We start from the raw sequence: 71728 nt of genomic DNA on the forward strand, positions 1-71728 counted from the left end.
TCCATATTTACTTGCTGGTTTCCATGTTTACCTGCTGGTTTCCATGTTTACTTGCTGGTTTCCATGTTTACTTGCTGGTTTCCATGTTTACTTGCTGGTTTCCATGTTTACCTGCTGGTTTCCATGTTTACCTGCTGGTTTCCATGTTTACCTGCTGGTTTCCATGTTTACTTGCTGGTTTCCATGTGTACCTGCTGGTTTCCATGTTTACTTGCTGGTTTCCATGTTTACTTGCTGGTTTCCATGTTTACTTGCTGGTTTCCATGTTTACCTTCTGGTTTCCATGTTTACCTGCTGGTTTCCATGTTTACTTGCTGGTTTCCATGTTTACCTGCTGGTTTCCATGTTTACTTGCTGGTTTCCATATTTACTTGCTGGTTTCCATGTTTACCTGCTGGTTTCCATGTTTACTTGCTGGTTTCCATGTTTACTTGCTGGTTTCCATGTTTACTTGCTGGTTTCCATGTTTACCTGCTGGTTTCCATGTTTACCTGCTGGTTTCCATGTTTACCTGCTGGTTTCCATGTTTACCTGCTGGTTTCCATGTTTACTTGCTGGTTTCCATGTTTACCTGCTGGTTTCCATGTTTACTTGCTGGTTTCCATATTTACTTGCTGGTTTCCATGTTTACCTGCTGGTTTCCATGTTTACTTGCTGGTTTCCATGTTTACCTTCTGGTTTCCATGTTTACCTGCTGGTTTCCATGTTTACTTGCTGGTTTCCATGTGTACCTGCTGGTTTCCATGTTTACTTGCTGGTTTCCATGTTTACTTGCTGGTTTCCATGTTTACTTGCTGGTTTCCATGTTTACTTGCTGGTTTCCATGTTTACTTGCTGGTTTCCATGTGTACCTGCTGGTTTCCATGTGTACCTGCTGGTTTCCATGTTTACCTGCTGGTTTCCATGTTTACCTGCTGGTTTCCATGTTTACCTGCTGGTTTCCATGTTTACCTGCTGGTTTCCATGTTTACTTGCTGGTTTCCATGTTTACTTGCTGGTTTCCATGTTTACCTGCTGGTTTCCATGTTTACTTGCTGGTTTCCATGTTTACTTGCTGGTTTCCATGTGTACCTGCTGGTTTCCATGTTTACCTGCTGGTTTCCATGTTTACTTGCTGGTTTCCATGTTTACTTGCTGGTTTCCATGTGTACCTGCTGGTTTCCATGTTTACCTGCTGGTTTCCATGTTTACCTGCTGGTTTCCATGTGTACCTGCTGGTTTCCATGTTTACTTGCTGGTTTCCATGTTTACTTGCTGGTTTCCATGTTTACTTGCTGGTTTCCATGTTTACTTGCTGGTTTCTATGTTTACCTGCTGGTTTCCATGTTGACCTGCTGGTTTCCATGTTGACCTGCTGGTTTCCATGTTTACCTGCTGGTTTCCATGTTTACTTGCTGGTTTCCATGTGTACCTGCTGGTTTCCATGTTTACCTGCTGGTTTCCATGTTTACTTGCTGGTTTCCATGTTTACCTGCTGGTTTCCATGTTTACTTGCTGGTTTCCATGTGTACCTGCTGGTTTCCATGTTTACCTGCTGGTTTCCATGCTACTCGGACCGGCATACCTGACTCATAGGAAATGGTTAAACAGCCTATAAAGTTTTACTCCAAGACTCATGAATGTTATTCAGGTGTGTTGGAGCAGGTAAACAAGGAGAATGTGGCGGACGATAGCGGGAAATCGTGTCCCAGAGGACAGAGTTCAGCCTCTGAGAGTGGCAGCATGCGAACCTGATCTCCAGGTTGGCAGTTTCACACCTGTAACCGTACTTCTCACCTGTAGAGTTCAGGTGAAGATCAATGATCCACATGTTTGTAGATGAATAATTATTTGTGTTTGTTGTTGCCTGTCTGAAAGATCCGGGTTGTTTTGACAGGCGCAACCTGAGGGAGGATGTTTTCACAAGGTAGCACGTCTCAACACAACACCGGAGGAGAAACCAGCCTTCACGCGACACTGGGAGGCTGGAAGGTCCTCTCTCGGCTTCCATACGCGTTTGTCAATCAGCAGGATGTTTCGGCTCCGTTACGTTTCGTTACTTCTGGCTTTTAGTTCTAGATTAAAAATAATTCCGGTTTAGCGACTGATGTTGGTTAGTTTGCTGTTAAATCTGTTTTATCGCGTCATCATGTACTTTAGGTAAACACGCGGACAGTTTCCGTCATGATCGATCAGTTTGACAGTTATTGGTTGTTTTTACTGCGGACATAAAAACAGCTTTTATATTAAATATCATCGTTTCTGCGTCAGGACAGTCGGTCACGCGCCTTTACCTGCTTTCTGTAGAGAAATCAGCTGTTTTTCCTCCTCCGGGGGTCCGGAGCTGTTCGGAGGGTTTATCTGACAGCAACAGCTGGGGGGCGGATCCTGGATAAGGGGGGCGGACTGGGACCCGGACTGGGGGATCCAGACTGGGACCCGGACTGGGGGAACCGGACTGGGGGATCCAGACTAGGACCCGGACTGGGGGAACCGGACTGGGGGGGACCGGACTGGGGGAACCGGACTGGGGGATCCAGACTGGGACCCGGACTGGGGGAACCGGACTGGGGGGGACCGGACTGGGACCCGGACTGGGGGAACCGGACTGGGGGGGGACCAGACTGGGACCTGGACTGGGGGAACCAGACTGGGACCTGGACTGGGGGGGACCAGACTGGGACCCAGGCTGGGGAAACCGGACAGGGACCCGGGCTGGGAGAACTAGTCCAGGTCGGTGTGCTGACCAGTCGGGTTTCTGGACGTGATTATTTTCGCGTCATTTTCTCCCGGAACCGAAAGTGTTTGCTTGTTTCTGATCGGATGAGTAAAAGTGGGACACACCAGTAGCAGCTCGTTAGCAGCTCGTTAGCAGGTAAAACTGAAGTCTTTTTCTTTTTCCATGCATGACGTCATTTCTCCTCCTGATGACGTGTGAGGAGATTTACTTTTAATATTTCAGGAGTTTTCAGTGACTTCCGGTGACGTCATCAGACTCCCCCCACCCCGGACTCTCCGGAACCGGACGGTGTCCGAACCTCGCTGCAAATGGCCGGAAGGATCTTATCGCGGCGCTTCGGCAGAACTCTACTGGACTTGGGTTCCGCCAGAACCAGAGGGCTGAACCGGAACCTCTGGACCAGGTTCGGCCGGACCGCGGCGGGTCTGGAGGTAAATACTGATCCATGATGTCTCAGAACCAGAACCCGGGCTCAGGGAAGACCTGGTTCTGGTCAGGCTGGATGTGGGCGGAAGGTCAGCAGAACCGGAAACGGTTGGTTCGGGCCGGGTCAAACTGTCCTACAGAAAGTCTACAGGTGTCCTCAGGTGAACTTTGACCCTGGAAGCGGGGCGGATTTAGAAGATTTGGGGCCCCATGGTGAATATTATACTTTCTACTCCTCTACTGTACATTATTTGCTCTGGTTCCATATTTCAAACCCTTCCTGCTCAGAGGAAACCAAGTGTCGCCATAATAATGATAATATGTGGTAAAATCTGTGATAAACTGAGTCGTCCTTTGAGGGGGAAGGATCATCTCGGCCCTGCTGGAACACATTACGTCACAGGAAAAACTAGTGATGTAAATATAAAAGCTATAAGATTGATAGGAATCAACAATGTGGTGGTGTTAATAATGTGGTCCAACTGAGATGGACTTTTTTGAGGCTGATGTCGATTATATTTGGCAGAAAAATATTTTGAATTGATTTAATTTTTAAAAAAAAAAATTTTTTTAAACAATATAATTAATGAATAAATGGCCGTGTGATGCGACCTGTCCAGGGTGTAACCTGCCCAACCCAATGATTGCTCAATAAAATGGGATAGGATCCAGCTTCCTGTGACCCTGAACTGGTCTAGGTGGATGAGAAAATATAGATACATAATGAATAAAATAATATTTGGGGGGGGTCGATACTTCCAACTAAAATATCAATTATAGCCTGAACATTTTACTTAATTTTACAGCAGGGAGGAATTTTATGTACAAAAACATGAAACAAAGCATGAAACCTCTGGCTGGCAGCTGTACGGATGGATTTATCTTTCCATTTAGACCAGAGGTGTGGGCTTTATGTCAGCAACATAATGATAAATCTGTGGAAAAAACATTATTCATGCAGCCTTCTGATGCCCTTTAGTTAAATTACATTTTCTTTACTCCATTTTTTTTCTTTGCCATAAAGTAAAGACTTATATGAACCAAACTAAAAACCAGAGACGCCTTTCTCAGTTGTCAAAACATGTCATTTTGATATATTTACTTTTTAAAGATATAATGGTCACAAATAGTCCAACACTAACGTTACTAAACACCTGTTTCCCTCGCGGTCACATCTCAACATGCAGGTGACTGAGTGGTCAACAGCCGTTCTGTAGGCTACTTTCAAGTTTTGAGATATTTCTGCAGTTAGTTACGGCTTTTAGGCTGTCAGCTAATGCTATGCTAGGTTAGTATAGCTACAGCTGTCAGCTAATGTTATGCTAGGTTAGCATAGCTACAGCTGTCAGCTAATGCTATGTTAGGTTAGCATAAGCTACAACTGTCAGCTAATGTTATGGTAGGTTAGCATAGCTACAACTGTCAGCTAATGCTATGCTAGGCTAGCATTAGCTGACAGTTGTAGCTATGCAAATGCTATGCTAGGTTAGCATAGCTACTGCAGGTTTTCCATGCTGACTGTGAGAGGACCTTGTGTAATGACAGGGGAGGTTTGCTTCACTTAATGGTAAGAACTGATCATTTATTGTGACGAGTCATTCTTTAAGTTACAGATCAACTCACTGACTGCATCACAGAGACACAGATCACATTAGGTATCAATGCCCTATATACCACAGACAGGGAGGAACTTCAGCTCAGTTAACAATGCAACGTAAATGAAAAGCACTAATTGTATTCTCAGTACGATCTGGGTTTCCAACGATGATATGATGACAAATCTAGCAGCTTTTACTGGAGTTATTAGAGACTTTTCTGGTGTTCTGGCGACTGACTTGAAGGCACATATTGTTCTGCAGTTACTGTAAGGAAGGAGCAGCGGGAGCCTCTCCCGTCCTAAAGCACTCCCAGGCGGCCAGTCTCAGTCGGCTCCGGCTGCAGGTCTATGTAGAATAACTGCAGTAGGTTGTGGAAGTTCACCTAAACATAGTTTATACCATTGTCAGTGACAACTGGCTGCATTATTTTCCTATACATAGTTCGGCCAGTTAAACACTGTAATATCCCTCCGTTACGGGGCGTTACCATAGCAACGCGTTAACCAGCTGGTTCAGATCAGCCGTCTTTTAACAGGTGAATGAGAGAAACGCGCTGCAGCCTGACAGCGGTTGTTTGGTATAAAACGTACATCCAGACCAACGTAAAATAGTTCCTATATAAGCGGTAAAAGCAGATTAAACAACTCGGAACCGTCCATTAGACGGTTGTAATGTACGACGCGGAGTCTAGAACACCACGACGCGCAGCGTTGTTTAGAAATTGTGTTAAATAATCCAGATCTCAGTTTCAGTCTAAATAATGGTGATTATAACTTTTGTCCTAATCGAGCCGCCGCAACATGCAGCTCCGCTCAGCGCTGTAATGCTGCCCAACGTACGTTACTGAGAAGACGGCGGCGCGGAGGCTTGAATGGAGTCAGAGCTCCGTCTAGTGGACAAAAGCTGCAAGTACACCATCCTGCCTGACACTGAACAGCTTTTACCGTTCAGAGAAGTTCAGAAAAAATAACAGCTGATGCTTATTTTGAAAAAGGCCAAAAAGGGCCGATTTTATCGGCCAGCTGATATAGTGGTCAGGCTCTCGTTAATAACTTCCTGAAGTTTCCGCTGTTTTGAAAATGAAATTCAAAGCTGACTTCAAAATGACCAACAGGCTTTACCGTCTTTAAAGGAATAAAGAAATATTTCTGATATAGAAGAAAAACTTTTCTCACTCGAGACGCGATTTCCTCATTTTAATCAGAAACATCATTTATCTCAGTTACAAATAATCATCAGTGTGTGACAAGTTTTATGGGCCCTGAAGACCCGGGGGCCCTGAAGACCCGGGGGCCCTGAAGACCCGGGGCCCATGAAGACCCGGGGGCCCTGAAGACCCGGGGGCCATGAAGACCCGGGGGCCCATGAAGACCCGGGGGCCCCTGAAGACCCGGGGGCCATGAAGACCCGGGGCCCATGAAGACCCGGGGGCCCTGAAGACCCGGGGGCCATGAAGACCCGGGGGCCCTGAAGACCCGGGGGCCCTGAAGACCCGGGGGCCATGAAGACCCGGGGCCCATGAAGACCCGGGGGCCCTGAAGACCCGGGGGCCATGAAGACCCGGGGGCCCATGAAGACCCGGGGGCCCCTGAAGACCCGGGGGCCATGAAGACCCGGGGGCCATGAAGACCCGGGGCCCATGAAGACCCGGGGGCCCTGAAGACCCGGGGGCCCTGAAGACCCGGGGCCCATGAAGACACGGGGGCCATGAAGACCCGGGGGCCCTGAAGACCCGGGGGCCCTGAAGACCCGGGGCCCATGAAGACCCGGGGGCCCTGAAGACCCGGGGGCCCCTGAAGACCCGGGGCCCATGAAGACCCGGGGGCCCATGAAGACCCGGGGCCCATGAAGACCCGGGGGCCCTGAAGACCCGGGGGCCCCTGAAGACCCGGGGCCCATGAAGACACGGGGGCCCTGAAGACCCGGGGGCCCTGAAGACCCGGGGGCCCATGAAGACCCGGGGGCCCATGAAGACCCGGGGCCCATGAAGACCCGGGGGCCCTGAAGACACGGGGGCCCTGAAGACCCGGGGGCCCTGAAGACCCGGGGCCCATGAAGACCCGGGGGCCCTGAAGACCCGGGGGCCCCTGAAGACCCGGGGCCCATGAAGACACGGGGGCCCTGAAGACACGGGGGCCCTGAAGACCCGGGGGCCATGAAGACCCGGGGGCCATGAAGACCCGGGGCCCATGAAGACACGGGGGCCCTGAAGACCCGGGGGCCCTGAAGACCCGGGGGCCCTGAAGACCCGGGGCCCCTGAAGACCCGGGGGCCCCTGAAGACCCGGGGCCCCTGAAGACACGGGGCCCATGAAGACACGGGGGCCCTGAAGACACGGGGGCCCTGAAGACCCGGGGGCCATGAAGACCCGGGGCCCATGAAGACCCGGGGGCCCCTGAAGACCCGGGGCCCCTGAAGACCCGGGGGCCCCTGAAGACCCGGGGGCCCCTGAAGACCCGGGGCCCCATGAAGACCCGGGGGCCCATGAAGACCCGGGGGCCCTGAAGACCCGGGGCCCATGAAGACCCGGGGGCCCTGAAGACCCGGGGGCCCCTGAAGACCCGGGGCCCATGAAGACACGGGGGCCCTGAAGACCCGGGGGCCATGAAGACCCGGGGGCCATGAAGACCCGGGGCCCCTGAAGACCCGGGGCCCCTGAAGACCCGGGGGCCCCTGAAGACCCGGGGCCCCTGAAGACCCGGGGGCCCATGAAGACCCGGGGGCCCATGAAGACCCGGGGGCCCATGAAGACCCGGGGCCCATGAAGACCCGGGGGCCCTGAAGACCCGGGGCCCCTGAAGACCCGGGGCCCCTGAAGACCCGGGGGCCCATGAAGACCCGGGGCCCCTGAAGACCCGGGGGCCCATGAAGACCCGGGGGCCTGAAGACCCGGGGGCCCCTGAAGACCCGGGGGCCCTGAAGACCCGGGGGCCCCTGAAGACCCGGGGGCCCCTGAAGACCCGGGGGCCCTGAAGACCCGGGGCCCCTGAAGACCCGGGGGCCCCTGAAGACCCGGGGCCCCTGAAGACCCGGGGCCCATGAAGACCCGGGGCCCCTGAAGACCCGGGGGCCCATTAAGACCCGGGGCCCTGAAGACCCGGGGGCCCATGAAGACCCGGGGGCCCATGAAGACCCGGGGGCCCTGAAGACCCGGGGGCCCTGAAGACCCGGGGGCCCTGAAGACCCGGGGGCCCTGGTCAACCACCTAGTAACGGTCGGACCGCCCCTGGCTGGAACTGATGTCATGTACCGTCTGTTCCACAGAGGGGGGGGGCACTGGTCCTGCTGGGCCTCCCTGTCATCGGTCTGGGTTACGGAACCGTCTGGCGGGTCCAGAGTCCGGCGGCGGTCCTGGCGCTGGAGACAGGTAGGTGTCCTCCGTCCTGCAGCGGTCTGACGTGTCTCTCTGTGTCTCCAGAGGACGTCCTGCAGCGGTCTGACGTGTCTCTGTGTCTCCAGAGGACGTCCTGCAGCGGTCTGACGTGTCTCTCTGTGTCTCCAGAGGACGTGTCTCTGTGTCTCCAGAGGACGTCCTGCAGCGGTCTGACGTGTCTCTCTGTGTCTCCAGAGGACGTGTCTCTGTGTCTCCAGAGGACGTCCTGCAGCGGTCTGACGTGTCTCTCTGTGTCTCCAGAGGACGTCCTGAAGCAGTCTGACGTGTCTCTCTGTGTCTCCAGAGGACGTCCTGAAGCAGTCTGACGTGTCTCTCTGTGTCTCCAGAGGACGTCCTGCAGCGGTCTGACGTGTCTCTGTGTCTCCAGAGGACGTCCTCAGCGGTCTGACGTGTCTCTGTGTCTCCAGAGGACGTCCTGAAGCAGTCTGACGTGTCTCTGTGTCTCCAGAGGACGTCCTGCAGCGGTCTGACGTGTCTCTGTGTCTCCAGAGGACGTCCTGCAGCAGTCTGACGTGTCTCTCTGTGTCTCCAGAGGACGTCCTGCAGCAGTCTGACGTGTCTCTCTGTGTCTCCAGAGGACGTCCTGAAGCAGTCTGACGTGTCTCTGTGTCTCCAGAGGACGTCCTGCAGCAGTCTGACGTGTCTGTGTCTCCAGAGGACGTCCTGCAGCAGTCTGACGTGTCTCTCTGTGTCTCCAGAGGACGTCCTGAAGCAGTCTGACGTGTCTCTGTGTCTCCAGAGGACGTCCTGCAGCAGTCTGACGTGTCTCTCTGTGTCTCCAGAGGACGTCCTGCAGCGGTCTGACGTGTCTCTCTGTGTCTCCAGAGGACGTCCTGCAGCAGTCTGACGTGTCTCTCTGTGTCTCCAGAGGACGTCCTGCAGCGGTCTGACGTGTCTCTGTGTCTCCAGAGGACGTCCTGCAGCGGTCTGACGTGTCTCTCTGTGTCTCCAGAGGACGTGTCTCTGTGTCTCCAGAGGACGTCCTGCAGCGGTCTGACGTGTCTCTCTGTGTCTCCAGAGGACGTCCTGCAGCGGTCTGACGTGTCTCTCTGTGTCTCCAGAGGACGTGTCTCTGTGTCTCCAGAGGACGTCCTGCAGCGGTCTGACGTGTCTCTCTGTGTCTCCAGAGGACGTCCTGAAGCAGTCTGACGTGTCTCTCTGTGTCTCCAGAGGACGTCCTGAAGCAGTCTGACGTGTCTCTCTGTGTCTCCAGAGGACGTCCTGCAGCGGTCTGACGTGTCTCTGTGTCTCCAGAGGACGTCCTCAGCGGTCTGACGTGTCTCTGTGTCTCCAGAGGACGTCCTGAAGCAGTCTGACGTGTCTCTGTGTCTCCAGAGGACGTCCTGCAGCGGTCTGACGTGTCTCTGTGTCTCCAGAGGACGTCCTGCAGCAGTCTGACGTGTCTCTCTGTGTCTCCAGAGGACGTCCTGCAGCAGTCTGACGTGTCTCTCTGTGTCTCCAGAGGACGTCCTGAAGCAGTCTGACGTGTCTCTGTGTCTCCAGAGGACGTCCTGCAGCAGTCTGACGTGTCTGTGTCTCCAGAGGACGTCCTGCAGCAGTCTGACGTGTCTCTCTGTGTCTCCAGAGGACGTCCTGCAGCGGTCTGACGTGTCTCTCTGTGTCTCCAGAGGACGTCCTGCAGCGGTCTGACGTGTCTCTCTGTGTCTCCAGAGGACGTCCTGCAGCGGTCTGACGTGTCTCTCTGTGTCTCCAGAGGACGTCCTGAAGCAGTCTGACGTGTCTCTGTGTCTCCAGAGGACGTCCTGCAGCGGTCTGACGTGTCTCTCTGTGTCTCCAGAGGACGTCCTGCAGCGGTCTGACGTGTCTCTCTGTGTCTCCAGAGGACGTCCTGCAGCGGTCTGACGTGTCTCTCTGTGTCTCCAGAGGACGTCCTGAAGCAGTCTGACGTGTCTCTCTGTGTCTCCAGAGGACGTCCTGCAGCGGTCTGACGTGTCTCTCTGTGTCTCCAGAGGACGTCCTCAGCGGTCTGACGTGTCTCTCTGTGTCTCCAGAGGACGTCCTGCAGCGGTCTGACGTGTCTCTGTGTCTCCAGAGGACGTCCTGCAGCAGTCTGACGTGTCTCTCTGTGTCTCCAGAGGACGTCCTGCAGCGGTCTGACGTGTCTCTCTGTGTCTCCAGAGGACGTCCTGCAGCAGTCTGACGTGTCTCTCTGTGTCTCCAGAGGACGTCCTGCAGCGGTCTGACGTGTCTCTCTGTGTCTCCAGAGGACGTCCTGCAGCGGTCTGACGTGTCTCTCTGTGTCTCCAGAGGACGTCCTGCAGCGGTCTGACGTGTCTCTCTGTGTCTCCAGAGGACGTCCTGCAGCGGTCTGACGTGTCTCTCTGTGTCTCCAGAGGACGTCCTGCAGCGGTCTGACGTGTCTCTCTGTGTCTCCAGAGGACGTCCTGCAGCAGTCTGACGTGTCTCTCTGTGTCTCCAGAGGACGTCCTGCAGCAGTCTGACGTGTCTCTCTGTGTCTCCAGAGGACGTCCTGCAGCAGTCTGACGTGTCTCTCTGTGTCTCCAGAGGACGTCCTGCAGCAGTCTGACGTGTCTCTCTGTGTCTCCAGAGGACGTCCTGCAGCGGTCTGACGTGTCTCTCTGTGTCTCCAGAGGACGTCCTGCAGCAGTCTGACGTGTCTCTCTGTGTCTCCAGAGGACGTCCTGCAGCGGTCTGACGTGTCTCTCTGTGTCTCCAGAGGACGTCCTGCAGCGGTCTGACGTGTCTCTCTGTGTCTCCAGAGGACGTCCTGCAGCGGTCTGACGTGTCTCTCTGTGTCTCCAGAGGACGTCCTGAAGCAGTCTGACGTGTCTCTGTGTCTCCAGAGGACGTCCTGCAGCGGTCTGACGTGTCTCTCTGTGTCTCCAGAGGACGTCCTGCAGCGGTCTGACGTGTCTCTCTGTGTCTCCAGAGGGTCCTGCAGCAGTCTGACGTGTCTCTCTGTGTCTCCAGAGGACGTCCTGCAGCAGTCTGACGTGTCTCTGTGTCTCCAGAGGACGTCCTGCAGCGGTCTGACGTGTCTCTGTGTCTCCAGAGGACGTCCTGCAGCGGTCTGACGTGTCTCTCTGTGTCTCCAGAGGACGTCCTGCAGCGGTCTGACGTGTCTCTCTGTGTCTCCAGAGGACGTCCTGCAGCAGTCTGACGTGTCTCTCTGTGTCTCCAGAGGACGTCCTGCAGCGGTCTGACGTGTCTCTCTGTGTCTCCAGAGGACGTCCTGCAGCGGTCTGACGTGTCTCTCTGTGTCTCCAGAGGACGTCCTGCAGCAGTCTGACGTGTCTCTCTGTGTCTCCAGAGGACGTCCTGCAGCGGTCTGACGTGTCTCTCTGTGTCTCCAGAGGACGTCCTCAGCAGTCTGACGTGTCTCTCTGTGTCTCCAGAGGACGTCCTGCAGCAGTCTGACGTGTCTCTCTGTGTCTCCAGAGGACGTCCTGCAGCGGTCTGACGTGTCTCTGTGTCTCCAGAGGACGTCCTGCAGCGGTCTGACGTGTCTCTCTGTGTCTCCAGAGGACGTCCTGCAGCAGTCTGACGTGTCTCTCTGTGTCTCCAGAGGACGTCCTGCAGCAGTCTGACGTGTCTCTCTGTGTCTCCAGAGGACGTCCTGCAGCGGTCTGACGTGTCTCTCTGTGTCTCCAGAGGACGTCCTGCAGCAGTCTGACGTGTCTCTCTGTGTCTCCAGAGGACGTCCTGCAGCGGTCTGACGTGTCTCTCTGTGTCTCCAGAGGACGTCCTGCAGCAGTCTGACGTGTCTCTCTGTGTCTCCAGAGGACGTCCTGCAGCAGTCTGACGTGTCTCTGTGTCTCCAGAGGACGTCCTGCAGCAGTCTGACGTGTCTCTGTGTCTCCAGAGGACGTCCTGCAGCAGTCTGACGTGTCTCTCTGTGTCTCCAGAGGACGTCCTGCAGCAGGCCGACTACCTGTACAGCTGCGCCGACACCCAGAAGCTCCACCAGCTGCTGCTGAAGCACCGGGACAGGTCAGACCTCCACCAGCAGGGGGCGCCGCCTGCATTCTGGTTTATTTATACATTTTTAACGAAGTCGCAGAAACATAAAATCAACGATTAATAATCTGTAAGATCAGTGATTTTATTGTTACCATGACAACAGATGTGGTTTAGCAGCTTCTTCCAACCGAGACACACGGCATGATGTGCGTGCGCTGTACGTGCGCTGTACGTGCGCTGTGTTTCCAGTGATGATGCGGAGTTCCTGTGGCGCCTCGCCAGGGCTTCCCGAGACGTGTCCCTCCTCCCCAACATGGACGCCGACAGGAAGAAGCAGCTGACGTATGAAGCCTTGGAATTTGCTCGGAAAGCTCTGGAGAAGGACCCGACCTGCTTCGCCGCCCACAAGGTGGGGGGCGGGAGGGGGCGTGAGGGGGGGGGCGCAGTTCGCTGTCCGGAAGCCTGACCCCGTCTCCGTCCCCGCAGTGGTTCGCCATCTGTCTCAGCGACGTCGGCGACTACGAGGGAGTGAAGGTGAAAATCGGGAATTCCTTCGTCATCCGGGAACATCTGGAGGTGAGCCATGCTCTGCGTTTCCGTGGAAACGGCGTCTTGGTCTGACCGGACTCTTGTCTTCCAGAAAGCCATCGAGCTGAACCCGGGGGACGCCACGTCCCTCCACATCCTGGGCTACTGGTGAGTCCGTCTAGTTTTACTGGTTTAACTGGAGCGCCAGGACGTCCTGCCATGACGACAATGATGATGGTGTTTCTTCGTCTCCGTCCGATGCTTCCTGAGACATCTGGACGTTTCTGAGGCGTCCTAACCGGCGTCTTCTCGGTCTCTAGGTGCTTCGCGTTCGCCGAGTTGCCATGGTACCAGCGGAAGGTTGCCGCGGTGATTTTCTCTTCGCCGCCGACGTCTACGTTTGAGGAGGTGAGAACGAGTCGGCGTCTCCGCCGCTCCTCGGTCGGGACGGTGGGACTAACGCGTGGCTCTGCTTCTTCCAGGCTCTGCAGTTCTTCCTGAAGGCGGAGGAAGGTAGACGACGTTCCCTCACCGGAACGCTCCACGTTCCCGCTTTTCCTAAAACGTCTTTCTGTTCCAGTGGATCCAAACTTCTACAGTAAGAACCTGCTGATGCTCGGGAAGACCTACATGGTCCTGAAGGACCGACCGAAGGCCCTGATGTGGCTCACCAAGGCCAGAGACTACCCGGCTCACACCCTGGAGGACAAGGAGGTGCGTCGCCGCAGCATCCTGTTGTCATGGAAACACGTCAACACACTTCCTTTCCTCTGCAGGTCCACAAAGAAGCCGTAGACCTGCTGAGGAGACTGGGATGAAGACTGGGATGGAGACTGGGATGGAGACTGGGATGGAGACTGGGATGGAGACTGGGGAGACTGGGATGAAGACTGGGATGGAGACTGGGATGGAGACTGGGGAGACTGGGATGGAGACTGGGATGGAGACTGGGATGAAGACTGGGATGGAGACTGGGGAGACTGGGATGAAGACTGGGGAGACTGGGATGAAGACTGGGATGGAGACTGGGATGGAGACTGGGATGGAGACTGGGGAGACTGGGATGAAGACTGGGATGGAGACTGGGATGGAGACTGGGGAGACTGGGATGGAGACTGGGATGGAGACTGGGATGAAGACTGGGATGGAGACTGGGGAGACTGGGATGAAGACTGGGGAGACTGGGATGAAGACTGAGGAGACTGGGATGAAGACTGGGGAGACTGGGATGGAGACTGGGGAGACTGGGATGAAGACTGGGGAGACTGGGATGGAGACTGGGATGGAGACTGGGATGAAGACTGGGATGGAGACTGGGATGAAGACTGAGGAGACTGGGATGGAGACTGGGATGGAGACTGGGATGAAGACTGGGATGGAGACTGGGATGAAGACTGGGATGGAGACTGGGGAGACTGGGATGAAGACTGAGGAGACTGGGATGAAGACTGGGGAGACTGGGATGGAGACTGGGGAGACTGGGGAGACTGGGATGAAGACTGGGGAGACTGGGATGAAGACTGGGATGGAGACTGGGGAGACTGGGATGAAGACTGGGATGGAGACTGGGGAGACTGGGATGAAGACTGGGGAGACTGGGATGGAGACTGGGGAGACTGGGGAGACTGGGATGAAGACTGGGGAGACTGGGATGAAGACTGGGATGGAGACTGGGGAGACTGGGATGAAGACTGGGGAGACTGGGATGAAGACTGGGATGGAGACTGGGGAGACTGGGATGAAGACTGGGATGGAGACTGGGGAGACTGGGATGGAGACTGGGGAGACTGGGATGAAGACTGGGATGAAGACTGGGATGGAGACTGGGATGAAGACTGGGGAGACTGGGATGGAGACTGGGGAGACTGGGATGGAGACTGGGATGGAGACTGGGATGAAGACTGGGATGGAGACTGGGGAGACTGGGATGAAGACTGAGGAGACTGGGATGAAGACTGGGGAGACTGGGATGAAGACTGGGATGGAGACTGGGATGAAGACTGGGGAGACTGGGATGAAGACTGGGATGGAGACTGGGGAGACTGGGATGGAGACTGGGATGAAGACTGGGATGGAGACTGGGATGAAGACTGGGGAGACTGGGATGGAGACTGGGGAGACTGGGATGGAGACTGGGATGAAGACTGGGATGGAGACTGGGATGGAGACTGGGGAGACTGGGATGAAGACTGAGGAGACTGGGATGAAGACTGGGGAGACTGGGATGAAGACTGGGGAGACTGGGATGAAGACTGGGATGGAGACTGGGGAGACTGGGATGAAGACTGGGATGAAGACTGGGATGAAGACTGGGGTGAAGACTGGGATGAAGACTGAGGAGACTGGGATGAAGACTGGGATGAAGACTGAGGAGACTGGGATGAAGACTGGGATGGAGACTGGGATGAAGACTGGGATGAAGACTGGGGTGAAGACTGGGATGAAGACTGAGGAGACTGGGATGAAGACTGGGATGAAGACTGGGATGAAGACTGGGATGAAGACTGGGATGAAGACTGAGGAGACTGGGATGAAGACCGGGGAGACTGGGATGAAGACTGGGGTGAAGACTGAGGAGACTGGGATGAAGGACTTCCTCCTCCCAGTCTGACGTCCAGAAATGATGGAAGAATGAAAAGTTTCAGATCTGTAATAAAAGGCGAGCAGTTAACAGACTGGTGTTGGTTGTCTGGGAGGTGTGTGTTCCTGCTGGTACCATGGGGTCCGATGGGACCTGATTTCTTTTTTTTTCTTTTATAATCGTCTTGTCCAACATTTAAGCAGCAGACTGATGTTCTGCTGAGCAAATTTATTCTGCCAAGAGGAACTTTTATAGATGTAATGATCCCCTTGTATTTCTTGATTCTTATTTTATTTTTCTATTTGCTTTGAATAATAGTTTGTATTACAGAGTTTATGCTGCTGGACCGGAAAGGACAGGAAAGGACAGGAAAGGACAGGAAAGGGGCAGAAAGAGAACAGAAAAGAAAATATATACACCCACACAAGCCAGCTCTAGATTCATGGTCCCTGTGGAGAACAAAACCATTGACAATCATGAGGACCAGAAACTAGCAAGTTAAGTCAAAAAGACAGAAAGAGAGGTACCTGCTGTTAGTGAATAAACTTGCTGGATGACTCAGTGACTGTGACACATGCAGAACATTCATGCAGAACATTCAGAGTGGAACGTGTTCAGAGAAGAGTGATCATGCCAATGTGACCCCGCCCGCCTACAGCTAGAGGAAGGCCAGGAGAACCCAGAGACCCGGGTAACCGACAGTCACCCCCAGGCACAGACCCCAACCCCCCCACTCCGGAGCCAGCCATGCATCTGCCCAGGGGGTGGCGAAGGAGGTGCCCAACCAGAGTCCCCCGCAGTCAGGGGGAACAGGCCCCAGCAGGCCCAGGCCGGCAAGGGCCGATCCCGCCGGGCACCGGCCCCCCAGGGCAGACAGAGCGCAGGCCCCAGGGCCCCTAGAGCCCGAGAGCAGCCCCCCACCCCCGCAGGCAGAGGGTACAGCCCACACCGACGGAGGACCAGGATCCCCAGACCGCCACCCAGCGGCAGCCAGGAGCACCCCATTGCACCAGCTGCGCCCCCGGGTACAGGACACCACCCCCCCCACCACCAAACCACACACACATATACATGCATACCCCCCCCCCCCCCCCCAACACGCACTCCCCTCTCAGCCCCCATCCACACACCCCTCCGCAATCCACACACATCTCCCATCACATACACACCCCCACCCCCCCTCTACTCACTCACCCATACCAAGTCACACAAACCCCAACCCACCCCACCCCCACACACACTCACACCCCGCCACCCCATCCCTCTACTTCTACCCAACCACACATGCCCCACCAAACACCCCTCCACCACCCACAGCCCCCCCACAGACACCCTCACTCCTCCAACACAGGCACACCCCATTACATACAACCCACCCACCAACACACCCCTCCACACACACACACACATCTACCCATCCGCACACATCCCTATCCCCTCACCCCCCTACCCACCTATATCCCCAACCCTAATCCCCCCCCCCAGCCATCCCACCATCCATCTGTAACCCCATACACCCACTCCCACACATCCTCACCTCACCCCTCCATCATGTCCCATGTGAGATACCTCAGAGGGGGCAGAGGACAGGATGGCCCCGATCAGGGCCCCTATAATTACCGCCCACCATTCCCAGCGTCCCCCCCACCACCCCACAGATGCAGCTGACCCAGCACCCCCCCCAGGGCCGGCGACAACCCTCCTACAGCCAGGCCAGCCCAGACTCAGGTCTAATGGACGGCACTCTTCCCCCACCCGTACCCCCCCCCAGTAAAGCCCCGAGAATAGGGGTATGAGAAGACCCTATCGTCCCCCCGCTTATGACTGATTGTGAAGTATGTATTAGTTGCAATTAAAATTGAGGGAAGTGCCACGCGGTGTTGGGAGAGGGACCACCTAAGCAGCCCCGCCCACCATACACCGCATGCCCCCCCCCCCCCCCCAATCATGTGAGTCGTCAGTGTTTTGGTGTTTGGTGTCTGAGTGTAATTAAAACTGGGAGGTGAGCCGAGGCTGGGTGCAGCGATCAAGACCACCTTGATGGCCTTTCTCACCACCCAGCGCCACGTGCACACCTCCCAATACCCTGCCTGTGTGTGATGGGGAGCGGGGAGGAAGAGGGGTTGAGGGATTTAAGTCTGGAGGAAAGTGAGCCGCCAGCAGCACTAGGCATGCCCCCCCCCTCCCTCCCAAGGAACAGGACAAGCCAGGGGCAGCCGTCCCCGTAACCAGAGCCTTCGGCGACTCTAACCAGAGAGTCATCACCGACCCAAGAGGGGACCAACTCACCACATGCAGAAGGGGGGCACGAGGACAAAGAGGAGGCGGGGCGGCAGAAGGGGGGCATGAGGACAGAGAAGAGGAGGGGCGGCAGAAGGGGGGCATGAGGACAGAGAAGAGGAGGGGCGGCAGAAGGGGGGCATGAGGACAGAGAAGAGGAGGGGCGGCAGAAGGGGGGCATGAGGACAGAGAAGAGGAGGGGCGGCAGAAGGGGGGGCATGAGGACAGAGAAGAGGAGGGGCAGCAGAAGGGGGGCATGAGGACAGAGAAGAGGAGGGGCAGCAGAAGGGGGGGCATGAGGACAGAGAAGAGGAGGGGTGGCAGAAGGGGGGCATGAGGACAGAGAAGAGGAGGGGCAGCAGAAGGGGGGCATGAGGACAGAGAAGAGGAGGGGTGGCAGAAGGGGGGCATGAGGACAGAGAAGAGGAGGGGCAGCAGAAGGGGGGGCATGAGGACAGAAGAGGAGGGGCAGCAGAAGGGGGGGCATGAGGACAGAAGAGGAGGGGCGGCAGAAGGGGGGCATGAAGACAGAAGAGGAGGGGCGGCAGAAGGGGGGGCATGAGGACAGAGAAGAGGAGGGGCGGCAGAAGGGGGGCATGAGGACAGAGAAGAGGAGGGGCAGCAGAAGGGGGGCATGAGGACAGAGAAGAGGAGGGGCGGCAGAAGGGGGGCATGAGGACAGAGAAGAGGAGGGGCGGCAGAAGGGGGGCATGAGGACAGAGAAGAGGAGGGGCGGCAGAAGGGGGGGCATGAGGACAGAGAAGAGGAGGGGTGGCAGAAGGGGGGCATGAGGACAGAGAAGAGGAGGGGCGGCAGAAGGGGGGCATGAGGACAGAGAAGAGGAGGGGCGGCAGAAGGGGGGGCATGAGGACAGAGAAGAGGAGGGGCGGCAGAAGGGGGGCATGAGGACAGAGAAGAGGAGGGGCGGCAGAAGGGGGGGCATGAGGACAGAGAAGAGGAGGGGCGGCAGAAGGGGGGCATGAGGACAGAGAAGAGGAGGGGCGGCAGAAGGGGGGGCATGAGGACAGAGAAGAGGAGGGGCGGCAGAAGGGGGGCATGAGGACAGAGAAGAGGAGGGGCAGCAGAAGGGGGGGCATGAGGACAGAGAAGAGGAGGGGCAGCAGAAGGGGGGCATGAGGACAGAGAAGAGGAGGGGCGGCAGAAGGGGGGCATGAGGACAGAGAAGAGGAGGGGCGGCAGAAGGAGGGCATGAGGACAGAGAAGAGGAGGGGCAGCAGAAGGGGGGGCATGAGGACAGAGAAGAGGAGGGGCGGCAGAAGGGGGGCATGAGGACAGAGAAGAGGAGGGGCAGCAGAAGGGGGGCATGAGGACAGAGAAGAGGAGGGGCGGCAGAAGGGGGGCATGAGGGCAGAGAAGAGGAGGGGCAGCAGAAGGGGGGGCATGAGGACAGAGAAGAGGAGGGGCGGCAGAAGGGGGGCATGAGGGCAGAGAAGAGGAGGGGCAGCAGAAGGGGGGCATGAGGACAGAGAAGAGGAGGGGCAGCAGAAGGGGGGCATGAGGACAGAGAAGAGGAGGGGCAGCAGAAGGGGGGCATGAGGACAGAGAAGAGGAGGGGTGGCAGAAGGGGGGCACGAGGACAAAGAGGAGGCGGGGCGGCAGAAGGGGGGCATGAGGACAGAGAGGAGGCGGGGCGGCAGAAGGGGGGCATGAGGACAGAGAAGAGGAGGGGCGGCAGAAGGGGGGCATGAGGACAGAGAAGAGGAGGGGCGGCAGAAGGGGGGCATGAGGACAGAGAAGAGGAGGGGCGGCAGAAGGGGGGCATGAGGACAGAGAAGAGGAGGGGCAGCAGAAGGGGGGCATGAGGACAGAGAAGAGGAGGGGCAGCAGAAGGGGGGCATGAGGACAGAGAAGAGGAGGGGCAGCAGAAGGGGGGCATGAGGACAGAGAAGAGGAGGGGCAGCAGAAGGGGGGCATGAGGACAGAGAAGAGGAGGGGCAGCAGAAGGGGGGCATGAGGACAGAGAAGAGGAGGGGTGGCAGAAGGGGGGCATGAGGACAGAGAAGAGGAGGGGCGGCAGAAGGGGGGCATGAGGACAGAGAAGAGGAGGGGCGGCAGAAGGGGGGCATGAGGACAGAGAAGAGGAGGGGCGGCAGAAGGGGGGCATGAGGACAGAGAAGAGGAGGGGCGGCAGAAGGGGGGCATGAGGACAGAGAAGAGGAGGGGCGGCAGAAGGGGGGCATGAGGACAGAGAAGAGGAGGGGCGGCAGAAGGGGGGCATGAGGACAGAGAAGAGGAGGGGCGGCAGAAGGGGGGCATGAGGACAGAGAAGAGGAGGGGCAGCAGAAGGGGAATCCCAGACCGATTGTCCACCGCCCCCTCACTCACAGAGGACACCCCCACCTGGGGACATGAAGTCCCCCCTTGTCCACACATCGGCACTTTCACACACATCCGCCACTGTCTCAGCACACACACCTACACACACACACACCTACACACACACACACACCTACACCCACACACACACCTACACCCACACACACAGCCACACCCACACACACACCTACACACACACACACCTACACCCACACCCACACACACAGCCACACCCACACACACACCTACACACACACACAGCCACACCCACACACACACCTACAGCCACACACACCTACACACACACACCTACAGCCACACACACACACCTACAGCCACACACACACACACACACTTCCCGACACATTCAGGCCACCCTCAAAACCATCCTCCTGACCCCCACATCACATCCAACCCCCCCACCCCCCCACTGCATCTGCACCCCACAGACACACACTACTAACCCGCCACACACACGCCTGATATTGATATATTAGTGATATTGGACGATAACTAGATGGGAGTTTGGGGTCTTTTCCTGGTTTTAGTATTACTGTAATACGAGCCAAATTCATGTTTTGAGATATTCGACCTTTTTCCTTAATTTCTGAAGCCATTTTATAAAAAGTGGGTGCTAGTATAGACCAAAATTCTTTATAATATTCAAGTGGAAAACCATCTGGTCCTGGAGCTTTATTGCTGGGCATGTGTTTTAAAGCTTCATGTAGTTCCCCTACTGAAATGTCCAAAACCATTTCCTGGTCCTGTTGTAACTTTGGAAGATTGAGGTAGCTGAGAAATTCCTCAATGCTGTTGTCTGATGGATCTGTTTCTGAGGAATATAATGTTTTATAGAAATCCCTAAATGTGTCATTTATTCCATCCAGATCATGGAGGATATTTCCTCTTGAATCTTTAACAGAGGAGATGGTTGTTTTCTCCTTGTTTGCTTTTAACTGATTTGTGAGAAATCCTCCAGATTTGTTGCTATGTTCAAAATTCTCTAAGCGAAGTCTTTGTAGCAAAAACTGGGTTTTTTGGTTAATTATTTCATTCAGCTCTAGTTTAGCCTTTCTTATGTGATTCAGCACCTGATCTTCTGGAGAAGCCTTGTAGGCATCTTCTAGTGATTTTATTTTAAGCTCTAGTTCAGTTTCTAACACGTAGAACTGCTTGGTTTCAGAACATTTTACTGCTGGACGTTTTACGTGCTGGAGGAACTTTTTCTCTTCTTCTGCAGATGCTGTTAATGTCCAACATTCTGGGGGAAAGTTTACGTTTCATTTGGAACAAATGGCTCAGATTTCTTTTTATTTCCTGCCTTTGGTGTCGCCGTTTCCCGTTTCTCCAGATGTTGTCGTACACCGGGGTCAGAGTCGGCGTGGAGGTCGGGGCGTTTTACCGCCAAGTCCTGCTTTTAGAAACCCCAGAAGTGGACTGGGACTGGTCTACGGCAGGTTTGGTCCAGGTCCGGGACCTGCGGACCAGGTCTAGGAGACACAAACTGAGCCACATGTGTGTTTATTGGTTTTTTCTGCATCAGACTGAAAGCTGTCCCGTCTTTCAACAGGAACTCCTCACAGTGTTCAGGCTGCAGCACAGAGACCGGATCAGGTCCTGGTTCTGGTCCTGAATCCTCCGTGTCTCTCTCTCTCACACACACACACATACACACACACACACACCTCTCAGTTCAGGGTTGAATCCTTTAGTTCTTTAATATCCGAAACAGCTCAGAAAGCTCCAACATCCACCAGGACCGGGTCCACCTGGACCGGGTCCACCTGGACCGGGTCCACCAGGACGCTTCGCAGTGAAGATGGAGGAAGGCGGTCGGTGTCCAGATGTCTGCATGGTGTGGGGGTGGAGGTCCCAGCAGTCCTGAAATCCTCCCAGGCAGCATGCAGCACACAGATAGCAGGATGAGTCCAGCAGAACCCGGATCCGGATCCCCTCCGTCTGCCTTCTGGAGCTCTATAGAACTAGAGCTCAGGAAGGAGGCGGAGCTTCAGGAAGGAGGCGGAGCTCCAAGGAGAGAGTCAGCCCGTCGGCGCCGCAGGGGGCGTGTTTTCCAGCAGGGGGGCCGGGATGTATGTTGGTGGCTTATTATGGGATGTCCGGCAGCTTATTTACACGTGGAAGCAGCGACTGACTGGACGGCGTCCTACTCCTGGCCGAAGCCCTCCGTCTCCTCGATGGCGAACAGCAGCTTCTCCTTCAGCTGCTCGTAGCTTTTGTACGGCGGCAAATCCAGACGGTTAAAGCTGGAGGGAAACAGCACAACGAGCCCAGTTAGTTCAGAACCGCAACGGTCCAGTGGGAACGCCGCAAGGTTCCGGTCCGGGAACGCCGCATGGTTCTACTCACCAGGTGTGGCTCCGAGGAAGCCAGGTGTCCTTCCCCACCTTCTCTATGCAGAACTTCTGGGGGCCGTTGCTTCCTGCAGACACGAGCACACGGCTGGAGTTAGGGTGGAGTTAGGAGAGTGTGGGTGGAGTTAGGGATGAGTCTGGGTGGAGTCTGGGATTAGTCTGGGCGGAGTTAGGGATGAGTCTGGGCGGAGTTAGGGATGAGTCTGGGCGGAGTTAGGGATGAGTCTGGGCGGAGTTAGGGATGAGTCTGGGTGGAGTTAGGGATGAGTCTGGGTGGAGTTAGGGATGAGTCTGGGTGGAGTTAGGGATGAGTTCAATTCAACTTTCAATTCATCTTTATTTATATAGCGTCAAATCACGGCAATGCCGTCTCAAGACGCTTTACAGACAGAGGGGAAAACATAATGAAGGCCAATTCATAACAGCCTATATAAGGAAACCAACAGATTGAGTTGAGTCCAACTCAATCTCCCATCCTGAGCAAGCACACTGGCGACAGTGGGAAGGAAAAAACTCCCTTTTAACAGGAAGGAAACCTCCGGCAGAACCCGGCTCAGGACAGGCAGCCATCTGCCTCTGCTGTGTGGGGGGAAGAGGACAGAAAGACAACAGACAACAGGAACTGCTACTCCCGGCCAGGGAGACCTGCTGAGACAGGAGACATACATGTTAATGATGCAACACTGTTATTGGGGGGGGGTAAAAGAGAGAGATAAAGAGAAAGAAGCTCAGTGTATCAGGAAATGTCCCTCAGCAGTCTAAACCTATAGCAGCATAACTAAGGGATGCTAACCATCCCTAGCTATAGGACTTATCAAAAAGATAAGTCTTCAGCCTAGTCTTAAAGGTGGGGAGGGTGTCTGCTTCCCTAACACTAACTGGGAGCTTATTCCATAAGAGAGGGGCCTGATAACCAAAGGCTCTGCCTCCTGCTCGGCTCTTTGAGACTCTAGGAACCACAAGTAAGCCTGCAGTCTGCGAACGAAGTACTCTACTTGGTATATAAGGAACAATGAGGTCTTTGATATATAGTGGTGCCTGGTTGTGGAGGGCTTTATATGTAAGGAGAAGGATTTTAAATTCTATTCTAGATTCAACAGGCAGCCAATGAAGAGAGGCTAAAACTGGAGAAATATGATCTCTCCTGCTGGTTCTGGTCAGGACTCTGGCTGCAGAATTCTGGATCAGCTGAAGGCTTTTCAGGGCATATTTAGGACAGCCCAGTAATAGAGAGTTTCTAGTCTCGAAGTAACAAAAGCGTGAACCAGTTTTTCTGCATCACTCTGAGACAGAATGTCCCTAATTTTGGCTTTATTACGTAAATGAAAGAAGGCTGTTTTAGTAACCTGCTTAATATGTGGGCCAAAGGACAGGTCAGGGTCAAATATTACTCCAAGGTTTCTCACTGTAGCACTGGAAGCTAAAGTAATGCCATCCAGGTTCATTACAAAACCGGAAAATTTAGCTCTGAGTTTTTCAGATCCAACGAGAATTACTTCAGTCTTATCTGAGTTTAAGAGGAGAAAATTTCTAGACATCCAAGTCTTTATGTCTATGAGACAATTTTGTAGCCTATTGGGCTGATTTGTTTCATCTGGTTTAAAGGATAAGTATATCTGAGTATCATCTGCATAACAATGAAAGTTTATTCCATGCTGTCTAATAATTTTGCCTAAAGGGAGCATATATAGCGTGAAGAGTATTGGTCCAAGTACAGAACCTTGAGGAACTCCATGACTTACTGTAGTTTGGGAGGAGGACTTGTCATTTACATGAACAAACTGAAGTCTATCAGATAAATATGATTTAAACCAGCTTAACGCTGTACCTGTAATTCCAACCACCTGTTCTAGTCTTTGTAACAGAATGTTATGATCGACTGTATCAAATGCAGCACTAAGATCAAGCAAGATAAGTACGGACACAAGTCCTTTGTCTGAGGCCATAAGAAGGTCATTAGTAACTTTCACCAATGCCGTCTCAGTACTATGATGAGCTCTAAATCCTGACTGAAACTCCTCGCATAAATTATTTCTGCTCAGGTGGGCATGTAGCTGAGCTGAAACTATTTTCTCCAGAATTTTGGACATAAACGGGAGGTTAGATATAGGTCTATAATTTGCTATCACCTCTGGATCCAGAGATTGCTTTTTAAGTAAAGGCTTGATTACAGCAGTTTTAAATGATTGTGGTACATATCCTGTCACTAAAGACATATTGATAAGATTTAGTAGTGATGTATTAATTAAAGGGAAAATGTCCTTAAAGAGGCTCGTTGGGAGAGGGTCTACGATACAGGTGGATGGTTTAGATTAAGCTATTATTTTAGTTCATTCAGAGGGTTGGACAGGACAGAAACTATTTAGACACAAGTCAGATCCTGGTTCTAAGGATGCTTCGGAGACCACAACAGGCTCAACATTATAAGTAGAAGGAAGAATATTGTGAATTTGATCTCTAATAGTGTCAATTTTATTCCTGAAAAAATCCATGAAATCATCACAGCTAAGTGAGAAAGGAATACATGGCTCCACAGCGCTCCGGCTCCTAGTAAGCCTAGCTACAGTGCTGAAAAGAAACCCAGGGTTGTTTTTGTTTTCCTCTATCAATGATGAATAATAAGCTGTTCTTGCCGTACGTAAGGCTTTTTTGTATACGATTAAACTTTCTTTCCAGGTTAAGTGAGACTCCTCTAGTCCTGATGAACGCCATCTGTTTTCCAAACGCCTTGACGCCTGTTTTAGAGCTCGAAGCTGGGAATTAAACCAGGGAGCCTTCATAATCTTGTCCTCCTGGATGAGTCTGGGCGGAGTCAGGGAGGAGTCTGGGCGGAGTTGGGAGTCTGGGCGGAGTTAGGGATGAGTGTGGGCGGAGTCTGGGTGGAGTTAGGGATGAGTGTGGGTGGAGTTAGGGATGAGTCTGGGTGGAGTTAGGGATGAGTCTGGGTGGAGTTAGGGATGAGTCTGGGCGGAGTCTGGGTGGAGTTAGGGATGAGTGTGGGTGGAGTTAGGGATGAGTCTGGGCGGAGTCTGGGTGGAGTTAGGGATGAGTCTGGGTGGAGTTAGGGATGAGTCTGGGCGGAGTCTGGGTGGAGTTAGGGATGAGTCTGGGTGGAGTTAGGGATGAGTCTGGGCGGAGTCTGGGTGGAGTTAGGGATGAGTGTGGGTGGAGTTAGGGATGAGTCTGGGCGGAGTGTGGGTGGAGTTAGGGATGAGTCTGGGTGGAGTTAGGGATGAGTCTGGGCGGAGTCTGGGTGGTGCCCCGGCGGTAAACTGACCCATCAGTTCAGCGAAGCCTCCCAGTGGGAGCCGACAGGTTCCAGTAACAAACTGCATGAGTCTCAGTCGGACCTCGTTGTCCACTTCTTTCACCAGCTGAGGACGAGACAGGAGACACGTTACGGCCGAGAGACGGCGGACACACCTGGACACCTGATCACACCTGGACATGTGGGACAGTACCTGCCAGAACCAGATGATCTGCTTGCTGTTTCTGGTGTAGTGGCGATACACCGTGTTCCTCTGCCAGTCCTGCAGGTCCACCTCCTGCATGCCGCACAGCATCACCTGGACCAAACAAAAACCTTGTTCAGGACTCCTGGACCTCACACAGACAAAAAACAGTTTCTGAACCAGATCTTGACCGATGTGATACCAGTTCGTGCTGGTTTTTGAAGCCGCACTCCAGGCCAGAACTCTGGGGCCGGGACATTCAGATCGGGACTCTGGGGCCGGGACTCACCTCCAGCTCTTTCTCGTCAAAGTACTGGAGCCACTGGAGCGGAACCACCTCATTAAAGCCGTCCAGGAAAGCTTTGGTTTGACCTTCGACCCCTCGGGAGAACCTCCACTCCGCCATCAGGCTGCAAAAAACAACATATGTTTGTGAAGGAATCCCTGCACGTCAGAGCAGATATGTATGCCAGGTGGACTACCTGATGTACTCCTCCTTGTTCTCCTCAGTCACCAGAACGTTGGCGCCATCCGGTTTCAGGTCATGGGAGGAGATCTTTCCCAGGATCTCCATGTCTACTGAGAAGTACATCTCCAGTCCACACTCCTCGATGTTGTTGTCCCTGAGGACAGAGGACGGGGACTTTAACCAGGAACTACCTTAACATCAACCGTGGAGCACACAGGGAGCCGGGTTAACGTGGTCCGGCCCAGCGGTTCGAGTTCTGGAGAACCTGCAGGCTGGAAATGGACTCAGTGGGAAGGCACGGGTTCTAATCCAGCATCAAGCATAGTGCGTCATGATGGTATGCCAGTTATTGCACAGAGCGTGCTGGTCTATCAAAGTACTTAGCTTTAGCTGCAGGCTGTGCAGGTAAAGTGTGGACTAATAAAATGATGTCTTTCCTGAAAAGTTGTCCAACTAAAACAAAATGTGAATTCAAATTAAAAAGTCGACTGTGCAGAAACGACATTTCAATATTAAAATGTTTTGAAAAAGCTTAGAAGGGAACAAAGTTGCTCATGTTGAACAATAAACTGATTACACAGACAATCTTAAATGGTTTAAATGATTCATGCAGTTTAACTGCTGACTAGAATTTTAGTTGTTTCTACAAACAATTAAAACTATCTTTAATTTCTGGACAGCAGTTCAACCTTTCACACCTTTTTGCAGTACTGTTGATTACACACAGGTGGCAAAGGCATTCCCATCCCGATGGCTCTCCTGCTCAGGGCATGAGCAGGAGCTGTGGTGGTGAAATGAATTTTATTTAGAAGGTCGTGGGCTCAAACCCAGGAACTGGATCTTGATGAATCTTATCAGATGGCTGCACGTCTTCTCCTCATGCTTATGCTGACAGAAACTGACTAATAAATCTTGTGTGCTACTTGACCCATTTAAATCTTGAGCTCTTTTACTGATCTGGTTAAAGAAATGGGCTCTGGTTCAGATGTTCATGGGTTCAAATCCTAATGTGTTACCAGAATAAATGAAGTTGCATAGTTCTGCTGCTTCTCCAAATGGTTACTCAATTGCATTTCAATCGTTCAGCATAAAAGGGCATTCACATTTTCTCTTCTGCAAGAAGAGCATTTTTCTAGTTATTATTTATGTTTTATTATAGAGCAGCAGAGACTCCTAACCTGATCCAGATCAGCGAGTTGTAGAACTCCGGGTCGATGGACTCCAGGTCTTTCAGGATCAGCTTCTTGTTCAGCATGCGTTTGTAGAACGGCAAAGAGAAACCCGTGTCAATGAACTTCCCGTGGAAAAGCGCCTGCAGGACGGAAAACACGGAATAAATCCTGTCGGATCAACAGGAAAATACGGAATAAATTCCTGTCGGATCAACAGGAAAACACGGAATAAACCATGTCGGATCAACAGGAAAATACGGAATAAATTCCTGTCGGATCAACAGGAAAACACGGAATAAATCCTGTCGGATCAACAGGAAAACATGGAATAAACCATGTCGGATCAACAGGAAAATACGGAATAAACCATGTCGGATCAACAGGAAAATACGGAATAAATTCCTGTCGGATCAACAGGAAAACACGGAATAAACCATGTCGGATCAACAGGAAAACATGGAATAAACCATGTCGGATCAACAGGAAAACACGGAATAAATCCTGTCGGATCAACAGGAAAACACGGAATAAACCATGTCGGATCAACAGGAAAACACGGAATAAATCCTGTCGGATCAACAGGAAAACACGGAATAAATCCTGTCGGTTCAACAGGAAAACATGGAATAAACCATGTCGGATCAACAGGAAAACACGGAATAAATCCTGTCGGATCAACAGGAAAACACGGAATAAATCCTGTCGGATCAACAGGAAAACACGGAATAAATCCTGTCGGATCAACAGGAAAACACGGAATAAACCATGTCGGATCAACAGGAAAACACGGAATAAATCCTGTCGGATCAACAGGAAAATACGGAATAAATTCCTGTCGGATCAACAGGAAAATACGGAATAAATCCTGTCGGATCAACAGGAAAACACGGAATAAATCCTGTCGGATCAACAGGAAAACACGGAATAAATCCTGTCGGATCAACAGGAAAATACGGAATAAATCCTGTCGGATCAACAGGAAAACACGGAATAAATTCTGTCGGATCAACAGGAAAACACGGAATAAATCCTGTCGGATCAACAGGAAAACACGGAATAAACCGTGTCGGATCAACAGGAAAACACGGAATAAACCATGTCGGATCAACAGGAAAACACGGAATAAACCATGTCGGATCAACAGGAAAACACGGAATAAATCCTGTCGGATCAACAGGAAAATACGGAATAAATTCCTGTCGGATCAACAGGAAAATACGGAATAAATCCTGTCGGATCAACAGGAAAACACGGAATAAATCCTGTCGGATCAACAGGAAAACACGGAATAAATCCTGTCGGATCAACAGGAAAACACGGAATAAATCCTGTCGGATCAACAGGAAAACACGGAATAAACCATGTCGGATCAACAGGAAAACACGGAATAAACCATGTCGGATCAACAGGAAAACACGCAATAAATCCTGTCGGATCAACAGGAAAATACGGAATAAATCCTGTCGGATCAACAGGAAAACACGGAATAAATCCTGTCGGATCAACAGGAAAACACGGAATAAATCCTGTCGGATCAACAGGAAAACACGGAATAAATCCTGTCGGATCAACAGGAAAACACGGAATAAATCCTGTCGGATCAACAGGAAAACACGGAATAAATCCTGTCGGATCAACAGGAAAACACGGAATAAATCCTGTCGGATCAACAGGAAAACACGGAATAAATCCTGTCGGATCAACAGGAAAACACGGAATAAATCCTGTCGGATCAACAGGAAAATACGGAATAAATCCTGTCGGATCAACAGGAAAACACGGAATAAATCCTGTCGGATCAACAGGAAAACACGGAATAAATTCTGTCGGATCAACAGGAAAACACGGAATAAATCCTGTCGGATCAACAGGAAAACACGGAATAAACCGTGTCGGATCAACAGGAAAACACGGAATAAATCCTGTCGGATCAACAGGAAAACACGGAATAAATCCTGTCGGATCAACAGGAAAACACGGAATAAATCCTGTCGGATCAACAGGAAAACACGGAATAAATCCTGTCGGATCAACAGGAAAACACGGAATAAACCATGTCGGATCAACAGGAAAACACGGAATAAATCCTGTCGGATCAACAGGAAAACACGGAATAAATCCTGTCGGATCAACAGGAAAACACGGAATAAATCCTGTCGGATCAACAGGAAAACACGGAATAATCCTGTCGAATCAACAGGAAAACACAGAAACTTCCAGACGTGTCCAGACTCCATGAACCAGCATCCAGAGACAAATGATGGACGTATATGCGTGACGAGTAGGGCTTGGCGATACGACCGACATCTCATATCCCGACACAGCACATTTTATCTCCCCATAACCATTTAAACTGTGTAACGTTGTGTCAGTCATCAGTTATGTATCAGGTGTTCCTAGGCAACAGCAGCAGGGATCTCCTTCCATCTGGGGGAACTATGGCCGTATGACGTTCCACAGGTAAATACCTGCTGCAGCGTCTGGAGTTTATTCTGAGCTTTCTCCTCCACCTGACGCTGCTTTTATTGACTCTATTCTTTATTCTGGATTCTTTATCCTGATTCCTGCAGGTGATAAAATGAGTTAGTTGTGTCGGAGTCCGTTGTTGGGACTGTAAGCTAGTCTGTTGTCGGTTCCACCTCGCTCTTTTTATATCCAAACCGCAGAAATCTCATCTTTTAGGAACAAGGCCATCAGTTTGGGTTGGCTGCTCATCTTTTAGTGAATTATCCTCTGAAACGCGTCTGCTGCCGTCTTCATGTTCATGTATTGCAGCGTGCCGTAAAGTGTCTTGATGTAAAAATATTGCAGTAAAGCGGCTGATGGTGGCGTAAACGATGGAGCCTCGAATGTAACGATTTCTGTCGTCCAGACGACATATATCGTCATATCCCCCAGCTCTACTGAGGAAACAACGCAGTGACCCGGAAAGCCACTGGGTCAGAACCAGTCCCTGGTACTGACCACCTGACACCGCTAAGCACTCTAGACTTTGAAATGTGTGTGCATGTGTGTGTGCACGTGCCATTGCGATGAAGCGTCCTATGAAGCAGAAGTAGGACAGGTGGTCCGGGTTGATGGCGGAGGCCGGGTTGATCTGCAGACAGTAGTTGCTCTTGCCGGCGTACTCGAACAGACAGTACATGGGGTTCAGGACCTCGTGGGACAACAGGAAGAACCACTCCCTACAGGGGGCGGGGCCACGGACAGGTAGGACGACATGACGGAAGGAAAACGTCATCCAGGTCATGTTTCACGTCTTTCCAGTCCCATGTGGTTTTCTTACCGTGCTAAACCGCCGTAGTCCAGACCCTCCTCCCCTCTGAAGATGACGTACAGCCTCCTCCTCAGGTCGTACGGCTTCAGGGCCATGATCTGAAAGACCAAACGTCTCCAGTGAGACATGTCCACCTGTCAGGTGTAAGCTGCAGGAACACGTACTTGCTGAAAGGAGTCCTCAAACAGCGTCTGTCTGGATACGGTGATCTTCACGTGGCTGGGCAAGGCGTTGGACTGGAGACACGGGAAGACGGTATCAGCAAGTCGTCATGACAACAGCAGCTGGACGGGCACGCCCGACACCTACCTGGCACAGGTAGCGGAAGTGGGCGAGTTTCCACCGGAAACTGCGCTCGTACGCAATCTGTGGTCCCTTGGTGCTGAGATAAGAAGACATGTCTTTACTGACATCATGTCCCCACCATGTCTCCACCATGTACCCACCATGTCCCCATCATGTCTCCATCAGGTCCCCACTATGTCTCCACCATGTCCCCACCAAGTCTCCATCATGTCTCCATCAGGTCCCCACTATGTCTCCACCATGTCCCCACCAAGTCTCCATCATGTCTCCATCAGGTCCCCACTATGTCTCCGCCATGTCCCCACCAAGTCTCCATCATGTCTCCATCAGGTCCCCACTATGTCTCCACCATGTCCCCACCAAGTCTCCATCATGTCTCCATCAGGTCCCCACCATGTCTCCACCATGTCCCCACCAAGTCTCCATCATGTCTCCATCAGGTCCCCACTATGTCTCCACCATGTCCCTAACCAAGTCTCCATCATGTCTCCGCCATGTCCCCATCATGTCTCCACCAGGTCCCCACCATGTCCCCATCATGTCTCCACCATGTCCCCACCAAGTCTCCATCATGTCTCCACTATGTCTCCACCATGTCCCTAACCAAGTCTCCATCATGTCTCCGCCATGTCCCCACCATGTCCCCATCATGTCTCCACCATGTCCCCACCAAGTCTCCATCATGTCTCCACTATGTCTCCACCATGTCCCCACCAAGTCTCCATCATGTCTCCGCCAGGTCCCCACCATGTCTCCGCCATGTCCCCATCAAGTTCCCCACTATGTCCCCACCAAGTCTCCATCATGTCCCCACCATGTCTCCGCCATGTCCCCACCATGTCCCCATCATGTCCCCAGCATGTCTCCACCATGTCTCCACCATGTCTCCACCATGTCCCCATCATGACCCCCCCCCCCCCCCCCCCAGTCCCCAGCATGTCTCTGCCATGTCCCCATCATGTCCCCGCCATGTCTCCAACATGTCCCCGCCATGTCTCCATCAGGTCCCCATCAATTCTCCATCATGTCCCCACTATGTCTCCACCATGTCCCCACCAAGTCTCCATCATGTCTCCATCAGGTCCCCACCATGTCTCCACCATGTCCCCACCAAGTCTCCATCATGTCTCCATCAGGTCCCCACTATGTCTCCACCATGTCCCTAACCAAGTCTCCATCATGTCTCCGCCATGTCCCCACCATGTCCCCATCATGTCTCCACCAGGTCCCCACCATGTCCCCATCATGTCTCCACCATGTCCCCACCAAGTCTCCATCATGTCTCCACTATGTCTCCACCATGTCCCCACCAAGTCTCCATCATGTCTCCGCCAGGTCCCCACCATGTCTCCGCCATGTCCCCATCAAGTTCCCCACTATGTCCCCACCAAGTCTCCATCATGTCCCCACCATGTCTCCGCCATGTCCCCACTATGTCCCCAGAATGTCTCCATCATGTCTCCACCATGTCTCCACCATGTCCCCATCATGACCCCCCCCCCCCCCCCCCCCCCCCAAGTCCCCAGCATGTCTCTGCCATGTCCCCATCATGTCCCCGCCATGTCTCCAACATGTCCCCGCCATGTCTCCATCAGGTCCCCATCAATTCTCCATCATGTCCCCACTATGTCCCAGCCATGTCCCCATCATGTCACCAACTATGTCCCCATCATGTCTCCATCAGGTCCCCACTATGTCCCCATCAATTCTCCATCATGTCCCCACTATGTCCCCATCATGTCCGCACTATGTCCCCATCATGTCTCCATCAGGTCCCCACTATGTCCCCATCATGTCCGCACTATGTCCCCATCATGTCTCCATCAGGTCCCCACTATGTCCCCATCAGGTCCCCACTATGTCCTCGCCATGTCCCCACTATGTCCTCGCCATGTCCCCATCATGTCCCCACTATGTCCCATCAGGTCCCCACTATGTCCCATCAGGTCCCCACTATGTCCCATCAGGTCCCCACTATGTCCCCATCAGGTCCCCCGCCATGTCCCCACCATGTCTCCATCATGTCCCCACCATGTCTCTACCATGTCCCCATCGTGTCCCTACCATGTCCCCACTATGTCCCCGCCATGTCTCCATCATGTCCCCACCATGTCTCCATCATGTCCCCGCCACGTCTCCACCATGTCCCTGCCATGTCTCCATCATGTCCCCGCCATGTCTCCACCATGTCTCCATCATGTCCCCACCATGTCTCCATCATGTCCCCGCCATGTCTCCACCATGTCTCCATCATGTCCCCACCATGTCTCCATCAGGTCCCCCACCATGTGTCCGCCATGTCCCCATCATGTCTCCATCAGGTCCCCGCCATGTCTCCATCAGGTCCCCACTATGTCCCCATCAGGTCCCCACTATGTCCTCGCCATGTCCCTATCATGTCCCCATCATGTCCCCACCATGTCCCCGCCATGTCTCCATCAGGTCCCCACTATGTCCTCGCCATGTCCCATCATGTCTCCGCCCTGTCCCCATCATGTTCCCCACTATGTCTTCATTATGTCTCCGCCATGTCCCCACTATGTCCCCATCATGTCTCCGCCGTGTCCTCACTGTCTCCATCATGTCTCCACTATGTCTCCACCATGTCCCCACTATGTCCCCATCATGTCACCATCATGTCCCCATCATGTTCCCCACTATGTCCCCACCATGTCCCGATCATGTTCCCCACTATGTCCCCACCATGTCCCCATCATGTCTCCATCATGTCCCCATCATGTCCCCATCATGTTCCCCACTATGTCCCCACCATGTCTCCATCATGTCCCCAGCATGTCTCCACCATGTCCCCATCATGACCCCAACATGTCTCCAACATGTCCCCGCCATGTCTCCATCAGGTCCCCATCATGTCTCCATCAGGTCCCCACTATGTCCCCATCAGGTCCCCACTATGTCCCCATCAGGTCCCCACTATGTCCTCGCCATGTCCCTGCTATGTCCCCACTATGTCTCCATCATGTCCCCACTATGTCCCATCAGGTCCCCACTATGTCCCCATCATGTCCCTACAATGTCCCCACTATGTCCCCATAATGTCTCCGCCATGTCCCCACTTAGTCTCCATCATGTCTCCGCCATGTCCCCACTATGTCCCCATCATGTCCCCACCATGTCTCCATTATGTCCCCACCATGTCCCCATCATGTCTCCGCCGTGTCCTCACTATGTCTCCATCATGTCTCCACTATGTCCCCATCATGTCTCCGCCATGTCTCCATCATGTCCCCACCATGTCCCCGCCATGTCCCCACTATGTCCCCAGCATCGCTCCATCATGTCCCCAGCATGTCTCTGCCATGTCCCCATCATGTCCCCACCATATCCCCACCATGTCTCCATCATGTCCCCACCATGTCTCCATCATGTCCCCACCATGTCTCCACCATGTCCCCACCATGTCTCCATCATGTCCCCATAATGTCTCCATGTCCCCACCATGTCCCCACCATGTATCCATCATGTCCCCACCATGTATCCATCATGTCCCCACCATGTCTCCATGTCCCCACCATGTCCCCACCATGTATCCATCATGTCCCCACCATGTCTCCATGTCCCCACCATGTCCCCACCATGTATCCATCATGTCTCCATGTCCCCACCATGTCCCCACCATGTCTCCATGTCCCCACCATGTCCCCACCATGTATCCATCATGTCCCCACCATGTCTCCATGTCCCCACCATGTCCCAACCATGTCCCCACCATGGATTCTTACACAGATGACTTCCCAGTCCGAGGGTCGCTGAAGGTGGTGGTTCTGGTGTTGTGGTCCACAAAGTACCGAACACCTTCCCTGGTGTAACGGATCTCCCAGCCTTCAGGTAAAGGATCCTCATTCTGCAGCCTACACACACACACACACACACACACACACACACACACACACACACACACACACACACACACACACACACACACACACAGGTTCAGATTGTGAAAACTTAAATGATAAATAAACATTAAAATGGATAAAGGAGATAAAAACTAAACTCGATTCTTTAAACCTTTGCGGAGACTAAAGATTCCACCTGGAACTGAAACATAGAACCACAACATCTCTGATGGACTCCAGAACCCACATCAGGACTGAGAATCAACAGATAAAACCGGCTGCAGATCAAAGATTAACACCCAACGTTGATAAAAACATGACGCGCTTTAGACCAAACTTTTGGTCTTGACAAGCTGATGAATAATATAGAACGGATAACTGTGTCCAGTTTCAAAACCAGTTCTACAATACGTGCACAATGAACTCACCTAGACTTGGACCAGTTCACTACAAAGCACAGAAGTTCTGAAACCCCAGAACCAGAACCGGGTCCCTCATTATCCCTCTGCTTCTTTATTTCTGGTGGTTTCCATCTGAGCATGCTCCATGTCGTCTAGTGGATCCTTGCTGTTGGTATTAGTCACTGCTGCCTGCTGGTTAGCGTGCCTGTCCACAGAGCGCTGTTTCGGGATCATTCTGGAAACAAGCTCGGTTTCTCATTATGAGTACCAGGCCAAAGCAAGCGAAGCGAAAGTGTTCTGTTCGCCCCTGTCCTCAGGGGTGCGGCTTTTCGCTTCACGAAAAGACCAGCATGAAGCGTGCCCCGTCTGTCTCAGGATCGTCCGCGCCAGCAGAGCCTTGATGGAACCTGAAGCCTGCAAGTTCTGTCGCCAGCTTCAGCGCTCAACCCTGGAAAGATGGGTCAAGTTTCTAGAACGAGTGCTGGGAAAGACCGCTGCCGCAGCCGCAGCCGCTGACCCCCTGCTCTCCAAGTCCATGGACCCGGCCTCGTCCGGTTCCGAGGAGGACGGGCTGTTGGTCGATGTCCCCGTATCTAACTGGGCAGACCACATGGAGTCTGTTACAGGGCTGGCTGAAACCGAACAGGCACACCTGGAGGGCGCCATGGATACTCAGTACCAGATGGATGCTCAGGAGGTGGACGAGGACGTCCTGGACATTGGTCTGGAGGTTCATGGTCTGTCGGACCAATGTCCATGACGAGTTTGCATCAGACCTGTCCGCTGCTGCCGCTACTGCGCCAGCATCCCAGGATTTATCTTTCCTCTCTCTGTGCCGTCGGGCGGCGGGGAAACGTGAGGTAGACTGGCCCTCCCCTCCTCCGGCACAGAAGACCTCTCGCTTTGCCGGATTTTATCTCCCGCCTGAACCGACTCCGGTGAAAAACCGCTTGCCGATGTACCCGGACTTTGTTTCTGAGCTTACATCATCATGGAGTAAGCCTCTGTCTAACCGCGTCACAGTACCCGGGTATGGACAGTTTTCGGATTTGGAGGGTGCCGAGAATGAGGGGCTGGTTAACCCACCGCCCATGGAGCCCTCTTTAGCAGCTTATTTGACCCCATACCACAATTTCGGTGTGAATGGCCCGACTACTCTCCCATCCAAGCGCTGTAGATTCTCCGCTTCGCAGCTGGATAAAGTCTACCGGTCGCAGGGAGCTACAGCGCGTGCACTTAGCACCGTAACAATGCTCCAGACCTATCAGGCCATGTGTCTGGCGGAGCTTGATTGCCCCCCACAGACGAGACCTGCCCCCCACAGACGAGACCTGCCCCCCACAGACGAGACCTGCCCCGCACAGACGAGACCTGCCCCGCACAGACGAGACCTGCCCCCCACAGACGAGACCTGCCCCCCACAGACGAGACCTGCCCCGCACAGACGAGACCTGCCCCCCACAGACGAGACCTGCCCCCCACAGACGAGACCTGCCCCCCACAGACGAGACCTGCCCCGCACAGACGAGACCTGCCCCCCACAGACGAGACCTGCCCCCCACAGACGAGACCTGCCCCGCACAGACGAGACCTGCCCCCCACAGACGAGACCTGCCCCCCACAGACGAGACCTGCCCCGCACAGACGAGACCTGCCCCGCACAGACGAGACCTGCCCCGCACAGACGAGACCTGCCCCCCACAGACGAGACCTGCCCCCCACAGACGAGACCTGCCCCGCACAGACGAGACCTGCCCCCCACAGACGAGACCTGCCCCCCACAGACGAGACCTGCCCCGCACAGACGAGACCTGCCCCCCACAGACGAGACCTGCCCCCCACAGACGAGACCTGCCCCGCACAGACGAGACCTGCCCCCCACAGACGAGACCTGCCCCCCACAGACGAGACCTGCCCCGCACAGACGAGACCTGCCCCGCACAGACGAGACCTGCCCCGCACAGACGAGACCTGCCCCCCACAGACGAGACCTGCCCCCCACAGACGAGACCTGCCCCGCACAGACGAGACCTGCCCCCCACAGACGAGACCTGCCCCCACAGACGAGACCTGCCCCCCACAGACGAGACCTGCCCCCACAGACGAGACCTGCCCCCCACAGACGAGACCTGCCCCCCACAGACGAGACCTGCCCCCCACAGACGAGACCTGCCCCCCACAGACGAGACCTGCCCCGCACAGACGAGACCTGCCCCGCACAGACGAGACCTGCCCCCCACAGACGAGACCTGCCCCGCACAGAGGAGACCACAGTGGAGATTGGCCCCTGCCTGGTACACCCTGACCCGGCGGTCCTGCAGCTCACCCTTGGGTCCTGGGGTCTTCCCACTGGGTGGTCTTGGTGTTGTGGTTGACGAAGTAGACCCGGTCGTTGGAGTCCACGCGTCTCTCTGCAGACCAGAAAGGACAAGTGAAAGATGGCTGACTGGCATCCGGCTGCGGGACGCGGAAGCGGTTAACTCACCCCACCCAGGAGGAAGCGGTCCCAGAGGGTCGTTCTCGGCCGACATCATGGAGGCCTGGAACAGAGACAACGAGTTAGAAGGTGGTGAGTGGGAGAGCGAGGCCATGTGTACAGCAGGGTCTTACAGAGTAGAGGTATCGCTGGTTGAACTGGTGCATGGCGCCCTGCAGCTGGCTGCGCTGGCTCTGCCACTGCTCGAAGTTACGCACAGACTCCATGGTGGGCCGCTGCCACGTGGTGGTCCGGGTGTTGTGGTCCACATAGTAGATCCTCCCTCGGTCGTCCACCCGCCGCTCCCACCTGGCGGGACAGAGGACACGCGTCTTACGGGGAATCAGACCAAGTCATGAACTGAGCCGTTGCCATGGCGACGTAAAGGCTAAAGGAAAACAAGCTGTGACTGGTTTCGTCACCTGGGCCCGGTAAAACCCGGATCTACACATCACCTGTCCTAGGAGGACGTCTGCAGGGACAAACCTGGACTGTCCTCATGACGTTGTCATGATTGCAACGATGTCGTCAATAAAACGTTTTCTGTTTTAAGTCAGAAACAAACTAAAAGGAGGACAAACGGAAAAGTGGTCCTGGAATGGCCCTGGAATGGCAGAGACAAGGAATGGACCGGAACGTCTGTCCTGCTTCCTGCAGGACAGACGTTCCGGTCCTCATCGGTCCCACTTCAGGACTAATGGATTCCCATCTGCTCCCGTCAGAAAACAAGCAGACGCTGACGGAAGGTAAAGGACTCGGGACGTTAGCAGGACAAACACATGATCCAGATGTGTGGCGGTCCGGGTGACCATACTGACCCTGGTGGAAGTGGCTGCGGTCTCTCCCAGGTTGTAGTCCTGGTGTTGTGGTCTACGTAGTATGTTCTCCCGTGAGGGTCTTTCCTCTGCTCCCACCTGCAGGACAAAGCAGGAAACATGTCAGCAGAGTTCCAGAGGGGTGTGAAGGTGGCGACACGCTGCGTTTACCCTGGTGGAAGTGGATCCAAGGCTGCGGCGCAGGGAACCTGCTGTCTGGGTTTTACGCCGTCTGCAGCCCCGCTGCTGCCTGCAGCTCCTCCTGGAGCTGGGGGGGAGGACGGCTCTGCAGCCTCCCGCACGGACGCCGCTGGCCGGGCAGCAGCAAAGGAGGCTGGAGGAACCGGGTCAGAGCCCTGCAGGAAGCTGTCCGCTGTGCAGTCTTCATCATCACCTGCAGGGGGCGGCACAGAGCGGCCTGCTGTCGGACAGGAGACTCCGTTCACTGCAGGACAGTCACGACAAGACGGGGTCAGAAGACACGGAGGACAGAGACGCCGCCGTCCACCTAAAGACACGGAGGACAGAGACGCCGCCGTCCACCTAAAGACACGGAGGACAGAGACGCCGCCGTCCACCTAAAGACACGGAGGACAGAGACGCCGCTGCGAGACACGGAGGACAGAGACACCGCTGCGAGACACGGAGGACAGAGACACCGCTGCGAGACACGGAGGACAGAGACGCCGCTGCGAGACACGGAGGACAGAGACGCCGCTGCGAGACACGGAGGACAGAGACGCCGCCGTCCACCTAAAGACACGGAGGACAGAGACGCCGCTGCGAGACACGGAGGACAGAGACGCCGCTGCGAGACACGGAGGACAGAGACACCGCTGCGAGACACGGAGGACAGAGACACCGCTGCGAGACACGGAGGACAGAGACGCCGCCGTCCACCTAAAGACACGGAGGACAGAGACGCCGCCGTCCACCTAAAGACACGGAGGACAGAGACGCCGCTGCGAGACACGGAGGACAGAGACGCCGCTGCGAGACACGGAGGACAGAGACGCCGCTGCGAGACACGGAGGACAGAGACGCCGCTGCGAGACACGGAGGACAGAGACGCCGCTGCGAGACACGGAGGACAGAGACGCCGCTGCGAGACACGGAGGACAGAGACGCCGCTGTGAGACACGAATAGAAAGAGAGCTTTCCAGAAGACTAACGGACCCATTCTGGTCTCAGTGTCGCTGTCTGACGGCAGGTGGAGCGGCGTGGAGTTGGACGACGTCTCTCCATTGGTGACGTGATGGAAAGCAGGACTGCAGGAGATGGAAGGCACAGCGCCGTCGGCGCCACTGGAGGCTGAACAGGAACCGGACCTCGGGTCTGAGTCGGTTCCATTCACTGTGCTGGAAGAGAAAACAGGATGAGGTTTTACAAGACCTGATTGGAGGGATGGTGTCTCTTCTCTCCGAGGTCGTCATCGTTCAGGAGAGTGAAGCTCCGTCAGTCTCGGTCAATTACATGTCACCAAGTTCTTCTGGACCGGATGGAGACCAGGACAAACCAAATCATGATGGGACGGGTCATTTTCCCAATAAAGTAGTCGGGTTAGTCTGAAGGACATGAAAATACTTTATCTCTAAACGGAAAGAGTAAACATGAGAAGAGAAAGGGACGTTTCTCCTGCTTTTCCAGGTTAACGAAACGAAGCAACAACTATACCCGTTATTTACATCGTCTTTCTACTGTTTTTATTCCCAAAGCAACATTACTGTCAGGCTTTAGCTAGCTTCAGAGTTAGCTCCCTTCTCTTAAGCTAGCAGCAGCTAGCTTCAAGGTTAGCTTCCTTCTCTTGAGCTAGCTTCAAGGTTAGCTCCCTTCTCTTCAGCTAGCAGCAGCTAGCTTCAGGGTTAGCTCCCTTCTCTTCAGCTAGCAGCAGCTAGCTTCAGGGTTAGCTCTCTTCTCTTCATCTAGCAGAAGCTAACTTCAAGGTTAGCTCTCTTCCCTTCAGCTAGCTGCAGATAGCTTCAAGGTTAGCTCTCTTCTCTTCATCTAGCAGAAGCTAACTTCAAGGTTAGCTCTCTTCTCTTCAGCTAGCTGCAGATAGCTTCAGGGTTAGCTCGCTTCAGCTAGCAGCAGCTAGCTTCAGGGTTAGCTCTCTTCAGCTAGCTTCAGGGTTAGCTCTCTTCAGTTAGCAGCAGCTAGATTCGGGGTTAGCTCTCTTCAGCTAGCAGCAGCTAGCTCCAGGCTACGCCAGGGTCTCCTATGAGTAGCCTAAGTTCTCGGCTGCCTTAAAGTCACCTTTATGTAGTCAGCTGTAGCAATGGCTATGACATTCATGGCACACAGGTGAAAGACGTAGGCCCTGCCTCCTTATCTCATGATAAAAGGTGTTTACCTGTTGGCGCCCCTTAAGGAAGATGAGTCCAAGTTTTCATGGATAGCGTCACCGTTCGGCTGGACTTCTGCAAGAGATTCCAGAAAGGAAAGATGTTTCAGTATGGAGCAGCAGCAGGACGATCATCGTCTCGCTACATGTTGTTGTTCAACAAACAACTAAAACAACATGGAGCTCACTGCTGTCGTTTGCTGTGCTGCCATTGGTCAGTGGTGCTGGCTCTTCCTGGTCGGTGGTGGTCAGACCATCAAGGTAAACAGTCAGCTCCCCCACAGGAACCAGAACTCCCTTATGCTCCGAGGTCAGCTTCAGGACCTCCTTCACGTTCTCCACTGCAAACACACGATGAAGGAGAGACTGAATCAGCTCCAGAAAGAAATGCTGACTGTTCTGATGAAGCTGCAGGTTAGTATTTACATCACCAGGATGTGTTTAACATGTTCTAACCATGGTCTTACATTTCCTGTCATGCTGCTCCAGAGCCTGAACCAGGTCCAGCGTGGCTTTTCCCAGCAGAGCGTCTGCCTTCAGGGTGTGGTGACTCCATACCTTAAAGTCTACCTGCGTGTGGGGGGTAACGTACCTGCAAAACCACCACCCATTAGATCATTACATCAAAGACACACAACGTGTTTACAGCCGTTCGTTTACGCCTTTACAGCCGTTCATTTACGCCTTTACAGCCGTTTGTTTACACCTTTACAGCCGTTCAGAAACGCCTTTACAGCCGTTCGCTACAGCGTTTACAGCCGTTCAGAAACGCCTTTACAGCCGTTCGCTACAGCGTTTACAGCCGTTCAGAAACGCCTTTACAGCCGTTCGCTACAGCGTTTACAGCCGTTCAGAAACGCCTTTACAGCCGTTCGCTACAGCGTTTACAGCCGTTCGCTACAGCGTTTACAGCCGTTCGCTACAGCGTTTACAGCCGTTCAGAAACGCCTTTACAGCCGTTCGCTACAGCGTTTACAGCCGTTCAGAAACGCCTTTACAGCCGTTCAGAAACGCCTTTACAGCCGTTCGCTACAGCGTTTACAGCCGTTCAGAAACGCCTTTACAGCCGTTCGCTACAGCGTTTACAGCCGTTCGCTACAGCGTTTACAGCCGTTCGCTACAGCGTTTACAGCCGTTCAGAAACGCCTTTACAGCCGTTCGCTACAGCGTTCACAGCCGTTCGCTACAGCGTTCACAGCCGTTCGCTACAGCGTTCACAGCCGTTCGCTACAGCGTTTACAGCCGTTCAGAAACGCCTTTACAGCCGTTCGCTACAGCGTTCACAGCCGTTCGCTACAGCGTTCACAGCCGTTCGCTACAGCGTTCACAGCCGTTCAGAAACGCCTTTACAGCCGTTCGCTACAGCGTTCACAGCCGTTCGCTACAGCGTTCACAGCCGTTCGCTACAGCGTTTACAGCCGTTCAGAAACGCCTTTACAGCCGTTCGCTACAGCGTTCACAGCCGTTCGCTACAGCGTTCACAGCCGTTCGCTACAGCGTTCACAGCCGTTCAGAAACGCCTTTACAGCCGTTCGCTACAGCGTTTACAGCCGTTCAGAAACGCCTTTACAGCCGTTCAGAAACGCCTTTACAGCCGTTCAGAAACGCCTTTACAGCCGTTCAAAAACGCCTTTACAGCCGTTCAAAAACGCGTTTACAGCCGTTTGCTACAGCGTTTACAGCCGTTCAGAAACGCGTTCACAGCCGTTCGCTACAGCGTTTACAGCCGTTCAGAAACGCGTTCACAGCCGTTTGCTACAGCGTTTACAGCCGTTCAGAAACGCCTTTACAGCCGTTCGCTACAGCGTTTACAGCCGTTCATTTACGCCTTTACAGCCGTTCGCTACAGCGTTTACAGCCGTTCAGAAACGCGTTCACAGCCGTTCGCTACAGCGTTTACAGCCGTTCAGAAACGCCTTTACAGCCGTTCGCTACAGCGTTTACAGCCGTTCGCTACAGCGTTTACAGCCGTTCGCTACAGCGTTTACAGCCGTTCATTTACGCCTTTACAGCCGTTCGTTTACGCCTTTACAGCCGTTCGTTTACGCCTTTACAGCCGTTCGTTTACGCCTTTACAGCCGTTCAGAAACGCCTTTACAGCCGTTCGCTACAGCGTTTACAGCCGTTCGCTACAGCGTTTACAGCCGTTCGCTACAGCGTTTACAGCCGTTCATTTACGCCTTTACAGCCGTTCGTTTACGCCTTTACAGCCGTTCGTTTACGCCTTTACAGCCGTTCGTTTACGCCTTTACAGCCGTTCGTTTACGCCTTTACAGCCGTTCAGAAACGCCTTTACAGCCGTTCGCTACAGCGTTTACAGCCGTTCAGAAACGCCTTTACAGCCGTTCAGAAACGCCTTTACAGCCGTTCGTTCACGCCTTTACAGCCGTTCGTTTACGCCTTTACAGCCGTTCGTTTACGCCTTTACAGCCGTTCGTTTACGCCTTTACAGCCGTTCGTTTACGCCTTTACAGCCGTTCAGAAACGCCTTTACAGCCGTTCGCTACAGCGTTTACAGCCGTTCGCTACAGCGTTTAAAGCCGTTCATTTACGCCTTTACAGCCGTTCGCTACAGCGTTTACAGCCGTTCAGAAACGCGTTCACAGCCGTTCGCTACAGCGTTTACAGCCGTTCGCTACAGCGTTTACAGCCGTTCGCTACAGCGTTTACAGCCGTTCGCTACAGCGTTTACAGCCGTTCGATTACGCCTTTACAGCCGTTCGTTTACGCCTTTACAGCCGTTCGTTTACGCCTTTACAGCCGTTCGTTTACGCCTTTACAGCCGTTCGTTTACGCCTTTACAGCCGTTCGTTTACGCCTTTACAGCCGTTCAGAAACGCCTTTACAGCCGTTCGTTTACGCCTTTACAGCCGTTCAGAAACGCCTTTACAGCCGTTCAGAAACGCCTTTACAGCCGTTCGCTACAGCGTTTACAGCCGTTCAGAAACGCCTTTACAGCCGTTCGTTTACGCCTTTACAGCCGTTCGCTACAGCGTTTACAGCCGTTCAGAAACGCGTTCACAGCCGTTCGCTACAGCGTTTACAGCCGTTCGCTACAGCGTTTAAAGCCGTTCATTTACGCCTTTACAGCCGTTCGCTACAGCGTTTACAGCCGTTCAGAAACGCGTTCACAGCCGTTCGCTACAGCGTTTACAGCCGTTCGCTACAGCGTTTACAGCCGTTCGTTTACGCCTTTACAGCTGTTCGTTTACGCCTTTACAGCTGTTCGTTTACGCCTTTACAGCCGTTCGTTTACGCCTTTACAGCCGTTCGTTTACGCCTTTACAGCCGTTCGCTACAGCCTTTACAGCCGTTCGTTTACGCCTTTACAGCCGTTCGCTACAGCGTTTACAGCCGTTCGTTTACGCCTTTACAGCCGTTCAGAAACGCCTTTACAGCCGTTCGTTTACGCCTTTACAGCCGTTCGTTTACGCCTTTACAGCCGTTCATTTACGCCTTTACAGCCGTTCATTTACGCCTTTACAGCCGTTCGCTACAGCTTTACAGCCGTTCAGAAACGCCTTTACAGCCGTTCGTTTACGCCTTTACAGCCGTTCGTTTACGCCTTTACAGCCGTTCGTTTACGCCTTTACAGCCGTTCGTTTACGCCTTTACAGCCGTTCGTTTACGCCTTTACAGCCGTTCGTTTACGCCTTTACAGCCGTTCGTTTACGCCTTTACAGCCGTTCGTTTACGCCTTTACAGCCGTTCGTTTACGCCTTTACAGCCGTTCAGAAACGCCTTTACAGCCGTTCGCTACAGCGTTTACAGCCGTTCAGAAACGCGTTCACAGCCGTTCGCTACAGCGTTTACAGCCGTTCATTTACGCCTTTACAGCCGTTCGCTACAGCGTTTACAGCCGTTCGCTACAGCGTTTACAGCCGTTCGTTACAGCGCTTACAGCCGTTCGTTACAGCGCTTACAGCCGTTCAGAAACGCGTTCACAGCCGTTCGCTACAGCGTTTACAGCCGTTCGCTACAGCGTTTACAGCCGTTCGCTACAGCGTTTACAGCCGTTCGTTTACGCCTTTACAGCCGTTCGTTTACGCCTTTACAGCCGTTCGTTTACGCCTTTACAGCCGTTCAGAAACGCCTTTACAGCCGTTCGCTACAGCGTTTACAGCCGTTCAGAAACGCGTTCACAGCCGTTCGCTACAGCGTTTACAGCCGTTCAGAAACGCGTTCACAGCCGTTCGCTACAGCGTTTACAGCCGTTCAGAAACGCCTTTACAGCCGTTCAGAAACGCCTTTACAGCCGTTCAAAAACGCGTTTACAGCCGTTCGCTACAGCGTTTACAGCCGTTCGTTACAGCGTTCACAGCCGTTCGTTACAGCGTTCACAGCCGTTCGCTACAGCGTTCACAGCCGTTCGCTACAGCGTTTACAGCCGTTCGTTACAGCGCTTACAGCCGTTCGTTACAGCGCTTACAGCCGTTCGTTACAGCGCTTACAGCCGCGTGAACACGTTTACAGCCGTTCGCTACAGCGTTTACAGCCGTTCGTGAACGCGTTTACAGCCGTTCGTTACAGCCGTTCGTGAACGCGTTTACAGCCGTTCGTGAACACGTTTACACCCGTTCGTGAACACGTTTACAGCAGTTCATCATGTGTCCAGAGACTTCTCATCCTGTGTTTTGGTTTCTATCAGTTTGTAGACTTTCCCACTAAGGTCCACTCTAGACTTAATCTGATGCTCTGGTCTCACCCCATCTCCAACTGTACGGCAGATGAACTAACCATGACTGATCATTTCCTTCTGTCATTTAATGTCCCACTTCAGCTCACTACTATCAAGACTACGTAGCGTTTCCTTCCGGAACATCAAGGACATTACTGTGGCAACACTTTCATGTTGTATTAATGGCATTCCCATCCCAAATTCTTCCTCTACTCCAGATGAACTGGTTGCTCACAATAACAACAACCTGAAAAATATTTTTAACCACCTTGCCCCAGTGAGGACTCTGGTAAACCCTCCCCCTGGTTTACCTCTGAACCTCAGTCCTTAAAAGCTAAAAGTTGTCTAAGAAAGAACACAAGATTTCCCTCTTTGCTGATGATATCTTGACATATATTAGTGACCCAGCCAGATCTTTACCCTCACTTATGAAAGTTTTTGAAGACTTTGGTAAATTTTCAGGTTATCAAATAAATCAATCAAAATCAGAAGCAATGATGTTAAAAGGCCAATGGCCTACAAATTTTAATAATCAGTTTAATTTTCGAATGTCCACTCAAGGATTCAGATATTTGGGCATTATTATCACTCCAAACATTTCACATTTATTCAAAGCTAATTATGGTAAATTAATGGATGAACTTAAAAAAGACTTTATAAGATGGGAAGTTTTACCTCTGTCACTTGTAGGGAGGATTGAAACAATTAGAATGAACGTATTGCCAAGGTTGCTTTTTCTGTTTCAGTCACTGCCTATAAAAATTCCAATGTCTACATTTAAGACACTTAATAAATGGATTTCAAAATTTATTTGGCAGAATAAACGTCCAAGAATTAAACTTAAAACTCTTATGTGTCCAAAGGAACTTGGTGGATTAAATGTTCCAAATTTAAAAAATTATTATTTTGCGGCTCAGCTTCGGTCAATAATAACATGGATCTGTCAAGAGGAGGATACAATATGGTATAGGATGGAACAAGCTGATTGTCAAGATATTTTTCTTGATACAATTCCATTTTTAAATCTTGATGTACTGCCAAAAAAGAAAATTGCAAATGAATGGGTCAGAACCACTCTCTCCATATGGTCTAATATCAGAAAGATACTAAATATCCCTAGCTCTATCTGTAGACTGATAAGAATTCATCATAACCTGGAGTTCCCTCCTTCTTCTGAGTTTAAAACTTGGGCTGAAAAAGGCCTCGTTTTGTTGGGCCAAATGGTTGAGAGTGGAAATTTGATGACTTTTCAACAGCTCCAACAAAAATACAACCTCCCAACCCAAGATTTCTATAAATATTTACAATTAAGACATTACTTACAGAAACATAACTATTTGACTTCCTTTCAGACTCCACCTTCTAATATAGAATGTTTTTTTATGTCAGTTATCAAAAAAACAACAACTAGTAGATATATATCTCATGCCTATAAAATATTACAAGAGAAAAGTGTAGAGAACACACTGGATATAAAAGGAAAGTGGGAATTGGAAATGAACACTATTATCAAGGATGAAGACTGGGAACAGACATTGAAAGAGGGACATAAAATAACAAATAGTCCGGTACTAAGGGAGTTTGAATGGAAAACTAAAATTAGATTTTTTAGAACTCCTCTCATCACATCAAAATTTGGTAAAACTTCAAATCAGTGTTGGAGAGGTTGTGGCCATGTGGGAGACCATACTCATGTATTTTGGGATTGTCCAAAATTGACAAATTATTGGAAAGATATCCAACGTGAAATTCAAAACTGTATAGGTGTCAAAACCCCGTTGGATCCAAATGTCATAATACTGGGAATTTTCTCAGATAATTTCAGACCAAATTGTAATGTTATCCAGTTAAGACTATTACTTTTACTTGCTAAGAAAATGATTACGGTCTCCTGGCTCAAGCCTCAACCTCCCAATATTATACAATGGAAGAACAAACTGAAGGAAGTTTATAATATGGAATTTATTACAGCAAGACTACAAATGAAGATGGATATATTTATGGACAGATGGTCTACAATTCAGAACTATATTTCGGATTAAGTCTAGTTTCTGCTTATTTTTGTGAAAAATGCCTACACTGTACTGTGCCTATTGCATTTGTTTGATTTGTTTTGTTTTTAGTACAACTGTGATGTTTGCACTAAAGATTGTGAATAAAGAATAAGTTAAAAAAAAAAAAAAAAAAAAAGCTAAAAGTTGTCAGCTTGAACATCTCTACAGGAGAACTGGTCTCACCATCCACAAAGAAATGCACCATTCCCATTCACAGAATTACAAGGACTCTATTGCACAAGCCAAAGCTGACTACTTTTCTGGTATCATCTGTTCAAATGAAGGTAACACAAAAACTCCCTCCACTGCCACCTGTACTCACCTGATCGTTGTGACTTCCTTATGTCTTTTTTCAATGCGAAAAATTTCAAGATCCATCAACATCTTAATTCTGATTTCTCATCTGCTACTTCATATGAATGCTGCGCTCCCTGTCAGTCATTTTCCCGTTTTTATTTACCAAACCTCATCTGTAAAGTCAAGTCCCCCCCCCCCCCCCCCCAAAATATCCATTTTCACTGCTTCGCAGACGACACCTAGCTCTACCTCTCCACCAAACCAAACTCCACACTCCCTCCCTCACTATTCATCTATCTGAAATTAAACCTTGGTTCACCTCAAATTTCCTTAAATCAAACAGTGATAAAACAAAAATTCTTCTCATAAGAACAAAATCTACACTTTGGAAAGTTGACAGTTTCTCCTTGTGTATTGGATGTTCCCTTGACAGCATCCCTGTGTCCCCCTCCCTCCAAGGTAAGAGTCTGGGTGTCGTCCTAGACAGCACATTATCATTTCATGCCCACATCAATAACATCCCTTGTTCTGAATATTTCCATTAACAGAACATTTCTCGTCTTGCCCCCCGCCCCTACTACCCCGTTCTTGTCCACAGCCTTGTTACTTCCCGTATCGACTATTGTAATTCTCTTCAGTCTCCCACAGAAATACCTACATAAGCTCCAAATGGTTCAACATTCAGCCGCAGGATCATCACCAGGACTCCCTCTGTCACCACATCACCTCCATCCTACAGCAGCTGCACCACCGGTTCAATCAGGAATAGAATTCTTCTGCACACTTTCGAGGCCATCCACAACCTCCCCCCCCCCCGACATCCGTAACACTGACTATTTACATCTGTTCACATCCTTCCTCAGAACCTATTGAAGAATACATGTAATCACCCCGTCCCACAGTTCTGTTTTATTGTTTTAATGCGTTTTTATTGTACGTCCTTGAGTGACTTGAAAGGTGCTTTTTAAATAAGATTTATTATTATTATTATTATTATTATTATGTGAACTAAGGAGCCGACCAGACTTTACAACACATACAAACTATGGCTTCATTCGCTCATCTGTGGCAGTAAAAGCTGAAAGAGGGAAAGAGAACCCTTACAGCGTGAGCCTCTCGTCCCATTTCGGGTTGGAGGAGCTGTGAGACTTTGCGGTTCTCCATGACTCTCCCTCTGCTGTCAGCTCCACATAAATGGCCGTCCCAAACAGACTCTTCTTCCTCTTGAGTTTGGCACAGGAAACTGGAGGACAGAGACGCAGAGAGGCTGTGAGGTAACGCCCACAGGAGGAAGTCTAGCTTTGTGTTTACTAACCAATGGCGTGCAGCTGTGACAGGCATCCGTGGTTTTGGCTAGTCTCTGCTCTGGACGAAGCCGTGGCCATGTCATAAACCACTGTGGGAAGCCTGTAAAACATCACGTCACAACGATGCAGACTCACTGAACTGGAGTTAAATAACAATCATCCATACTTACAAGTGATGGGTTTTGCTGGTCCCTCTGAATTAGCCCACTCCGTGACCCATGGTTCCACTGGAATACAAAAAACAATATGTATGTATGTGTATATATATATATATATATATATATATATATATATATATATATATATATATATATATATATATATATATATCCATCCTTCAGTCCAGCCCTCATGTGTGCATGGCAGCACAGGAGCAGGCCCTGAGCACCAGAACGATCCAGACCCAGATCCACCACACCAGACAGGATCCCAGGTCTACCACACCAGACAGGATCCCAGGTCTACCACACCAGGCAGGATCCCAGGTCTACCACACCAGGCAGGATCCCAGGTCTACCACACCAGGCAGGATCCCAGGTCTACCACACCAGGCAGGATCCCAGGTCTACCACACCAGACAGGATCCCAGGTCTACCACACCAGACAGGATCCCAGGTCTACCACACCAGACAGGATCCCAGGTCTACCACACCAGACAGGATCCCAGGTCTACCACACCAGACAGGATCCCAGGTCTACCACACCAGACAGGATCCCAGGTCTACCACACCAGGCAGGATCCCAGGTCTACCACACCAGGCAGGATCCCAGGTCTACCACACCAGGCAGGATCCAAGGTCTACCACACCAGGCAGGATCCCAGGTCTACCACACCAGGCAGGATCCCAGGTCTACCACACCAGGCAGGATCCCAGGTCTACCACACCAGGCAGGATCCCAGGTCTACCACACCAGGCAGGATCCCAGGTCTACCACACCAGGCAGGATCCCAGGTCTACCACACCAGGCAGGATCCCAGGTCTACCACACCAGACAGGATCCCAGGTCTACCACACCAGGCAGGATCCCAGGTCTACCACACCAGGCAGGATCCCAGGTCTACCACACCAGGCAGGATCCCAGGTCTACCATACCAGGCAGGATCCCAGGTCTACCACACCAGGCAGGATCCCAGGTCTACCACACCAGGCAGGATCCCAGGTCTACCACACCAGGCAGGATCCCAGGTCTACCACACCAGGCAGGACCCCAGGTCTACCACACCAGACAGGATCACAGGTCTACCACACCAGGCAGGATCCCAGGTCTACCAGACCAGGCAGGATCCCAGGTCTACCACACCAGGCAGGATCCCAGGTCTACCACACCAGGCAGGATCCCAGGTCTACCACACCAGGCAGGATCCCAGGTCTACCACACCAGGCAGGATCCCAGGTCTACCACACCAGGCAGGATCCCAGGTCTACCACACCAGGCAGGATCCCAGGTCTACCACACCAGGCAGGATCCCAGGTCTACCACACCAGGCAGGATCCCAGGTCTACCACACCAGGCAGGATCCCAGGTCTACCACACCAGGCAGGATCCCAGGTCTACCACACCAGGCAGGATCCCAGGTCTACCACACCAGGCAGGATCCCAGGTCTACCACACCAGGCAGGATCCCAGGTCTACCACACCAGGCAGGATCCCAGGTCTACCAGACCAGACAGGATCCCAGGTCTACCAGACCAGACAGGATCCCAGGTCTACCACACCAGGCAGGATCCAAGATCTACCATACCAGGCAGGACTCCAGATCCACCACACCAGGCAGGATCCCAGGTCTACCACACCAGGCAGGATCCCAGGTCTACCACACCAGACAGGATCCCAGATCTACCATACCAGGCAGGACTCCAGATCCACCACACCAGACAGGATCCCAGGTCTACCAGACCAGACAGGATCCCAGATCTACCACACCAGACAGGATCCCAGGTCTACCACACCAGGCAGGATCCAAGATCTACCACACCAGGCAGGACTCCAGATCCACCACACCAGGCAGGATCCCAGGTCTACCACACCAGACAGGATCCCAGGTCTACCACACCAGGCAGGATCCAAGGTCTACCACACCAGGCAGGATCCCAGGTCTACCACACCAGGCAGGATCCCAGGTCTACCACACCAGGCAGGATCCCAGGTCTACCACACCAGGCAGGACTCCAGATCCACCACACCAGGCAGGATCCCAGGTCTACCACACCAGGTAGGATCCAAGGTCTACCACACCAGGCAGGATCCCAGGTCTACCACACCAGGCAGGATCCCAGGTCTACCACACCAGGCAGGACTCCAGATCCACCACACCAGGCAGGACTCCAGATCCACCACACCAGGCAGGATCCCAGGTCTACCACACCAGGTAGGATCCCAGGTCTACCACACCAGGTAGGATCCCAGGTCTACCACACCAGGCAGGATCCAAGATCTACCATACCAGACAGGATCCCAGGTCTACCATACCAGACAGGATCCCAGGTCTACCACACCAGACAGGATCCCAGGTCTACCATACCAGACAGGATCCCAGGTCTACCAGACCAGGCAGGATCCCAGGTCTACCATACCAGACAGGATCCCAGGTCTACCACACCAGACAGGATCCCAGGTCTACCATACCAGACAGGATCCCAGGTCTACCACACCAGACAGGATCCCAGGTCTACCAGACCAGGCAGGATCCCAGGTCTACCACACCAGGCAGGATCCAAGATCTACCATACCAGACAGGATCCCAGGTCTACCACACCAGACAGGATCCCAGGTCTACCACACCAGGCAGGATCCCAGGTCTACCACACCAGGCAGGATCCAAGATCTACCATACCAGACAGGATCCCAGGTCTACCACACCAGGCAGGATCCCAGGTCTACCACACCAGACAGGATCCCAGGTCTACCACACCAGGCAGGACTCCAGATCCACCACACCAGGCAGGATCCCAGGTCTACCACACCAGACAGGATCCCAGGTCTACCACACCAGGCAGGATCCAAGATCTACCATACCAGACAGGACTCCAGATCCACCACACCAGGTAGGATCCCAGGTCTACCACACCAGACAGGATCCCAGGTGCAGACAATGCAAAGGAGCCCCTGAAACAATCCAGCCCCTCACAGCAGGGTGCATGATACTTTCAGGCAAAGAATACATGGAGGCCATAACCAAGTAACTGGCATAGTGTACAGGAACATCCAGAATATGGACTGGAGACCCCTCAGTCCCAGTGGGAAACTCCCCCCAAGATGATGGAGAATGAGAGGGCTAAGATCCTCTGGGACTTCCAGATCCAGACAGATAAAATGGTGGTGGCCAACCAAGCGGACATAGTGATCATGGAGAAGCAGCAGAGGAAAGCCGAAGTGATCGATGGATCCATCCCCAATGATGGAAATATCAGGAAAAAGGAGAAACTGGAGAAGTACCAAGGCCTCAAAGAAGACCTGGAGAAGGTCTGGAGGGTGAAAGCAACAGTAGTATCCATAGTGATGGGAGCACTGGGGGCCGTGTCCCCCCCACTGGAGAAGTGGCTCCAACAGATACCTGGTGGAACATCAGACATCTCCTTCCAGAAGAGATCAGTCCTAGGAACAGCTGAGATACTGAGGAGGAGCCTCCCAGGACTCTGGTAGAGAACCCGAGCTGGAGAAATGTACAGCCACCCACCCTACCCTGGGGAGATTGGGGGGGTTTTATATATATATCGCGTTAGCTGCCGATGTGGGCGCCGGCAGCCTTAGCGTTAGCTGAAATAATGAGCGTGGGAGCCGTGTGATGGGCGTCTGTGGTGCGTTGACGGCCAGCAGCGCTGACGCAGGACTGGATTTGCTTCCAACACAGCCAGCATTCAGTTGCTGAGACACAGTAGCCATAGTTAGCCTTTGGCTCAGAAATCCCCTCCAGGAAGCTTCATTTCAGACAATCTGCAGGCAGATGACGTGGTGGGAGGTTGTGGATCAGAATCTGGACATTGAGAACCAAACATGGCACCAGCTTCCCACTGACTGCCTGATAATCAAAGTTTACGTCCACATCAGCTGTTCTGATCCGAATCCAAGTCTGTTTGCTCTGATTCGTACCGAAGAAGCGACTCGGTCCCCCTACAGGTCTCGGTCCATTCCAAGCGGACCAAATACAGGAAGCGGACTACAAAAGTCCCTTCCTGCATGTGGCGTAGCGTTGCATTGTGGGTAAATCCATAGCGATGGCGTTAAGGGTCCTCTGCCTCGTCTGGTGTTCATACTGCCTCCATTGTTGCAGTGGATTTCTGCAGGATACTTGCATAAGACACAATAAAAACCCAAAACAGCCATAGTTTGGTCTCCATGTTTAACTGGCAGGTGGAGGAAACAGAGCTTTCTTCTTCACGCCGGTCTGGTCCTCTCTTCTGCTAAACACTAGTGCAGCGCCACCTCTGGTGGGAATGGGGAGATATTATTCTACTGGTTTGGCTGGTTTGACCGAAGTGCAGCGTGAACACGGTCCGCATGGATACACCCCCCTACAGCTGGACCCAGACTCCAACCGGACCGAGTCACCGATTCTAGTTAACTATCTGGCGAAACATTGCCGCTATCAACCGCTGTCAGAACTGTGAAGACCACACTGCACCCGAGTGAACGAGCTGACAGACATGAAGACGGTGACTGAGAACCATGTTTGAAAGGGATGTCTACATGACGTACGCACAGGGCCGGATTAAAAGTCCAGAGCGCAGAGTGTTCCAGGGGCCCTTCCCCATCGTAATATAGTGAAAACTGTGAATGATAAAGTGTGAAACGGCATTTCTAACATCTCTCAGCCAGTGGAATCAGTAGCAAGACACTGGAGACTGTGGTGGAACTATCTGGCTTCAATGTACATTTCATTTCATGTCCAAACTGCTGGTGTTTGGCCTACGTGGGCCCCACTAGTCTCCAGATGGGCCCCAAAGTGGGCGTGGACCCATAATGCTGATTGGATAATCTGGCCTTGTACGCATCGTAGCAGAAATGGGAGCTGGAGACGGACATTAGAGACTGTCTGTTATTCTTACATGATGTGGATCTCAGCGCAGCATCCTGAACCGCCAAGATGCTCCACTTTCATTACTAAAGCATCCACTGGTCCGGAACCAAAGGTCCGGAACCAGAGCCTGACGGCAAGCAGGTCATAATCAGATCTGCTGACAGGTTTTAGAGCCTCAACTAGCTAAACCTAACCCACATCCCAAGTTTATTTACACCACATAGAGACAGGTAGACACACCTGTTTCTCCCACCTGTAGTTCACCGGCTCCTGTCCAGCTGGAAACTTCTCCACAGCTCTGATCAGCAGCACGGTTTACTGAAATGTGCTGTATGTGACAGACTGATCTGTCTGTAGACATATAACAGAAAACATGTAGACTGTGTCTGTAGACATATAACAGAAAACATGTAGACTGTGTCTGTAGACATATAACAGAAAACATGTAGACTGTGTCTGTAGACATATAACAGAAAACATGTAGACTGTGTCTGTAGACATATAACAGAAAACATGTAGACTGTGTCTGTAGACATATAACAGAAAACATGTAGACTGTCTGTCTGTAGACATATAACAGCAAACATGTAGACTGATCTGTCTGTAGACATATAACAGAAAACATGTAGACTGATCTGTCTGTAGACATATAACAGAAAACATGTAGACTGATCTGTCTGTAGACATAACAGAAAACATGTAGACTGATCTGTCTGTAGACATATAACAGAAAACATGTAGACTGTCTGTCTGTAGACATATAACAGAAAACATGTAGACTGATCTGTCTGTAGACATATAACAGAAAACATGTAGACTGATCTGTTTGTAGACATATAACAGAAAACATGTAGACTGATCTGTTTGTAGACATATAACAGAAAACATGTAGACTGTCTGTCTGTAGACATATAACAGAAAACATGTAGACTGTCTGTCTGTAGACATATAACAGCAAACATGTAGACTGTCTGTCTGTAGACATATAACAGCAAACATGTAGACTGTCTGTCTGTAGACATATAACAGAAAACATGTAGACTGTCTGTCTGTAGACATATAACAGAAAACATGTAGACTGATCTGTCTGTAGACATAACAGAAAACATGTAGACTGATCTGTCTGTAGACATATAACAGAAAACATGTAGACTGATCTGTCTGTAGACATATAACAGAAAACATGTAGACTGATCTGTCTGTAGACATATAACAGAAAACATGTAGACTGTCTGTCTGTAGACATATAACAGAAAACATGTAGACTGTCTGTCTGTAGACATATAACAGAAAACATGTAGACTGATCTGTCTGTAGACATATAATAGAAAACATGTAGACTGTATGTCTGTAGACATATAACAGCAAACATGTAGACTGATCTGTCTGTAGACATATAACAGAAAACATGTAGACTGTGTCTGTAGACATATAACAGAAAACATGTAGACTGTCTGTCTGTAGACATAACAGAAAACATGTAGACTGTCTGTCTGTAGACATATAACAGAAAACATGTAGACTGATCTGTAGACATTTAACAGCAAACATGTAGACTGTCTGTCTGTAGACATATAACAGAAAACATGTAGACTGTGTCTGTAGACATATAACAGAAAACATGTAGACTGTCTGTCTGTAGACATAACAGAAAACATGTAGACTGTCTGTCTGTAGACATATAACAGAAAACATGTAGACTGTCTGTAGACATTTAACAGCAAACATGTAGACTGTCTGTCTGTAGACATATAACAGAAAACATGTAGACTGATCAGTCTGTAGACATATAACAGAAAACATGTAGACTGTGTCTGTAGACATATAACAGAAAACATGTAGACTGTCTGTCTGTAGACATATAACAGAAAACATGTAGACTGATCTGTCTGTAGACATAACAGCAAACATGTAGACTGATCTGTCTGTAGACATAACAGCAAACATGTAGACTGATCTGTCTGTAGACATATAACAGCAAACATGTAGACTGTCTGGCTGTAGACATAACAGAAAACATGTAGACTGATCTGTCTGTAGACATAACAGAAAACATGTAGACTGTGTCTGTAGACATAACAGAAAACATGTAGACTGTATGTCTGTAGACATATAACAGAAAACATGTAGACTGATCTGTCTGTAGACATAACAGAAAACATGTAGACTGTCTGTCTGTAGACATATAACAGAAAACATGTAGACTGTCTGTCTGTAGACATATAACAGAAAACATGTAGACTGTCTGTCTGTAGACATATAACAGAAAACATGTAGACTGTCTGTCTGTAGACATATAACAGAAAACATGTAGACTGATCTGTCTGTAGACATAACAGAAAACATGTAGACTGATCTGTCTGTAGACATAACAGAAAACATGTAGACTGTGTCTGTAGACATATAACAGAAAACATGTAGACTGATCTGTCTGTAGACATATAACAGAAAACATGTAGACTGATCTGTCTGTAGACATATAACAGCAAACATGTAGACTGATCTGTCTGTAGACATATAACAGAAAACATGTAGACTGTCTGTCTGTAGACATATAACAGAAAACATGTAGACTGATCTGTCTGTAGACATATAACAGAAAACATGTAGACTGTCTGTCTGTAGACATATAACAGAAAACATGTAGACTGTCTGTCTGTAGACATATAACAGAAAACATGTAGACTGATCTGTCTGTAGACATATAACAGCAAACATGTAGACTGATCTGTCTGTAGACATATAACAGAAAACATGTAGACTGTCTGTCTGTAGACATATAACAGAAAACATGTAGACTGATCTGTCTGTAGACATATAACAGAAAACATGTAGACTGTCTGTCTGTAGACATATAACAGAAAACATGTAGACTGTCTGTCTGTAGACATATAACAGAAAACATGTAGACTGTCTGTCTGTAGACATATAACAGCAAACATGTAGACTGATCTGTCTGTAGACATATAACAGAAAACATGTAGACTGTGTCTGTAGACATATAACAGAAAACATGTAGACTGTCTGTCTGTAGACATATAACAGAAAACATGTAGACTGTAGACATATAACAGCAAACATGTAGACTGTCTGTAGACATATAACAGCAAACATGTAGACTGTCTGTAGACATATAACAGAAAACATGTAGACTGTGTCTGTAGACATATAACAGAAAACATGTAGACTGTCTGTAGACATATAACAGAAAACATGTAGACTGATCTGTCTGTAGACATAACAGAAAACATGTAGACTGATCTGTCTGTAGACATAACAGAAAACATGTAGACTGATCTGTCTGTAGACATATAACAGCAAACATGTAGACTGTGTCTGTAGACATATAACAGAAAACATGTAGACTGTCTGTCTGTAGACATATAACAGAAAACATGTAGACTGATCTGTCTGTAGACATAACAGAAAACATGTAGACTGATCTGTCTGTAGACATAACAGAAAACATGTAGACTGATCTGTCTGTAGACATAACAGAAAACATGTAGACTGATCTGTCTGTAGACATATAATAGAAAACATGTAGACTGATCTGTCTGTAGACATAACAGAAAACATGTAGACTGATCTGTCTGTAGACATATAACAGCAAACATGTAGACTGATCTGTCTGTAGACATATAACAGAAAACATGTAGACTGTCTGTCTGTAGACATATAACAGAAAACATGTAGACTGATCTGTCTGTAGACATATAACAGAAAACATGTAGACTGTCTGTCTGTAGACATATAACAGAAAACATGTAGACTGTCTGTCTGTAGACATATAACAGAAAACATGTAGACTGTCTGTCTGTAGACATATAACAGCAAACATGTAGACTGATCTGTCTGTAGACATATAACAGAAAACATGTAGACTGTGTCTGTAGACATATAACAGAAAACATGTAGACTGTCTGTCTGTAGACATATAACAGAAAACATGTAGACTGTAGACATATAACAGCAAACATGTAGACTGTCTGTAGACATATAACAGCAAACATGTAGACTGTCTGTAGACATATAACAGAAAACATGTAGACTGTGTCTGTAGACATATAACAGAAAACATGTAGACTGTCTGTAGACATATAACAGAAAACATGTAGACTGATCTGTCTGTAGACATAACAGAAAACATGTAGACTGATCTGTCTGTAGACATAACAGAAAACATGTAGACTGATCTGTCTGTAGACATATAACAGCAAACATGTAGACTGTGTCTGTAGACATATAACAGAAAACATGTAGACTGTATGTCTGTAGACATATAACAGAAAACATGTAGACTGATCTGTCTGTAGACATAACAGAAAACATGTAGACTGATCTGTCTGTAGACATAACAGAAAACATGTAGACTGATCTGTCTGTAGACATAACAGAAAACATGTAGACTGTCTGTCTGTAGACATATAACAGAAAACATATAGACTGAGCTATACACATCTAAGATGCTAGAAGTCTGATACTGGATAACTTTGTTCTTGGTAATGTTGACTCCCAATACAACCTTTAGCTAAACTTCATCAGCTCCGCATCATGTAGGGACAAGATCTGGTAAATTATCATCTTGTAGGCGCTGATCTGCATCCAAAGCTAGAGTCAGCTCTTAGCAATAATAAGAAGAAAAACATGCTACCTTCATGCTAACTGTCATGCTAACTACGATTACACTCTCAGACATGCAGATAAAGTTATTTGTGCAAACATCCGACGAGCTGCTGGTTTATTCTTTGGTTATGAATGAACCAATGAGGTTAAAGCGAACGTGGCTAGTTTGACAAGCTAACATGACTAACTTAGCTGGGTTAGTTGGGTTAGCTAAGTTAGCTGGGTTAGCGGACTGCTAGCTGACATGCTAAGTAACTTACTCAGCTAGCTGCGCGCCATCAGACAGTTGGTTCAACTTAGAGGATAAAACCCGCAGAACCAGGGTTTGACCCACAGAACCAGGGTTTGACCCGCTGAAACTGCGCTGTTCCACCGTGCTTGCGGCTCCGCTGCGGCCCCGCTGCTGACGCTAACGGTGCAGGCCTCGCGCCGCTACGGCTCTCCGCTCATCTCTACCGACGGGCGCGCGCCCCCACAATACTGCTGCGTCATGACCGGAGAGCGCGAGACCGAGGAACAGGTGAGACGATGGAGACGTCATGATAGAGTTTACTACGTCATAGATTCTTCCCTCGCAGTGACTTTCTTTGTTTTATCAGAAAATATGCAAATTAATTATTTTCACAATGGAACAAACAGATATTAAAGATCATCTTTACTTTGTTTCTGTATTGATCATGTTCAATCTGCTGATGTGTTTAAACTGATCAATATATACATCAACCAACCAGCAAATCTCAGTATTTTAATGAACAGCCAAAACACAATTAAGGGTTTTAGCCCAACGTCTCTCCAGCTACAACCTCCCAGACTCACGGAGCCAAAACTGAAACCATGACTAACAGCCAAATTTAACATGAACCTAACCATGAATGACAGTAATTCAATAACATTAATTTAATAAAAGTACTTGTTGTTGTTGCTACCAGCTCAATACCCATGAGCCTTTGCGGCTATGTTAGCTTAAAACACTACACAGCCCCCACCCAGCTGGATTAGCTGTCCCCAGCAATACATGAACCCACCACAAAGTTTGAAAGGTACTGTGAGGGGCACCGCTGTCATCTACTTGGGCATGCAGTGCTCTCTCCCACAACTGGAGGGGGTTGAGAGGTCTCTGTCTGGGTGTCACTCACCGAGCCAATGGTTGGTAGGGTGGAGTCCTCTACAGGCGGTCCCTGTGGAGGACTACTGCCTGATGTCTCTGCGGTAGTTGCACCCGATAGATCACCTCCGACAGCTTTTCCAAAACAGTGCAGGGACCCATCCAGTGGCTGTCCAACTTTGGGGAACAACCCTTCTTCCTCCCTGGATTGTAGACCCAAACCTGGGCACCACTTATAAAGTCCTGTCCTTGACAGTGAAGGTCCTAAGCTCTCTTCTGCTGCACCCCAGCCTCGGTCAACGACTGCCTGGCCAGCTCATTGACCCGCATCCGCTCACAGAGGTTGTGGTAATACTCCATCCCAGGTTCTCCTCTTACTTCTGGCTCAGGTGGAGCCCCAAAAAGCAAATCCACTGGGGTACATAGTTCTTGGCCAAACATGAGTGCTGCTGGAGTACACCTGGTGGATTCTTAAACTGCAGTCCTATAGGACCACAGTACCATCGGCAGGTGGCAATCCCAGTCTCGCTGGTGGTGGTCAGTGAGAATGGCTAACTGGGTGGACAGGGTCCGATTAAACCGTTCCACAAGGCCATCACTCTGTGGGTGCAGTGGAGTGGTCCTTGTCTTCCTCACACCAAGGTGCTGACACACCTCCTGGAAGACCCTGGACTCATAGTTCCGCCCTTGATCACAGTGAAGCTCCTCCGGCACTCCAAAACGGCAGAACATCTCATTGACCAGCTTCTCTGCAGGAGTTGATGCACTTTGATCAGGGACTGCATATGGCTCTGGCTATTTTGTGAAATAGTCCATGTCCACCAGCACATACCGGTTCCCTTGATGAACAACTGGGAATGGGCCCAGGAAGTCTATGCCCATCTTTCCATGGGTGCCCCCACCTGGTACTGTTGCAAGGGGGCATGCGACTGTCTTGTAGGGCCTTTTTGTGTAGTGCATGAGTCACAGCAGTGGACAAACAGCTCCATATCACGACGGCACCCTGGCCAGTAAAAGCGTCCTCTCAGTCTATGCAGAGTCTTTTCCACTCCAAAGTGCCCTGCCCCCACTGAGCCATTTTACCATTTTAAGGACCCAGTGTCTCAGGCTGCGGGGAACCAGGAGTTGCAATATCTTGCACTGGCCCCCTGGTGATTTCCACCTGCGGTAGGGAGGCCTCCTTGTATGACAGTGCTGGACCACTGTGAATACAGGGCCTTTGTCTCCAAGTCAAAAGCTGACACCGCTTCCCACTTTGATCGGTGTCCCTCCTCAAGTCAAGCCTGGAAACGAGCAAGGATTAAGTCGTCCTGCTGGTCTTGTTGAAGCTGCTGGGGTTCAATGGTCTCACAGTTATCAATACTGGGTGCCTTTACACACTGTAGTGCAAACATTTTGGGATCTTGCATGAATATATCCTCAACTCCTTTGCAGAACCTGCACCTCTCTCTCACAAGGACGTTGGGACAGAGCATCAGCACTGTTGTGGAGCCAGTGTTGTCAGCCCATATGCTTTTAACTATGTGCACCTCTGATCACAGTACATATATAGATATGTTGCAATTTATCGAACGCACTGCTTTTATTATGAAGCGAGCGGTGTGAAGCGAGCGGTGTGAAGCGAGCGGAAGTCACTGGGTAAGCCCGTGTGCGACTTCCTAGCTTTCTTTAAATACGTGGCCCACAGCGTTCTCAGGTGAGAATTGCTGGGCTGTAGTTGCCGGCTAAGGCTTCGAGACGTGTAAGTGTTTCGCTTTTAAATCTTTTGCACACTAAAAAACTTAATCCAAATTTAACTTAAAATCTACACTGTTTTTCATAGGGGACCGACGTGTGTGTATATCTGTGACATGAAAACGTGGAAAAAATAATAAAATAAAGACAAAGAAGGAAGTGCCGGACTATTGTTCATTCTAAGGGTCCAACAACAAAAATCTTGGTGTTTCTGCCTGGTCACATGGTGAAGAGACTTTGCTCTGCACTTGAAGTAGGACATAAAACTGCCAGAGCTGTTTTGACTGTTCTAAAGAAGCAGCCTTCAGGAAACAATCCCCATTTGGCTCGCATGGGGAGAATGCCAGTCACTGTCCCGAAGAATAAAACCGTCCAAGTGCAGTGCAGTTTCCTCCAGCAGGGTGTGGTGTTTGGACCCCATGTCATGTTGGAGCCCAACCCAGAAACACCGTGGCCCACAGGACTGAAGGTAAGGGAGCAGCTTATTCAACTTCCTCAAGCTAATACAAGGATTAAAGTGGCTGTTGAAAATATAACAAACTGTGACATCACCCTGTATGGCCGCACAACACTTGGCTGGTTGCACAGTGTTGATGCTGTCTATCCATTGGAGCCCAAGTCTACAGAGTGTCAACCACCACAAAGCCATACCAGGTCATCACTGGAGCAGCCCGGACATGTGTCACAGCTGGAGTCCTGGGATCCACCCGTGGATTTGAGTCACCTCCCCACAGAGCAGCGGCGCATAGTTCGGCATATGCTGAGGGAGGAGTGTGATGTGTTTGCCAGAGATGAGTGGGATGCTGGCTGCATTATGGACTTACAAATGGATATTAATTTAAAAGACTCTGTCCCTGTTCAAAGGACTTACAATGCAATACCACGACATTTGCACCAAGAAGTGAAGACTCACATCCTAGACTTATTAGATAGAGGCTGGATTCAAAAGTCATATTCTTCTTACTCTTCACCTGTAGTTTGTGTCAGGAAAAAGGATGGAACTCTTCGTTTGTGTATTGACTACAGGCTGCTGAACGAGAAGACCCTTCCAGACCGTCATCCCATCCCCAGAATCCAGGAAATACTGGAAAACTTGGGAGGAAATCGCTGGTTCAGTGTTTTGGACCAGGGCAAGGCGTACCACCAAGGCTTCATGAGTGAGAAGAGTCGACCTTACACAGCCTTCATAACACCATGGGGACTTTACGAGTGGATCAGGATCCCATTTGGACTTTCAAATGCCCCGGCTGCTTTCCAACGCCATATGGAGGGATGCCTGGGAGATTTTAGGGATGAAGTCTGTGTGCCCTATCTAGACGACGTCTTGGTTTTCAGCCGCACATTTGAAGAACATGTGCGTAATGTTAGGCAGGTCTTGCAGAGACAGAGAGCGAGTGGGATAAAACTCAGAGCAGAAAAATGTGATTTGTTTAAACCCCAAGTCACTTATGTTGGACGTGTGATCTCTGCAGAAGGATACAGGATGAACCCGAAGGAAGTTGAGGCAGTAAAGGCACTCATACATCAGGCCCCAGCTACAGTGAGGGAGGTGAGGAAGCTTCTTGGATTCTTGAGCTACTACAGAGCCTATATCCAGGACTTCTCCAGGATCGCAAAGCCCCTGTACGAGCTGTTGGCCAAGCCAAAGGGTGAGACAAAACATTACCGTAAGAGGGAGACAAAATGCTCCAGTTTCCAGTTGCCACCTTCTTCTTCTGTTCACTGGACAGAGACTCACAGAAGCATTTTGGAGATAATTGTAAACCAACTCACAAATCCACCTGTAATGGCTTATCCTGACCTCGAACAACCTTTCATCCTCCATGTTGATGCCTCTGAGGAAGGACTGGGTGCCGTACTGTACCAAAGTCAAGATGGTGTCCTGAGAGTAATTGGCTATGGCTCTAGAACCTTGACCCCTGCAGAAAAGAACTACAAGCTGCACTCGGGTAAATTGGAGTTCCTCGCGCTGAAATGGGCCATCACAGAGCGTTTCCGTGATTACCTGTTCCATGCACCTCACTTCACAGTTTACAGTGACAATAATCCACTCATCTATGTCACCAAGTCAGCAAAACTCAACGCTACTGGTCACCGCTGGGTTGCAGAGCTGGCAGATTACAGATTTACACTGAAGTACCGACCTGGAACAGCCAACAGAAACGCTGACTTTCTGTCTCGCACACCAGAGCCCATCGAGACCATCATACATGAGTGCACTGAGGAATGTGAGCCGGAGGTTATGGACACTGTGAGCAAAGCCCTTAAATGCAGCCATACAGGTGAGATAAACTGGATTTCTGCAGTAACACTGATGTTTACTACAGTATTGTAACTGTATTGCTACAGTTAGGCAGTATTGTACCACCAATTCAGCCCCTTCCCATCCAGGATGTTACGGTGCAGCAACATGCGGATCCAGTCATCCAAAGAGTTGCGAACCTGAAAAAAACCCACGTTTACTTGAAATACAGAGACAGAGCCGCAGAGAGTCAACCAGTCAGAGCTCTATTGAAGGAATGGCCGAAGTTGCAACTGGATGAAGATGGACTCTTGTGGAGGAAATGTAGTAATAGGATGCAACTGGTGGTGCCAGAGTCCATGAAGCCCCTGGTGTACAAGTATCTTCACGCGGAGATGGGACACTTAGGTGCTGACCGGATGGTAGCTCTGGCTCGGGAACGCTTCTTTTGGCCAAAGATGAGACAGGAAATGGAACATTATGTTACACAAGTCTGCACTTGCATTAAGAGGAAAAAGCCCAACAGAGTCACAAGGACACCACTCCAAAGTATCGAGACTTCTGCACCTTTTGAGATGGTCTCCATAGACTTTCTACATCTGGAGAAAAGCAAGGGGGCGAAGAATACATCTTGGTTCTGGTGGACCATTTTACTAAATATGCTCAAGCTTATGCAACCAAAGACAAGGCAGGAAAGACTGCTGCAAAAAAGTTGTTTGATGACTTTATCTCAAGATTTGGTTTTCCAGCAAAGATCCATCATGACCAGGGAAGAGAGTTTGAGAACCAGCTGTTTGAGAAACTACAAAAGTAGAGTGGTATGTATCACTCTCGCACTACACCTTACCACTCCCAAGCTAATCGTGCGGAGCTTTTAATAGGACTCTGTTGAGTATGCTGAGGACCCTGGAGGACATTGAGAAGACCAGATGGAAGGAGCACTTAAACAAGGTAGTTCATGCCTATAATTCCACCATCAATGATGCTACTGGCTACTCTCCTTTCTTTCTGCTCTTTGGGCGGGAACCTATTCTTCCGGTAGATCTCCTGTTTCCAAAGAGGCCCAGTGGGACGGAAAGGCAGACCCCTGCTGGCTATGCTGAGAAATGGAGGGAGGCAATGCAAGAAGCTTATGCCATTGCCCTGGAAAACATGCAAAAATCGGCCAGAAGAGGACAAAATTATTACAATCAGCATGCTTGGCGTTCTATTCTGAAGCCAGGTGATCATGTATTGGTGAGGAATCTCACGCCCTGGGGTGGTCCAGGGAAGCTTCGCAGTCATTGGGAGGATGCTGTTCATGTGGTGAGAGGGAGCAAAGGTCCTGGAAGCCCTGTTTACCTTGTTGAGCCTCTGAATACTGCAGGGAGAAGACGTGTGCTGCATAGGAATCTACTCTTACCTTGTCCTTACCTGGTTGAGCCTGCTCCTGCTGATCCCGGTTCTAAAAGGAGAGACCGAGGAACCAGGAACATCTCACAGCGAGAGAAAAGACCTAAGTACAAAACTCAGCCTGCAGACATAGAGACCTCTAGTGAGGAAGACTACAGCCTCTTCATACCATCGAGACCTGTTCTTCAGCCACTCGACCCTGCGGCCAGAGAGTTCCAGCCTAGAGCCCCTTCGCCCGCACAACTTGAGCAGAGAGCTGCACCAATGGATAGGGTTGAGGTGATCATCCCAGAGGTTGGTCCTGAATCAGTTCAAGAGAAAGATTAATCTGAGCCAGAAGCTTTCTCTTCCGATTCTTCTGAGGAAGCTTCTGAGATCTGCCCAGCCAGACCTGTCAGAACCCGGCAACCCAGGTGCTTCTATGCCTACGATCAGCTTGGTGAGCCAACAGTCAGGGAACTGAAGGGCTGTCCTGTTGGTGTATCAAAACCAGCGAGGAGCCGAGATGATGACTACTTCAGTCCATCAGCCAACCGATATCCTTTTGATTACTAGTCATAACGCAGTGATAACATGCACCACTACTCATTAGTAGCAGTGAAAGTTAAAGTATTTTGCACTTTACAGTACAGTGTGCAATGTAGTCAGAATACGATTTAATGCACTTTGATATATTGGTTTGTAAGTAGTGCATAGTTTTGGGTTTAGTCTTGTTGTACATGGGTTATTATGTGGCTACATTATTTTGGGTAAAGAGGATTTTCCTTGAGTCAGTTTTGAAAATTGGGGGGTCACCAATGCTTCAACAGCCAGACTACCCAGTGATACAAATGGACTACAGGTCTTGTGTGTTTTGCCATGTGGAAGGACTTTAAATAACGGACAATTCATAAAGCCAAGACTTTATTCTGGAATGCTGCTAATGTTGAAACTGATGACTCTTCTTCTAGTATGTTGTTAAACCTAGTGTAACTCGTGTTAGAAAATGTTGGCATAACATTTTTTTTTAAGTGGGGGAGGGTGTTGTCAGCCCATATGCTTTTAACTATGTGCACCTCTGATCACAGTACATATATAGATATGTTGCAATTTATTGAACGCACTGCTTTTATTATGAAGCGAGCGGTGTGAAGCGAGCGGAAGTCACTGGGTAAGCCCGTGTGCGACTTCCTAGCTTTCTTTAAATACGACGCCCACAGCGTTCTCAGGTGAGAATTGCTGGGCTGTCGTTGCTGGCTAAGGCTTCCAGACGTGTAAGTGTTTCGCTTTTAAATCTTTTGCACACTAAAAAAACTTAATCCAAATTTAACTTAAAATCTACGCTGTGTTATTCATAGGGGACCGACGTGTGTGTATAGCTGTGACATGAAAACGTGGAAAAAATAATAAAATAAAGACAAAGAAGGAAGTGCCGGACTATTGTTCATTCTAAGGGTGCAACACCAGCCTGTCGGGATTCAACATGATGCTGAATCTCAAAGTGATAGTTCTGGAAGGTTTCAATCCACCTGGCAAGCTGGCCCTCAGACTCCTTGAAATTCAGCAACCAGGTGAGTGATGCATGATCAGTTTGCAGAATTAACTTGTGCCCATACAGGTAGGGTCGGAAATTATGAAAACCTTGGGCTACTGCCAACAGTTCTCGCCGGGTAACACAATAGTTTTTCTCTGCTTTGCTGAGAGTGTGATTGAAATAGGCTACAACCTGCTCACCATGTTCCCCCTCCTGGGATAGCACAGCACCAAAACCCACATTGCTGGCATCTGTGTCAACAATGAAGATCTTTGCTGGATCACAATAGGCCAGTACTGGTGCCTGCACCAAGGCAGAGCGGAGCCTTGAGAAAGCTGCTGCACAGTCATTAGTCCATTAGAATGCTTAGCCTTTTTGAGTTAGCTTGTGCAGAGGGCTGGCAATAGTGGCAAAGTAGGTGGATGGCTAAAATTGGGAATGTTCCCGGAATGTGGACTCACTGCTGTTCCAAATGCTTCCTCTAAGCAAACTGGCCTGGTTCTGGTCCTGTTACACCTTGTAATTGCTCGCAGCCATTTCCCTCTGACCCTTCCCAGGCCCCAACTCACTCACCAACCCCGAAGATCGTTCCTGGATTAATTCCCTGGTTCTGACCCCCTACCTGTCTCTGGATTCTCCGTGGCTTGACTTCCTGGTTTTGATGCCTACTTGTCTCTTGGACTCCTCGGATTGCCATTGGGTTTAGAACCCTTGCCTGTCTCTTGGATCAGCCCTTTGAGCTGTGTCACCATCAGCTTGGTGAAATCATCAATATTAATCTGTTGGTGAAAGAAACTTGTTCTGAATGTGGTGAGGAAGGCTTCCCCTTCCCACACAAATCTGCACTACTCAGGTGCAAGCCATTGAGGCCAATCAGGGGGCCTTTATAGATGGGCAGGTGTGCAGCTCTTCAGTCTGTCTGCTGGTTCTTTCCTGCTACAGCATAGCAGCAAGCGTGGTCAGTTCTACCCATTGACAAATTGTAAGTAAAATCTGTTCATGACTGTTAGGCAATTCTGTCTCTGGGTTACTCACCATGATTCCCTGTAGTGTGGGAGTTTGCCAGCTGTGACTGCCGGGTGAGCTGAACAATCTACTTCTCCAGCATCAGTTAGCCATAAATCTCTGTGGGTAGGCTGCACTTGCCTTCCAGGTAGGCTATCTACATGTCCACAGGGTTTTGGTCAATATGGAAAGTAAATAACCTTCTCTTTAGGCATACTGGGGAGGTGTGCACCACATGCCATTGCTCCAGGTTCCTTGGACACTGCTGTCTTGTCTGGCTCACCACAACCATTGGAGTGGACCCGCTTCACCCTGGGGAGAGACCCCTCCTACAACTGGGATTTCTGAAGGCAAACAATTTTGGCCCTCTCATATTTGGGTGTTGTTGGGCACGGCTGGGACTCATCAGTACGGAGGCAACCTCCCTTCAACATTTTGTATGGTTTCATATTTGATTTTGATTTATTTGGTTTTGCTGTTCTGCATGTTTATTTCAGTTGGCAGGTTGCTCTTTGCAGGCTCATCCCCAGGCTGTGGATTCACAGGGTTTTATAGATTTTTTTTTTTCTTTTAGCTTTTAACCATTGGTTGTGGCCACGTTGGCCAATTACTAGGGAGTCACCCCTAGCTGGTGTTGTCTTGTCATCCTCTCTTCACTCACCACATTAATCTTATCTGTCTCGGAGTCCTTCATTACAGGTCTCTGTCTGGTTCTAGTCCCGCCTGGTTCTGATCCATGTCTGGTTCTAGTCACACATGGTTCTGGTCCCTGTCTTTCTAAATGTGTAGATCAGGGTCAGAAACTGAATTTTGCCTGGAGTCAAAATGATTAGAGCTGCATCTATCGAGTACTTTTGGAATCGGGTACTTGACTATTTCTTAAAGTAATCGAGTACTCTTATGATTTTTATATATATATATATATATATATATATATATATATATATATATATATATATATATATATATATATATATATATATATATATATATATATATATATATATATATATATATATTTTTTTTGTAAAACAAATACTAGAAACTTAATCAAAGTAAATGTATATCTGTGAAGCTGCTGCATGTGTTACTACCTAATGCATGAGGAAAATGTTTTTAAAATGTGCTGACGTGTCTGTGCACGCGCTCAATGTGTGGAGAAACAATTCTCGAGCGATCGCGATTTTCTGCCTTTTACAAGATAAAAAGAATTCCTGTAGAAAGGAGTGACTTGTAAACATGTCCACAGTAAGAACTAGCCGATGTCTTGGTGGACGACACGCCTGTTAAAAGTGTGTCTGTTTAATCCGGAATAAAAGTTTGCTGCAGGAACAGAGGCTGCCTAAAACATGCGCTTTGACTCTGCGTGTGTGCAGGAGAGACAGATGAGGGACGGATTACCAGACGGTTAACGTGTGTTAGCAGCCGACACCTCGCCATGCCTCGTCACTGCTGACTGATATCACAGGTTAGAACTCTGTACATTTTACCAGCCGCTGCTGCTGCTGGTATAAATCAGAAAGCTGGATCTCCTCCTGGAGCGGTGAAGTGGGGGGGTGGTACGCCAACTCTACGTTTTCTGTCCTTTTCAGTGTGAAATGGTCCCACACTGCCACTTTTCGGTCTTTTCCTCCCCTCTTCTTCATTCTCTGCCATTAGAGACCAAAGCAAGGAGGATCTTCAGACAGAAAGCAAAGCGCTTGCCGCTGCTGGTGGAAATGTCCGTCATCAGTCCGGCTGAAACAGTCAGACTGTACAGACACACCGTAGGCCACAGCTTCTGCTTTTATACATTTTATACATGTTTAGATGTTTATATGTTTACTGAAACAGTTTGTCGTACCTCCGAACAGCGCAGTGGTCTGAGAATGCCGCCATGATGCAGAAATTAAAATATATCACCACGTGATATTAGTTAAACGACGCCTCGGGGCAAATAATTAGCCTCGATCAATTTTTGTATTCGAGTTAACCGAGTAATCGGTGCAGCCCTAAAAATGACCTCTTTACATCTAAAACTCGTTTTTTCTTTGTTCTTATACATTTACTGATTTATATATTATATTCAAATGGAATCAATACAAATTTGCATACAGTGTGATCCAAACACGAGTGTTTTTACATTTGTAGGTTTAACATGGTGTGGGCTCTACTGTCCTTTATTGTCCAGCAGTAGATAAGTGGATCAGGGAGATGTGGGAACTGAACACCTGGCTATAATAAGCAGCTGCCTCACCTGGTGAAATAAAACAGCATTTAGCTTAAAAAAAAAACTTATTTTCTGGGTCTTTCTTTCTGGTAATTTTGGTCCTGAAGTGCAACATTTCTTCAATGGTTTTGTAACCCTGCTGCAGCCTCCACTTTCTGAAATCTCACACAAAAACAATTGACAAACTTTCCTCCTCAGGAGGCTGAGAGAAACTGCAGCTAGCTTCAGTGTAAACTCCATTGACATAATAAATACATCGACACCTTAGTGTGCTGGAGGGTGGACCAGCATCACTGCCATATTGGATGTGCCGCCACTTTCGAGTCTTGCTGTAAAGTCAACGTAGTTTTCCCACATAACTGTTTTCTGTGGAACAATGCATATATATTACACACATTTTTCTACATAACTGGTTTATAAAGTTAACAGTGAAAAATCTACTAAATGTAAATGATAAATTTTACTACTGAGGTGTTTATGGAAAAATATGATATTGATGCTTCATAAAGTTTTACATGGTGGCATAAATACCTCCACCAAAGAGGTTATGTTTTTACCGGCTTTATCTGTTTGTGTTCAAGACAACTTAAGTTATGAACAGATTTTCATTACATTTTCAGGACTTGTTGGAAACGTGAAAATGAACTGACTTAATTCTGGTGGTGATTCAGATCACCGTTTGGATCCAGGAGCTTTTTAAAGGCCTTGGCAGAGGTTTATGCTCTACAATTGTTTTTCTGGGTAACCTCTGAATTGTACAGTTTTGATACATTTTAATTTCAGATTTTGTACAACTGTATCTCTATATTGATAAATTAATAAATGCAAATAAAGAGTCACTCCAGCTTCCTCCCACCATCCAAAGACATGCGTGTTAGGTTAATTGAGTACTCTAAATTGCCCTAGTAGTGAGTGTGAGTGGTTGCTTGTCTCTGTGTGGCCCTGGACCCATGTACACCATGGACTGGCAAGCTGTCCAGGGTGTACCCTGCCTTTTACCCAAAGACTCCTGGGATAAGCTCCAGCTCCCCCGTGACCCTTCATTGGATTAAGCAGTAAGGAAAATGAATGAATGAAAAGAGAGTCAACCGTAGTCAAGAGAAAGCAACTATTCCCGGATTTTGTTCAGCATACGATTGCAATAAGTGGCGAAATATTGAAATCCGATTGTGTGGAATTACATTTCTCAAGATTGAATAATTTATATGACAAGATAAAAATAGATAAATCCAAATGCATCAATAAACAATCTAACATGCTTGTATCAAATTCATTTGTAAATTTAAATTGTAGCTACCTTAAGTCTTTGTTAAATATCCATCCATCCATCCATCTTCTGCCACTTATCTGGTCGCGGGGGCAGCAGCCTAAGCAGGGAAGCCCAGACTTCCCTCTCCCCAACCACATTTGCCAACTCTGCAGGGAGGATCCCGAGGCGTTCCCAGGCCAGCCGAAAGATATAATCCCTCCAGCGTGTCCTGGGTCTTCCCCGGGGTCTCCTCCCAGAGGGACGTGCCTGGAACACCTCACCAGGGAGGTCCAGGAGGCATCCTGACCAGATGCCCGAGCCACCTCAACTGGTTCCTCTCGATGCGGAGGAGCAGCGGCTCTACTCTGATCTCCTCCCGGTTGACCGAGCTCCTCACCCTATCTCTAAGGGAGAGCCCGGCCACCCTGCGGAGGAAACTCATTTCAGCCGCCTGTATACCAGATCTCCTTCTTTCGGTCACGACCCACAGCTCATGACCATAGGTGAGGGTAGGAACGTAGATGGACTGGTAAATCGAGAGCTTCGCCTTC

General features: G+C 50.4%; 2 protein-coding genes across 3 annotated transcripts; one reads left to right on the top strand and one right to left on the bottom strand.

The window, feature by feature from the left end:
* The first annotated feature begins 2563 nt into the window (after window positions 1–2563).
* Window positions 2564–13674, top strand: rmdn1 (regulator of microtubule dynamics 1). 2 transcript variants are annotated; one of them, XM_079260152.1, is made up of 11 exons: window positions 2564–2854; window positions 2952–3150; window positions 8008–8110; window positions 12025–12109; window positions 12329–12488; window positions 12566–12655; window positions 12720–12775; window positions 12928–13015; window positions 13090–13120; window positions 13188–13321; window positions 13384–13674. In XM_079260152.1, exons 2-11 carry the CDS (start codon window positions 3028–3030, stop codon window positions 13423–13425), a joined length of 912 nt encoding a protein of 303 aa, XP_079116278.1. In that variant the 5' UTR covers window positions 2564–2854; window positions 2952–3027; the 3' UTR covers window positions 13426–13674. The 2 variants fall into 2 exon arrangements, with proteins under 2 accessions (XP_079116278.1, XP_079116277.1); XM_079260151.1 differs by having other exon boundaries at window positions 2942–3150; window positions 13384–13672.
* Window positions 13675–20298: 6624 nt separating this feature from the next.
* wwp1 (WW domain containing E3 ubiquitin protein ligase 1) lies at window positions 20299–59193 on the bottom strand. The gene is made up of 25 exons (XM_079260218.1): window positions 58989–59193; window positions 49253–49309; window positions 49091–49182; window positions 48880–49018; window positions 41214–41338; window positions 40935–41087; window positions 40756–40822; window positions 39582–39763; window positions 38577–38850; window positions 38409–38504; window positions 37725–37899; window positions 37600–37654; window positions 37441–37525; window positions 34597–34725; window positions 30857–30929; window positions 30712–30783; window positions 30557–30645; window positions 30296–30455; window positions 27277–27410; window positions 26112–26252; window positions 25919–26039; window positions 25639–25743; window positions 25455–25551; window positions 22173–22245; window positions 20299–22069 (listed from the first exon to the last, which is right to left on the bottom strand). The coding sequence occupies exons 3-25, from the start codon at window positions 49158–49160 to the stop codon at window positions 21970–21972; spliced, it is 2715 nt and encodes a 904-aa protein (XP_079116344.1). The 5' UTR covers window positions 49161–49182; window positions 49253–49309; window positions 58989–59193; the 3' UTR covers window positions 20299–21969.
* Window positions 59194–71728: the final 12535 nt, after the last annotated feature.

Source organism: Telmatherina bonti, assembly GCF_933228915.1.
Source record: "Telmatherina bonti genome assembly, chromosome: 20".
Taxonomy (NCBI): domain Eukaryota; kingdom Metazoa; phylum Chordata; class Actinopteri; order Atheriniformes; family Telmatherinidae; genus Telmatherina; species Telmatherina bonti.

Coding starts and splice junctions, on each gene's coding strand:
- rmdn1 (XM_079260152.1), top strand. CDS start 3,028: ATGGCCGGAAGGATCTTATCGCGGCGCTTCGGCAGAACTCTACTGGAC. Junction 12,776..12,927: donor CTCCACATCCTGGGCTACTG/GTGAGTCCGTCT, acceptor CTCGGTCTCTAG/GTGCTTCGCGTTCGCCGAGT. Junction 13,322..13,383: donor ACACCCTGGAGGACAAGGAG/GTGCGTCGCCGC, acceptor TTTCCTCTGCAG/GTCCACAAAGAAGCCGTAGA.
- wwp1 (XM_079260218.1), bottom strand. CDS start 49,160: ATGGCCACGGCTTCGTCCAGAGCAGAGACTAGCCAAAACCACGGATGC. Junction 27,411..30,295: donor TAGGACGCTTCATCGCAATG/GCACGTGCACAC, acceptor TCCGTCCTGCAG/GCGCTTTTCCACGGGAAGTT. Junction 22,246..25,454: donor AGGCTTCGCTGAACTGATGG/GTCAGTTTACCG, acceptor TCGTGTCTGCAG/GAAGCAACGGCCCCCAGAAG.